This window comes from Notothenia rossii (assembly GCF_949606895.1).
Source record: "Notothenia rossii genome assembly, chromosome: 8".
Lineage (NCBI taxonomy): Eukaryota > Metazoa > Chordata > Actinopteri > Perciformes > Nototheniidae > Notothenia > Notothenia rossii.
Window position 1 is genome coordinate 20,364,169 of NC_136906.1, and position 69,362 is coordinate 20,433,530.

Below are 69,362 nucleotides of genomic sequence, written 5' to 3' on the forward strand. Positions count from 1 at the left end.
TGAGATCATAGGGATGGAACAAAAAAGCCAATAAGGCTATTTGCGTTATTTTCTTGTCATAGCTGAAAGCAAATATCTTGACTAAAATACATTTGTGTGTGCTTGAACAGTGTCATTTGGGTTTGTGTTGATGGATCCCATAAAGGTTCCTATGACATTTACAATGTTACATAAAAAAAAAAAAAAGATCACTGCTTCCTGGTCATGTTACATTATCTGCTAGTTAGTTAATACATTTAGCAGAAAGTAGAAAGTCACGATCGATCATGGGTTTCATTAGCATATGTTTCCTGACTGTCTAGCTCGTTTAAAAGTTGGTTACACATTTTTTTCAGCTCAGTTTACAGTGGAAGGGAAAGTGAACGGATGTATGTACATTTATTAAAATACTAATTGCAGGTAGTTGTGCTTAATTTGAGCGTTTCTATTTTTGTAATAATAAAGCAATATTGTAATTCATTACCTTCTGTAATGTAATAAGGGGCTATATTATTGGGTATTTTTGCATTGTAAGTACTTTAATAGTTTTATTTAATCTAGCTACTAACACTTCTATAACCTAAGTAACATATTTGAATACAAGACACTTACTTGAAATGGAGCTTATTGAGTGTGTGATATTGTAAAGAAAAAAGTGGCACAGGAAGTCAAACTGGAGTCTTAGCAAATTCAATTGTGGGTTGAAATTGCAAATAGTTAGCAGAAAGTGCTCCTCATTGTTGCTGACATTTGATGTTATTATTTTTAAATTACAATTAAGTCTGCTCTTAGATGAATATTAAAATTGAAACAGCATCTACTTTAATTCAGTTAATATGAAAGTGAAATGGAAATTATGTGTGAGTTTGATTGCTCTGACTTTTTATATAGAGAATAATATATAGTCTGTCTCTCTGCATCACTGAACCCTTTTTGAAACTAAAATCTAAATTGGTCTCTAGATTATGCAAATCAAAACTATGCGTGTTAGTTTCAATTTGTCTGAGTGTTTCTTTATTTGTTGATAAAGTCTAACCATCTAAAGTTACACAACATTCCTTTTTGTGTCGTTATGATCCATGAAGCCTCTCGCACAAATCTTGCGCAAAATTCCTAAACCCACTCTGTGTCAGTGTCTCAGTTTCCTAAATTTGTCTCCTTATTCATCATCACAGTTTCGACAGAGGTAGGTGTATGGGGGTGGAGAATCTAGGGCGTGCAGGTATGGAAGTGTGGGCGCCTTTGTCTGGGAGCAGAAAGACATTTTTAGCCTTTAGGTGACTCAGTTCCGTTTTTCTTCGTAGACAACGCATGATGTTTACAATCACAATGAGTCACTCACTTTCATCAATAATCACAGCAACATCTCTGTATATCTTTGTATACATTTTGAAAAAAAGATAACTGATGCTATCACAACATTGTTTTTCATAGGGACTCTGAGGTGTATCCACAGCAGTGTGCCATAGCAGAAAGAAGGTGGAAAAAGAGAGGGAAACATGCATATAGGACAAGTCCAGTCTGGTTTTGAGGTCTTTCCCTCCTGTGCACTCCCCTGTTGGAGTATAACCCCACCCTACCCCTTACATTCCTCTACAAATACCCCATATTATCACACAGTCTCTGCACAACACTAGTACTGTACATCAGAAAACAGCCTCTTCAAAGCAACTCACACAGGAAGAAAGGAAGAATCTCAACAAACACTTCATCATTTTTGAAGTTTTCGAATCAAGTCTAGCGGACAACTAATATAAGGTATGCATCTTTTTTCTATCTTTTTCATTCCCATGGAAAGCCTGGGCTTTGAAGGTATATGATTCTGCAAAAGCTTGACAAGACAGAAGATGAAAGGATTGGTTAGGGTTTTGTTGAATGTCCTTGCATTTGCACCAGTAAATCATGAAAAGTGCAAATATAAAGCTGTAAGGGAGGAAAATCAGAAAGTATAAAATGCTCAGCAGCATTTTCGTGTTTTTTCAAAATAACTGTTTTGTTTTGTATTTATCTTTGATTTGATAACACTACTCATGCGTCACTTCATTTTAATAAAAAATTGTAGTTAAAATATATGTAATTCTGAGATACTTGAAGTAAGATATTTATATTTATGTTCTGGTCTAAAACCATCCCAAGTTTTCTCATTTGACTGGAATCAATTCTGTTTAAAAAGATCTATCAGAATTATTTGTTTGGTAAAAGTGAATGGTCATCTTTGGGAATAATGAGACATTCACATTTAAAGAAAATCTGCCTTTTATTAGTGTTTAGCTGTGCTTAAGGATGATTTGAATTGTCTGTATGGATGAAGAACAAAGGGAAGGCTTTGAATGTGTTTAACCTATCTTCAACCAAGAAATTATTTTAAGCATATGTGTTTTTATTATTTAATCTAGTTTAAGCACTTGAATGTATGTACAGTTTATTGTAAAGTAAGCTTTAGTTACTTATTTTGTTTAACATTTCTAGATATCAAAATATACCAATTATTAAAACAAAAACATTCAAACTTATTCAACATTTTAAATAAAATATATTTATAATGTTAAAGATCCCCTTAGTTTTAATCAAAATTACTTAAACTGCTTAATTTTTTTTTTTCAGGCTAAGAATTTGCATCGTTCATCATAGTTACCTGTCTTGTGTGTGTTCAGTTCTTTCTACCTTTTTACTCTAATTTAATTTGCATGAAGTTGAATTGTAAACTGAGCCGAAAATAAGTCAGTGAGAAAGATTTTCCAGGTAAGGAGATTTGAGGGAGTGGTTCCACAATTCCTAGGAAGAGATGTAGAAATCCAGGACCTGTCAGGACTTGAAGGAGTTTTAAAACATAGCCCTGAGCAACACAATCCTTTGAGGGCCTGTCAGAGAGATTGGATGTTTGTGTGTCTATGTGATCACAAAACCCCCATACAGATCACTGGTAACACCAGAGCAACAACAGATAAAACTAATCATATGAACAACTAACAAAAATAAACACATTTCAAAGCCTTTAAGAGGAAAGAAAAGTAGAACATCTTAGACCTTGGTAAAGCCAATTAAAGAAGGTATCCTCCTCCTATGATAGCTGGGTATGCAACGTTATTGAGAGACAATACCAAAAACTAACCAGAAATATTTTGATAAGGCTGAATTACTTCCCTTGTGCATTTCTTTATTGTACTTTTACAGAATGGGATCTGCTGCAGTCCATATTGTGTGTGTGGCCCTCGGGGTCTTGGGCTTGATCGGGACCATCGTATGCTGCGCTGTCCCACGCTGGAGGGTGTCCTCTTTCACGGGATCCAACATTTTGACTGCACAGGTAACGAAAAGGGAAGAAAATGTTTAAGTATGGCAGGGATTTAAAATCAACATATAAATCCCAACATAAATCCAATAACACTGGATTAAAAGCTACAAACCAGAACCACCATTTCTAAAATTAAAAAGATTTGTGATACAACTTTCTGTGCAACAAACAGGATTAAGCCACATTTTGAATTAAAATCTGATCATATATACACATGATCATAGTCCTGGTGAGTCATGAGTGTTTAAATAAAGTAAAAACCTAAGAATGTTTATTTTAACTGTCACTTTAATTGTTGAAGTCATGGATATTTATTATAAAGAAGATTTAAAATCAGGGGGTTTCAACTTTAACATTGAATCCTATGATATGGGCTCATTATGTTTTGTTTAAAAATGCTTAATCTTTTGAAAAATGTAGAATGAAAACTTCCATATTTCCCTTTGGATTGTCGAGTAGAAGTGTAAAGCAGCATAAACTGGAAGAACGCATATATAGATGTTAGTTACTTTCCACCAATGGACATACAGTAAATTATTATGTCTCAAATGACTTACCTCTTTCTGTGTGTGTGTGTGTGTGTGTGTGTGTGTGTGTGTGTGTGTGTGTGTGTGTGTGCGTGCGTGTGCGTGCGTGCGAGCAGAGCACTCAAGGGGGCCTGTGGAAAAACTGTGTGGTGCAGAGTACCGGCCAGCAGCAGTGCAAGAACTACGACTCCCTGCTGGTGCTGCCCTCTGACCTGCAGGCCTCCCGTGCCATGACCATCATCGCCTGCATGTTGAGCAGCCTCTGCATCCTGATGCTCTTCTGTGGGGCCGACTTCACCACCTGCATAGAGAACGAAGCTGTCAAGCCCAAGATCGGCCTGGTGTCTGGGATTGGCATGATTCTGTCGGGCCTTTTGGTGATCATCGCTGTCAGCTGGTCCGCCCACAATATTGTGCGAGATTTCAACGACCCCATGGTCCATCCTGGCCAGAAGAAGGAGCTCGGAGCATGTATCTTTGTGGGTTGGGGGGCCGGCGTGCTGCTCCTTCTGGCCGGAGGTCTGCTCTGCTGCTTCAGCAGGCCCAACTCTGGCTCCGGTGGAACCGCCAATTACTACAGCAACAGCGCTAGCGCTGCCTCTGCCCCCAATAAAAACTACGTGTAGTAGATCCTTTATAAAAGGGACTGGTGTTAGACAGATAATAGGTGAGGTGGATTTAGATTTTGAAAGACTGGCGAACAACAAAGTAGATTACATAAGGGGTTGTTTTGGGAAATCTGAACAAATGTAAATATTGAAACCAATTTGTTTCTTTCACAGTCATAGTTATGCTGGTGATGTCGTAGATCTGTTTTACTATAGGTGCTGGGTTGGGCATTTGCTAGTTGGAGGTACACGGAAAAACAAATGTTATACATGCTGTAAATTACACAGATTTTGCGATCCTAGAATAAGCTGTTGTATTTGGGTTGCTGTACAAAATAAATGATATTGATAATGATATTGTAGCTGAAAGATTTATGCATTTCCTTTATTTTTCTTGGAATATTTGACTTTCAAAGCTTCTTTAAAAAGAACCGCCCACGTGCAAATCTAAATGTGAGATTCGGAAAATGTAAAAATAAAAATCATCTGATAAGCTAAACATGAAACTAATTGTCCAGTCTCTTAAGACAAATGCATTATTTGTAATATGTAATTTGGATAAACCATTCTGATTATATTACATGTGTTATCATTTATATTACGTCTTCTTCTTTTCAATCTTGTTTTTATTATTCATATTCAGAAAAAGCTGCTGTACTTCCGTCAGCTTCAGGGAGCATCTGAGTCACTTGTTTCTCTAATTATATAACATTTCAATTTGCTCTGTACCATTTGTTATTTCTCATTTTGTATTTTTTCTCATTTTGTATGATGATGAATAAAAAGGATTACAATTTGGCATAATTCAAACATGTGTTTCATTTGCATATCATTTCACAACAAAAAAAGTCGAAACAGTATTTTGAAAATACAGAGGATTTTATTTTAAACTAAAAGCATATATTAAAATAAGAATTTAAAAAGTTGATCAGACAAACCAAATAAACAAATTAAGCTTCATGCCAAAGAAGTTTCATTACACCTGTAGATTCAATATCTCCCTTTGTCTCACTGTAATCTTCCAATGGTCTTCCTTTGCTCCACTGTTTCTCTCTTGTCTTTTGCTTTTAATTTACTTTCCATGTTTATTAAACTCCTCTACTTTGATTCTCTCCAGCTCTCCAGCTCCTTCATACGGGTGGTCAGCTCCTCTATCGCTGCTTTCAGGTCTTTCACTTCCTTCCTCAAGGACTGAACCTCCTAAGAGACAGACGGACACAAAAAGAGTTAGGATGTGATGGTGAATGTTTGAATACACATTTATTGTAAGATTGGGTATGACCAGATTTGCTTTCTTGTTGCTGTTGATGATTTTCCAGCGCAATAAAAATGGTTAATGCACTATTCAGTATGCAGATCATTTACTTCTATAACAAAGTTAAAAAGATACTTAAGCACAAGTTAAGAAGATTTTAATAGTAGAGAAGAATTATCAGTAATGTACCTCAAGTATGAAAAGTAAAATAAGCATTACGCATGTGAGATATATTCCTATATGTATTGTGTTATTTAATCATAATAAACGTACATCCTAATGTGTAAGTAGGACATTGTGAAGCTTGTTTTAATTGATTTATACTTCATTACTTCTACCCACATGTATCTAAATGCACTATATTTAATGTTTAAGTTGACCATTGAATGACAAGACTGGTGACTAAAGCTGTGAAATCAATTTAATTTGAAATGAAGTTGAGTAGAAGTATAAATTAGCATAACATGGAAATACTCAAGTAAAGTATGTTTTCAACTCGTTTCCTGATTAAGTTGACTTATTACGTTCCACCTCCACAACTTTAAACAGTGTGAACCCTAAATGTAAAAGGATGTTTGTCTTTAAATGTCTCACCCCGCTGTTATCTGGTTGGTTCCCAGCAGAAGTAGACGTGGTCTTCAGGAGACTCTTGTGAACTTTGAACTCCTTAGCTTTGGTGGTTGCTGTAAAGCCGTCCTTTAGAGAGATCAGGATGGGCTGACCATCTTTTCCCTGAAACCACTCATCAGCTTCCACTGAAGGCTCAGGACCGATGGTGTCCGGGTACAGATCCTCCTGGAACAGATCGGACTGCACAGGCATAGTGGGAAAGAGTTAAGAACACAAAAACACACAAAAAAACACAACAAGATTTTGACTGATAAAAGTACAAGTGGTGTATATTGTACCTTGCGTGGCACGGTCATGACAATGGGCTCACACTTCCTCTCGTGGAGTTTGTAGAACCTGGAGGAAGAAATTATTGATCATATTTTAGGTTGGTCTAAATTAAGATAATGTTTTCTGTTGAAGAAGTTGACTCATGGTAACATAAACATTATAAACAAGTGATACATGTACCTGGTAATTTCACATTTGTTGACTTCCAGGCCCCTCTTGGGCATGCAGCCCATCCCCTTCTGGCTCTCCTTGCTGGTGTACATGGACAGGTAATGGACATAAGGGGCTTCATCTGTCACCTCAAAGTAACGGATACTGCTCTCCCCCTGGGAAAACAATATGTGAGTCAGCTGTGTGTGTGTCCTTGTGGGTCAGACAGACACAGAAAGACAGTCGTTTCAACATCTCATTCTAACCTTGCCACAGAGGTAGACGACGCCAGTGTCTGGGTCATAAAATGGCAGAAGGACGCCACTACCGGTGTCCAGTTCCTGCAGGCAAAGTGGCTCTGCAAAGTTCTTCTGTTAAACGAGAGTAAGACATAAAGAGTTGTATGTTTAATTATATGCAATGTAATATTATGTATAAAAACGTCTGCTTGAGTATTTGCAGGTAAGCCAAGGACTTATTTGATTGAGCCTAATGTGGGATATTGCAAAGCAACAACGCCCTTAGCAATGTAAGCTGGCGGTTGTGAAACAGCAGTGTTGTAAATTCAGCTGTAAATAACAGATGAGTAATATTACTAACATTTAGAAATGAGCATTTCAAGTCCAACTGGGATATGATGACTTCCTAAAAACGTTTTGAGCTTCACTATTTTTTAGCATAATGTATGAGCAGAGCAGAACAGAAAGCTTTTTTCACATTCATCTTCTGAAATTAATCAAACAATAACTTTGCTTGCTGCAATTAATTTTGTATAAAAATTAATATTGTAGAGAAATAATAAGGATTATAAAATATGTCTTCAGGGGATCGGAATAACAATCATCGATTTCATTGAAGTGAAATGGATTTTGAGCCAAAGACAGAAAAGTCTGTAAGTGAGAGACTTTGGTTGACTGAAACACTCACCGGGTCCCACAGCGCCACCTGTCTCTCACTCATGCGACTGAATCCGGTCGTGAGGATCTTCCCATCGGACAAGAACACCGCCCTGACAGGCCTGGAGCCCTCATGAGTCTTCTCCTTCTCCTGGAGGTCAGAGGAGGAGCACAGTACAAGTTGATAGACAGAGCTATGGAAGTTGTGACACAGTTATTCATATTATACCAATTAGTCTATTGACAGAAAAATACAGCACGCGTTGGTTGGTTCAAGCCTTTCAAATGTTCCTTTTCTTTCTTATATCTTTCTCTATCTTACACTGCACTGTAACTTTTATTTGTGTATTCTCTTTTAATGTTTAATTTATATATTTGCTTTTAATGACTGTTTTTAAGTGCCATTTTCTTAATGTCCTTCATTTTTGTAAAGCTTTTTGAATTGCCTTGTTTTGAAAGGTGCTATATTAATAAACTTGCCTTATATTTTAGTAAACTTCATATCTTTAGAAAGTCTGATAAACTGAAAACATAATTTATTTATGGAGGAAATGATTGTTAATCAAGAAAATGACCGGTAGATTAATCAGTAATGAAAGTAATCCATAGTTGCAGTCCTACTCATTACGACATGAGGTGAATATTACTCAAGATGTTGACAGATAATTTATTTAATATAAATACATGTTTGGTCAATCTTAAGTGCAGAGTAACAGGAAAACCTACGAGGAGCAATGTGCCCTTGCGTGGGTCCAGCACCCGCATGGTCTTGTCTTTGCAGGTGGTGAGGATCTGGGAGCCGTCCTGGTTCCAGCAGGCGCTGTAGATGAGGTCAGGGTGAATGCTGTCGATCCTCACCACTGATTCCCCACGAGCCACGTTCCAGAGGATCACCACGTTATCACAGCCTGCAGGGACACACCAGCGACAGAAGTGCTTAATAAGACCACTGTGGGGCTTCACATTGGGTCAATACAGGGTTATTCAATTACGGTATAATTCAAATAAATTCCAGTATATTTGTAATATTGTGCCATATTTTATCATCCCAAACACTGTTTTGTCTTTTTCACTGACTTGCGATAGTGACTCAGCTTCAGCTAAAATAATGAAAGCTTTGGCATTGACCTCCCTAAAAGTTTCAGTATTCTTTCCTGAAATATCCTCTGATACAAATAAGGTGACCTTTTGACATTTCTACAATAATAGCTGCCATGGCTACACAAAAAAACAAAGTTAAAATATAAAAATGTTTAAAAGTATTTAATGTATTTTTCTGATGGTTTGTTTTTGTTTTGTGCTAGCTGCCATTAATTAATTTACTTATCGTATATTAGCAGCGGTCAGAGCTCTATTATTATTCAATTATGTCTATCTAACATTAATATCCTGAATAAAATCAATTTCAACCACATTGCCCATGCCTAGGAGCTCTCAGCTGTTGGAAGGATTATTTAGCAGCAGTGTGTTGTGTTGAAGGAGTTCTGGTAATGATGCTAACTGAAATTAGTGTCACCTAGACTGTTGATCAGTGTTCAGAGGGAACAAAATGGGTGGAGGCTGTGATAACTTCCTGTTCAACAAAGGTGCAAGTCTAATTTATAAAAACATCTGTGACCACCCTGTTTCCTCATGCTAGGCATCTCCAAACTGCAGCATGTGCTTAGATGGACTTGCATGAACTCACATGTACATGCATTGAGCAATACAGGATGTGAGGCTTGTGCTACTGTCTGAAGCAGTACATGATGGAGCTGTGCTACGCTTAAAGGATACTTCCTCATTAAAATAACATGTTTGAATAGAAGTACTCTCCAAACAGCATCACTGCTATGAAATAGATGCTGGTTTTACATTTTTACATCCACAAACAGTTGCTTAAGCATAATGGATTAACATATACTGCTATAATTATGGAGGTCTCTGTCAGATCATGTAAGCACAGCTCCGATGGCAGGTGTTCCTATGGTTTCAGCCGGTACCTGCACTCATCAGCACATTGTGGGCGGTGGGGTGCCAGCACAGGATGCCAACACGTTTGGAGTGACCATCCAGCCTGACAACAGGAGCTGTGAGTGGCGAGGTCAGGCCGCCATCCGGGATCTCCCAAATCTATTTTCCATGGAAACAATATAGACTCACATTACAGAGTAACATTACAACACAACATCATGTCATGAATAAATATCTGAAATACTTGAAGGATCAAACGTAAGACTCTGATACAATAGAGAGTAGTACTACATACCATGACACTGCAGTCCTCAGAGCCACTGGCAATGATGTTGTCATTGTGAGGACAAAACTCAATGTCCAGGACCGGCCCTGTGTGTCCGCACACAGTGGGGTAGGACATGTCGATACGTCCTGTCTGCAGAGAGAGGAACATCAAGACAGATTGTAAAAGTGTACGTTAAAGCCAAGGGAATTAAAGGTCACACACAACTAGGATGGAGTAAAAAAACTTGATAATTTTGTCAAGGTGGTGGAACATAGTTGATAGTCAGCTGATACAAATAGCACAGCTATGCCTCCAATTACTTCTAATGTCTAGTAACTGGGTTAGAGAGGAGATCAGGGCCAAGGAGATAGAATCCCATTGCTCCTCTGCTCCTCTGTTTGTGGCCTAATCTGAGCTGCTGCCCCTCAAAACACCATGACTCATCCAGGGCAAATTAAATATTAAATGTATGTTTTATGTGTTTGACTGAAATGTCTGTAAAGACTTTTTAAGCGCTTTTTTCCGCATAATGTGTCAATCATATCTGGCTCCATTATGTGTCTGAGGTTGTTCTTTACCTAATTGATTTATTAATAGAAACCTTAACTCAAGTCATTGATCCTTAAGAAAGAATTAGACAAACATCATAGCAACAATATTCATTTCATAACAGAATGAGTATTCGACTGCAATTTCATGCCCACTGGCCCCTTAACACATTTTATCCCATGAGAATTTATACTACAGGAGAGATAAGACCATGAATAATGTGTATTCTGCAGGGTTCTCTGGGTTATTTGAGTACTTTTACCATTGAATGTGTATTAGTTCCTTTTTGACTGTCATACCGGCCATAATATGAACGTATGATACAGTAACAATATGGCCTCAAAGGATTTTACTATAGCATTTTATCTCAATACATCCCAGCAGTATATAACACAAACGATTTAACAAATTAACATGACCTTGTCTTATTTGAATAAAATGGATGAATGGCTTGACGGACAAAACTTATTTTCTGAGAGCCCACAATCACATATAAAAACATTTTATACCCAACATCAATGAGTGTAAATTAAATGTTAATCCTTTTTAATGCATTATTGTTTGGGGAAACTGAAAGTAAGCTTTCAAGACTTTTTAAGACCTGCAGATACCTGACAGTAAGAAACGCGATGAAGAAAACCATATGAAAGAATAACTACGTTGAAGCCACATCCTGCCCTGACTGAGCTGACAACAAACTCCTAATATGGTGAAAACTTCTCAACAGCAGAGCGTGTGACGTGTAGAAAGACTCAAAGTCGGCATCAAACTTCCTTATTTAGCAGAATGTTTGAAGGTGACTGGCAAAATTGAAAATGTCTAATATAAGCATTAAAAAACACATCACACCATCTGACAACTGCATCTGAAATGTTTAACACATCCTTAAATGGTATTAAGAGAAGTACAAGTGTGAGATATTCGTTTTCTTATCTTCTTTGGCCAATGCAAGTATTTCCTGTGACCCACCTTGCTCAGGGGCAACACCATGAAGGCTCCTCCACCACTGGCATCCACAATCATGGCCACAAACTTTGGGTTTACGGAGCAGAAGTTGCTGTCCCACGTCATCTGAGAGATTCGGATGTCATCGTAGCATTGGTCATATTTCGCAGCCTGGCCAAAGACGTGACGGAACTTACTGGACCTCACAACCTGCCTGGACATGGTGAACTGAACAGAAAGCAAGGGTTATTATGAGGACAGGCACAGAAGGAGAAAGGCAGATTTATATTTGCAGGAAACCTGTTGCAAAAATAGTCTCTTGCAGTGCAAACTATTGGTGTGCATTTCAAAATCACACCAAACGACCTCATTTGATTGCATGTAATAGTAATGTCAAAAAGAGTTACCTTACCTGTACTATTTCCTTTTATATTTACGCTTGTAGATTTCATGTAGAAATAAACTGACAGACACTAAACTGATGACAAAGATGAAGAACACGACAGAGGAAAGCTAAAAAAAAAAGAGGAAGCAAAGGCTTTCACAACTGCTTCCTCTAGTCTGTTTGTGACTGCTACTCTGTCCCATTATCACTCTTTAATTTGGAAGTCTGTGTTAGTTTAATAATTGTTCATGCAGAAAGCAATTTTACAAAACAACAGCAGAAAGATAACAATACTCTTTACATGATTTAGGCTGCACGTTCTCTAAGCCTAAGAGTGTAACCCAAAGCTGCAGTTACACCACTTCCTTCAGAGGGAGCAACAAAACCACCAATCTTTCTTTTTTTTTGCTATATTTGACGTTCACATGATCATGCTCTCATCGATTTTCCCACAGGTGTTCATACTAATGCATATTTTAAAAAGTCACATACAAGAAATGTAGCCTTTGCTAGAGGAGGTATGTGTTAAGCATCAAATAATGCACCATCTAGTCAATACTAACTGTAAAACAAACAAAACTTGCATTATTTTGCAACAGAACCTCCATAAAATATACAGAATAGGTTTAGCTTTACCTCCATTTGTAGATTTTACTTCCTGAAATCTGCAGCCGCGCCTAAGCTCAGACTCAGAGGAGCACAACAGCTTTGCTGCATGGGCATCACAAGACCTCTCTAGCTCTCTGCACCTAATTTAATAATGCTTTATAGAGTGAATTGTAATTTTGTTAGGAGCCTAAATGCATGTCAATAACCTCTCTCTCTCTTTGTCTCTCTGTTGTGATGGAAACAATTCACTAGCTTGAAACAGCTGAACTCAGGCCATGAGGAACATGATGGTCAAATAAGCTAGATTCAAATCAACGACATTCTGTTATCGTAACCTGTTTTTGACCTATCATATATAGATGAAACAATATCCCCACGGTTGTTTTGTACGTGTAAACAAACTGTGTGACAGATGTTGCAGGCCTACCTGAGAGTCGTGTGGGAGCGATTCAGCTGAAGGAGTTTCGGCAGAGCACCAAACACCCTGCCACCAGAATGAGGACTTAGAGGAGACAGTAGGTTAAAGTACATTTCAAAAGGACATGGAGGAAGTGAGACTTTCAAATGAAGGTGGAAGTGGGAGGTGTCTTGCGTGACATTTTGGGGTTGAAAAGCCGAAGAAGGGGAAGATGGTGTATTTTTTATGAGATCATTTTGTAATATTATATCAAGAATTGTGAGACAAATGTAGTTGAGTCTGTTTCAGGTGTCAATAAAAGCAGAATCAGGACGGAATTACACAGAATCGCTATATTGCAAATGAGGGCTGACACCTGAGGAAAGGTTTGGATGAAGAAAAACTGAAATGTTGTACTCTTATTCATTAAATGTACTGAACCAAATGCCTATATCAAAGAACATGATAGTGTAGAGTATATTATAGTGGAGGCCTACTTAGGAAAAAGTAGACCTTCTGGATTTCTCTCACATTGTGCAGTTTTTGAGCACAAAACACTAACCCTGACTCATAATTGAACCAATATTACACTTCCGATTACAGTTCCAATAATAAACTCAATTTTAACTTCAAGCACATTAACAATGTCACGGTTAACTTTGGCTGTGAATTAAGTCTTAAGTCTGAAGTCAGCCAGGAGAGTCACAAAGAACATTTCATTGTGGAAAATGTAAGATTGAGGGTATGGCCTATACAAAGTCAGTATATCACGCTCTGGTCCTTCAATTATGACAATTATGTCTCTTGCCAGTTATGGACATGCAATTTTCCATTTCTGGAACACCTATTTAAACACCTCACCCTGGGCTATAACTTTTAATTAACCTGCGCAATTACAACTCTAATTTACTTATTAGAGATGAGGTTAAGTTGTACTAAGGTTTTATTACAGAGCTCAGAGAAATAAGTTTTTATGCCTCGTAATAACATTGCCAGGGCCCCAAGTCCTAACTCTCTCTCCTTCCCATCTAGCGCGCACACGCACACGCACACGCACACGCACACGCACACACACACACACACACACACACACACACACACACACACACACACACACACACACACACACACACACACACACACACACACACACACACACACACACACACACCTAAATAAAAGAAACATGGATGGAAGAGATGGCCAGTTTTAAAAATATAGACTTCAGTTTATTGCACAATCGTTGCTGGAGACTGAGGAGTGCAAGGGCCTGTCTGTTACACAGGACACTGATGTTTGACAGATGTGTGAAACAACAGCACAGGAACAAAATGTGTTTGTGCACACACACCGGATAATGAGGAACTCTGGGGATGCAGTCAGCCCCCGTCAGTGCATAAGGGAGAAATGAATGTTGACAACAGATTTAATGCTTGTGTGGACTCTGCAGGAGAGCTCATACACACACGTTAACATATATGGTTAGGAAATATAAATAAAAAGTAACTGCAAACCAACGCAGACAGTATTACAAGATGTCAATTATTTTCATTTGCCTGCAGTATGGCTACAATAATGCCTGCATCAGTGCACATGAACTTTCACTAGATGGAGCCACGCTTACTCCTTTGTCAGTTAGAAAATGTGACATTGCACATATGAAATGATTATAACAGACAGACCCTCCATAAATCTCCCTTCATCCTAAAAGGGCTTGTCTCTTTATCTGTACACATTGACCAGTGTCATTATTAGGATCCACAGAATTACAGTTATCAGAATAATTAGAATATAACAATACAGGTAGTCGATTATAAACAGGTCATTAACAGGCTATCCGGCACCTGTGTTATATTAAAAAATGAATTTTGTTATGTTAGTTATGTGTTCCTACATCTCGTCATTTTTTCATTTAACACACAGCAGATGGACAACATTTGTCTGGCCAGGTTTCACTCCTGTAACATGGTTTTCTGAGAAATATTCCACCATCTTTGTCCCTTCTGTCCAATCTGTTACCCAGTTAATATGAACAAGTTGGACACATAGGACAGGCGGAGGTCAATGGAGGTCTTGCAGCCATGTTTCAGACAGCAGAGGACAGGCCTTGAATGTTACAGCTACTGTTATGGCACCCTGAGAAGTGGGAGACCCAGGATGTTGGCGCAAATCCCTCCGTTACAGCGTATCAGCTGTTTCAAACAAACACAAAAAACGGACTTCACTGTTACGTATCCTTCGGCTGATAATGCATAGATAGACCAGTGGTAGTCACGAGGTATTCACATGCCTGCCAAGATTCCCCACAATAGTAACAAATCATTCCTTACCAACATAAAGAAAATGGTTACATTTAAATAGTCAACGCATTCTTAGTTAGGGTCACAAAAAGGTCAAACAACTCTACATTAGCACTGAAAACATTATTTTCTGTGTTCACATACATATGGACACATCTAAGCAAACACACATCTTGGATATTAATCTGAAGCTCAGCACTGAGCAACGTCCCTCACTCATATTTCCCTTGGCTGTGATAGAGAGCAGCCGCTTCTGTGAGGCAAAATCCAATTTCTTCTTATCCTATATTTTATTCCCTTAACATATTGTGTATGTATCCAAAGAAAATTAAACGGGGTATATCGTTTGCATTGTATGTATATATAATCTACATACATGTATTTACATTATTTATATGGACTTTAAATGTTTCAAAACTCTAAATTTACTTTAATCCGAAGCCCTTTTAAGAATTATGAAGAGTGCAGTTTATTTGAAATTGATGTTATGCCTTTTGATCTTTGAAAACCTCCCACTACTCACAGTCTTTTCCTGGAGCGAGTGACATGGCCTGCGGATGGCTACAATAAACAAACAATTTCCTAACAATATGAGACATCAGCATCTGTTTTATAGCTACTTTCATGCATATTTTGTTCAGTTTCATTCAGTGGCCAATAACACATTAGTTTCAGCTTTTACATTGTACCACAGTCATATAGGTAATTATCACTGGGTCAGAGTGAAACTAGCAGACATTAGGTGTCTGACTTTTAATCAAGGGGAGGTGGGGAGGACGCAGTCTGGGACTTGTGTACATGATTAAGACCGTGTGAAATCTGTCTTCACCTATGAGTCAGTGTTAGCACAGGAAGCAGAGGGTGTGCTACACCTCGATCTCTGCTAATTTGGCAAGATAAAGTGTGTCTGACGGGATTGGCAACTAGTCAGTGGGCAGCTGTGACTGTCGGCATGGGAAACAAGTGCAAAGTCATTAAGAAAGTAAAGTCAGCCTGTGGAAAATAAATCAACCACTAGTCTTGAGCATGAAGGAACAGAGCAACAGTTTCTTTTACTCAAGAGTAGTGCCGGAGATACCACAGAGGAACACAGTGGCAAAACAATCATGGACATTCACACAGAACTGATACATAAGAGGAGGGACAGGGGTTCATTCCCGTTGGTTCTCAGCCAGTTCAACACAACTCTGCTCTTAAAAAGAGTGTCTAACCTCTATTCAGGTAAAACATATCTACTCACAGAACATAAATCCAGCTGCAGAGCATATTCGGCGCATTTAAATAAGAAAACATAAATATTGGCAATAAAGTGCACCATTCTGTGGCAACAGTGAGTGACCCTTATAATCCATCAATCAACAGTCAGTGTACAGGCAAACATCCAAATACATAAAAAACCTTTTCATTCAACTTCAAAAAAAGGACCTAACATCCTTAAAATCTAAGATCATATTCCTATTCTGTAAGAATGTTTTGCTTGCCGATTATTGTGATTGTTTTTGTAAATGGCAATGCATAGAGACACATCATTTTTAACAATATTACTGAGGGACAGAGATCAAAAATCATTTTGGAAAAGGTGTGTAGGGAGAATATATGAGGAGCTAATCCTCTGGATGTGCACAGTTAGAATAAAACAGAAGATTTTCTCTGACCTCTATCTTGATCTGTCGTCCTGCACAGCAGTGATTTGTTTAAACAGCCGGCAGAAACACGATGTTACCTGTATCTGTAAGTTAATAGAACTGAGTAAAACGCGTAACAATTTGAAACAGTTCATAACAGTATTTTGTGCATAATGTTCCAATAGTCAGTTACAGTGTAAAGATATTTAATTATTTAGGAACTAACAATTACAATCAACAAAATATGGAAATGTAACTTTCCTTTAACTTTCAGTGATATATATATATATATATATATATATATATATATATATATAGTGTTATTTCAGTGTGATATTTATCATCATAGTGCCTGTTCATATCTGTTCTGTCATTTTCAAGTGCACATAGGAAGGCTCTTCTACAGAACAAATGTGCATAAAAGATTTGAACGCAGCTTATAACTTCAAAGTTATAAAACCTCAACTTCAATAAATATAAATAGTGGTTACAATCGTCCTTACAATGGCAGATTTCTACAAATGTAAACAAATAAATAGGACTTTGCTTGGTCACCAAAGCAAATTTGGTGGACAATAATGCCTCTGAAAAACATGTGTGCAAAATGTGTGCACTAGTCACGTGCCACCTAAAGCAAGTGAACTGTTAACATGCTAGCAACCTCAGGAATGAACCCCCGCACCTATCTTAATTTCCTCATCATCATGTGACATTACTGACAAATCAGACCGACACAGGAAAAAAGAGGCAGTGGCAAAAAAACAAGTAAACAGGGACAGAAGAACCAGTCCAGTAAAACTCTGTCAGTTGGACGTAGTGAAACTCTATGAGTGCTTTGTGCAGCACTAACAGTATATATACATGTAGTACAAAAAAAAAAGTGTGAGGTTGTCTGAGAGTGTGTGTTGCATGTGTGATGTGCATGACATATAGATGTGCTGCATAGGTAGCAACAGTGACATCTGAGAGGACTGAGCATGTGATATTTTCAAGCCTAGAACCGTCTTCACCAACCAAACTAACTAATGCTTTAGTAAAACTTCTGTTATTAGGCTAAGGCTTCAAACTCAGCCTAACCTTTACTAGAACCTTTAATTAAGACGTCATAGTGTTCAATACTCAGTCCTTATATTTAGTGTTTAAAATGTACCATTGTGTGTGTAAGTGTGTTTGCCCGTATACACCTGTGTTTGTATGTGTGTACGTAATTGTGTTTATGTGTGTGTCCGTAGACACCTGTGTGTCCATGTTTACGAAAAGACACAGAGTCAAAATGCTTGTGCATGTAGTTTGACATACTTTAGCCTGCATTGGCACAAAGTACCTAGATGGATGTAGATATGAACATTCTGAATTTGAGTGCATGAGGTGAACACATGCACGTACAACACCTCGCTGCATTAGTTCCCCCTGATGACCCCTCCTCCCCCTCCCCTACGCAAACACCCCCCTCCCCTCAGAGGTCCTTGAACCTTAGATCCTAGTGCTCCTTGTGAGGGGGTGGGGTCAGCAGGGGGGGTCAGTCTGAGGGACAGTTGTAGCTGTTGATCCACAGCAGGTCGTCCAGCACACCCCAGTGCAGGTAGAGAATGGAGCCTACCACCAGTACATGCATGATCTGGTGGCTGTTGCACCAGTAGTCAAAGAGACCGGGGCGGAAACGCTCCGGAATGCGCGTGATGTTGATGACCCCGCCCAGCACGGCCAGCACATCCATCATGAGGAAGTGGCGTAGCGAGGTGGGGCTACCGCCACCCATGCCCACCCCGCGCAGGAGAAAGAAGGAGAAGCGGAACAGCGCCTGCCAGGCAAAGGAGCGCAGGCGGCGGACGCTGCTCCGCGCGGTGACGGCACAGTAGATGGCGTGGCTGGACAGCAGGATGTAGACTAACAGGGCCACAGTGCGGATGAAAGGGTAGCACAGCAGCGTGCTGTAGACAATGGGCAGCGCCCCTGAGACAAGAAAAGAAACAGAGGAGAGTCAGCACAGAGATGGGGCGCCCTACTCAGCACGATGCAACGCCTGGTGCAAGCCACAGTGACACAGAGGTCATATTGTTTGTACAGAGACACTGCTCATTCAGAGGGTGGTGAGCAGCAGTCACATCCTCTTATGTTGTCGATGTCGGTGTGTTAGATACAGCACTCAACTCGTTGAGCAGTTTTCTGTGTGCTCCTGATAAAACTACGTTTTCAAGATTTGGAAACTTTGGTGAATAAAAAATTGAGCAGGAGGAATTTGCATAAATGTATTAAACCCATATGGAGAGCTAAAAACATTTCAGTTGTATTATACTCACTTAGAACTCAAAGGATTTGTCAGGTATTCCATAAGTCGATAGACAAACACGTAATCAGTAACTATGGTTTTAACGCTTTGTTTATTTGTGACTACTATGGTACTGGGTCATGATTCAGTGCACTTTGCCAAACATAGAATACTATGTATGTATTAGTATGAAGCACAACATTCAATTTCACCATTAAAAGTTCCGACCGGAGACTTTTTGCTGTAAACCCGTTAAGAGATGCTGAGGTTAGCACAACAAGCGAAAGAGCTTGCACAAAGATAACACAGGTGCTGAAAAATGTGGGATATGACGGTCAAGCAGGTGGATTTCATTCATTTTTCATTTGACTTAGCGCGAAGAGCTAAGCTGCATGGTTAGTTTATAAAACACAGATATCCAGGCCGTTTCTCAATCTCGAGGAAACTGGCTTCCAAGCCAATATTTCAAGGATGCTACGTCATCGAGTGCTGCCGAAGTACTGTTCCAATCGCCAGCATACTTGGAATTCCACCGAGGCTGCGTCCTTGGTTTTGGGGAAATTTCGAGGCTGCACATGGGTAGACTTTGCGTCCTTCAAATCCCCACAATGCTTTGCGCACGGACCAATTTCAAAAACCCTTGCGGAGAATGGCTGAACCGACGCAGCACACATTTAAATGTAAGTATATAGTGGCGTAGAACATGTGTTGGTAAATATCTTACTTTGTTGCATTTGTTTGTTATCACCAAAAATATGTTCCGTGAAAGTAAAGCAAGTTCATAATTAGATAGACATCGTGAGGTATTTATTTTCGGTACAGTTTATGTTGAAAGAGAGTGGCACACTTGTTAGCATGTTCCATTCTTCTTCGTTTTCTGAAGCCGTGGCTTGGAAGCATACTTGCTTCGTTTCTGAAGTGACTTGGAAGTACGCAACTACCAAGCCAGCATCCTCGCGATTGAGAAACGGCCCCAGTCTCAAGTCACAATATTAATTATAAGTGTATTATCATCAGCATATGTTTATATTGGCAATCTAAATTGTTTTAACCAAAGTACATAAATAAGTAAAAATACTGCATTTGTCATTTAAGGCTATTACAAGCAGCATGAATAGATCAATAATCAACTTGGATCATCTCTTACATTGGCTAACTTACTCGGTAGTCAAATATGTAATCAGTCTTTGAACACCTCAGAGCCAAACACTTCCATTGTAAATCATTGAAAATCAATAAAGAGTACTTCCACCCTCAAAATAAACAGATCAGCAATAACACAAGGCAGGCAAAATTATAAATGGCAAAGAAATCTGCTGAGCTTACCCAACGTGTTGATCATGCAGATTCCACACACGTCGAGTTTGAGGAGGGTGTGGTAGACGGGCTCCCCCCCCTCGTGGTTCATGAAGAGGTGGTAGAGCACAGAGCCCAGCTGGGGCGACAGGCAGGCCAGGAAGTGCACCACACCCAGCCACGTGACACTGATCTGAGACCAGGGGATGTTGAGCGGTAGCAGCACCAGGAAGCACACCAAAGGGATGCCTGGAGAAACAGAGAAAGCACAGGTTGTTAGAGGAAGTTTACTGAAGTAAAAGATGAAGCCAATGTGTAGCTCCCGTCAGGGCTGCACACAAAACAAACATGAAACACTTTTAAAAAGGGAGATGCTGCACTCAGTCATGTTTTTAATTAATCTAGAGATCTTCAGTACATTTTTCACACTAAAATGTGTGAAACACAACATTTTGAAGGATTATTTACTGTTAGAATTTTTTCTTGTGCCTGAGGTAATGTGCACCTGGTCCGAAAGCCATCAGCTCAAAAACAAAAAAATAACACTGTAACTTTGATAAATCCAATAAAGTGTCATGTTTATCTTTGATGGATTATCTAGCTCAGGACTTTCGAGGCCTGTGCATGTTATTTTTCATACAGTGCTGAGTGTGTGCAGACACCAGCAAGAATAATTTGCAAGAGGGCAGAAATCTACATCATTGTCACCTTGTGAGTGGAAAAACAAAGCCACGGCTAACTATATTTTTTTTATTCAGCTAAGAGACATATTTAGAATGGCCTCATAGGTTTAATGTATGTTTCCCTTTTGGGGAGATGTGTTTACTGCTATGTTAGCAGAAATATAGACCTTGCAATTTGATACACATACAGTTGTTAGGATCATTTATCACTCTACAGCACACATACTGCACTCCATTCCTTTTTTTTGCTCACTCTGCTGTTCCCAATGTCAAGGCATTTGTCCCGGCCAGGTGATACTGGCATTGCGTTCTACTGTAACACATCTATTTTAAATGTGTTATCTGTGCTCCTCCCCCCACTCGTCCTGAGCCGAGCGGCCAAGCTGAATCCCATTCAGGGTTAAATACAGTAGAGAGGGCCTCCTATGAAGTCATGAACGCAGTGAAGAGTCTGCAAGCTGAGCTGCGGGCAGGATGTTTTCAGTTTATATGCAAAAGAGTCAACAGGAACCAGCTCGTGAAACTTATATAAAATGTTACAACACAATAAAAGACTCATGAATTGCATGCAAAGCTCTGAATCTGTTCTTCTTAGTTCAGAAAACTGGGCAAAAGCTTGTTGCCCTAAACATCACTGCCTTATATAGGCAATAGTGTTAAGGGTGTCTGCAGGCCACATGCTCAGCTGACGTAACAGGAGTGTTATAAGATTGCACAGGGCCACTTCCCTGATGATCACTTCTGCAGTTTATTCTGTGACGGCTGGCATTTAGAAGTGAAGCAATTACCTTCACAATGAGGAAGTTGTCAGACTCGCAGGAGTCTCTGTGAACACACTGATGAGGTACTACACCTTCCTACAGCTGTAGGATGTGTGTTATTGGTATTATTTCTAAATACAGTCAATGGTATTAAGAGGTCCTTCTACTGTGGGGCATGCTATTGGCAGTGAAATCAGCCTGAAAACAAGCCGACACATCAGTCTCACCACTGGCTACACTGATTAACATATTACTACAATTAATGTTGCCTTGCACAAGCCTATCAACAGATTGACATTGTTGTGTAACCATGACATTTTTACCACATGGAAATGCCACTCAGAAAACAAATGTAAGGCAAACTTCTGCCTGTAAGCAAAGAACACACACAACTTTTTAAACTTTTTATTCTGAGTGCCTGTGGAAAAGTGGTGAAAAGGGTACTCACATCTTTTACTTAAGTACTAGTAAAAGTTCTGAATTCAAGATGATATTGTATAATTAGAGAGGCACTTAAAAAAGACCCCTCTTTTACTCTTTTAAGGTAGCTGGTTGGGCTCAAGACCATTTTTACCAGATGATAGAGCTGTAACAACTCATCTTTAATCAAGGGAAAGAAAAAGTAAACTGGAACTATTATGATAATCCCTAATAGTTTCTGTCGTTTTCAAGTTATATCAAGAGGATTTGCTACTTTTTTACCTATAGGTTTTGGATTGTTGCTAGGACACAAGACATTTAAAGACATAACCTTAAAGGTGGGGTAGGTAATTTTGGAGAAACCAGCTCGAGTGGGCTAGAATTTGAATACACAGCCGGAACAAATCTGCCACTTCCTTGCAGAGCCCCTCCAATGACCAATGAGGCAGGTAGGCCATCCAGTTATTTTAAAATGATTGGTCGTGCTTTTTACAGTACTATGCCTTCCACAGATGAAATTTTTTTATGGATTTTTTGTCAAAGCACTTAAGATATTCATCGCTATCGGGATGTTAAGAGCATTCCATCGAATATAACAAAAAGTGTATCTCGAGCCGGTTTCTCAAACTTACCTACCCCACCTTTAAGCATTAAAGGTTTTTACCATTAGTGTATGTTTCAAAGTCTAGACAACATGCACTGATTAATCCAATAATATGCCAAAAACAGTCCTTATGTTGCAGACAAAAGTTTGTTATATTTTACATTAACCTGGCATTATATTCCAGTTTTTATGTTTATATCCACTTGTTTAGCACACTGTGATGCAATTGTTGGTGCTGTACAAATAAATACCATTATTCAAATATGAATATGAATAACTTATGCACATGGTCAAAAATGAAGAGGTTATGTCATGTATGCCTTTATGAACGCAAATGGTCCATGCATTAGTGCAGAGTCTGGTTGGCATCCTTCCGCAGGAACAGTACTGCTGTGGGTTAATACCTATGGTTAATACTCAAAGTCACACAGAAATCTCACCTGCTGACTAAGCAGTTCATGCTGAATTGTTGTACTCACCGTGAGTGTATATGTTCCCAAGTTCATTGTGCAGGTAGAACAGGCTTCTGATGCAGTCTTGCACAGAGGAGCTTGGCCGGTATCCCGTTAGGACGTATTTGTTGAACTGAAGATGAGGGGGTGAACTCGCCCAGTCCAGCAGCCTGGGTCCATTCAAATATGCCATAGCAAACAACCCCGTCAAAAGGACCCCGCCGAAAAAGTAAAAAACAGACTGTACACCTATATACACATTTAATAGGATTATTGCGACTAAAACCTTATGGGATACCATTGGTGTTGTTTAGGGGTTCTATCTTGTGCTGTAAGCCTCCTAGCTTTGGCGCTAGTCTCTCAACACGGTGTTGTCAGCGCCGCCGCTGTTCGCTCTGAAACGCCGGTACCTGTGTGAGTGTCATCCGCGAGGCTGGAGACAGACACGGCCAGCCACGTACATGGTGCGAGCTCGGGACGGTCATTACATTTGGCATCTAAAAAATGTCTGTGAAGCACCTAAAAGCTTGCAGCGATTGAGAGGCAAATTGTTCCTCGTCATGTTAAAGCCACTTCCTCGTTAGTTAGCATTCCGGTGAAGAAGCAGCAGGACGGGTTTGAACGCCTCCCCGGCGGCAGGGATGCTGTGAGAGGTCCATCCAACTCCAGAGGATGCTAGCTCCTAGCGGTCAGATCTGCAGTAGAGGACTAGCAGGTCATAGCTTTAGTGTTATGAGAGCAACCCGGAGCAGATGCTCGGGTCGGTACATTTAATGCTGAGTAGCTTTCGTAAAGCGTTATAAGAAGAAAAAACTGATGAGATCCGTGATTCTGGAGCAGAGATTTTGGGAAGGTCTGCGGGCTAGCAAGCCGGGCAAGTCGGCTACCGATGTCCAGTGACTGGGGATGAGGAAGCAGAAATTTGAGCCAGGTGATTTAAAACACATACGGTCCGGTCCGTAAAGCGTACATTGACTTTCTTCCAAATCTGTTTCACACATTATTTCCCAACATTATTTGAGGCTGGCTCTATTCCTTGAAATGCGGAATCTTCCCTGGCGGCCTTTAAATCCCCTGCATTGCCTTTACACAACTGTCAAGCTAGAGATAACAACAACAACGACACTTCCGCTCACTGATTTCAAAATAAAACGGGCCACAATATTTAGCCAAATCCTCACATTAGAGAAAACTGCTCACTCTGTAATTTTATGAACGAAACGCTAGAACAATTTTTTATTTACTGTGTACAGTTGGATCTCTTTTTGATTGGATCTTAAAACTAATTTTGATAAGGAAATCTTACTAAAGGAACCCGATTTGATTCATATTCAACAGTCCCAATTTCTCAAGCAACAATAGATGTTACTGAAAATTATTGCCCATCTATTTTTCCACTCCTTGCCCTGTCAGCTCACGTGATATTATACTGCCACTCACTTTACTTGGACTACTTGCCCCTTACTACATAAATATCCTTATTATACCTGTTTTTTGTATCTTTCTGTCCGCACCAGGCAAATATAAATGTGTTCCTCTACATAATTTCCTTGACTTTATAGAGATGGATGACAATTAAGTCTCTCTTATGTAACTATCATGTGTTCATTGTTGTGTATGGCAGTTTATATGACCAAATAGCCAATATATGCTCATTTTAATTCATTTCTTATTTCATAGTTCTATTTGTATCTTTAATTGTATTAACCTGTGTGAATCTGTGCTGTCCTGTTTTTCATCCTTACCCTGTTGCTGTTTGAACTACTGAATTTCCCCACAGGGATTAAAAAAGGTCCATCTCATCTTGTTGGGATAAAACTATTCCTAGGTTTTCTTAGTGTCAATTTGATTAAATACAACTCCATTAAAGAATATGCACTATGCAAGATCTAAAAATCGAACATTTTACATGCAGAGAGATGCTAAACCTCTGCAGTGCAAGAGTCATTTGAACTGTTGGTGCATATTCTCTAACACATTTGCAATTAACCAAATTACCCAAGCCAACAGGCACATAGTGACCTAGTAGTTTTCCTGGAACTCCAAACAAAATGCCTTCTATGCCCACTTTGTAGTCCATCATTTTTCTTAATAAAACACACATTATTTATAATCTGAATATTTGAATAAAGATCACATTTTATTTTGAAGGCGAACAGTTTTCACCTCTGGTCTTATTCTGTTTCACTGGGACCGCTTTCATGCTGCTCGGCGGCACTGGCAGCAAATGCCGACACTGACTGAACAGCTGCCTTCAATACAGACGGAAATAGTGCAGTTAGCAAAAAATCTCACATTGTAAACAGAAATAGCGTAGTTTCTTAGTTATAACTAGATACACATAATTGAATTAAAGCAAAATGTGTTCTTTCTTTAAAATACTTTGGAGAAAGAATAATACCAGCCCTTCAATCGTGTGTCCAAAGGTCAAGACCAACTTGATTTATACAAGACATAACAAATACAATTCACGATTATAGAATAGACCTATTCTATAATCGTAAATTGTATCTATAGATTTTAATCATGACGAGAAACGCTTTTGCAGCTGCAGTTCTATACATGAGTTACTATCCAGACACATGACACTATGAGTCCAGAGCTCAAATCTCTGTGCTTGATTTATTTGAATTTCAAAAATAATAAAGTACTTTCATAATAGGCTTGATTTTTATTATTGAGTGTTTTTGTGTGTCTTTTAACAATAAAAACGTTTAAAACATAGGGTGTATGTGTGTTTCCAATAATACTGCACAAAACCTACTCATGCACTTGGATTTAGACTTTCCCGGGGTTCACTTGAAGGCAGCAAGTGACGTGCAGTAATCCTCTAATAGAAGAGAAGTGAGGATCTGCGGATGAATCACACCACCTCAACCTCTCACCCCTAAGCTGCCTGGACCTTTCGCCATGTAGAAGCCGACCGCCACACCTCTGTGGGGCTGTGACGAACTAGGCCCCACTCCCTCACTCTGGACCAACCAAATGTCACTTGTTTATCATATTCATGTATGTAGTTAACATTAAAGTATCCAAAACCACAGAATGTCGGGGAGGGAAGTGGAGAATACAGTATAACGTTAATGTTGAAATCGATGCTTTTTTGTATTGATTACTTTGTGTTGCCTTGATCTGTAATATGTAGCATAACCTCTTATAAATGCTCTTACAACACATTTTTATACTATCCATAATTTACTTAATATAAATCTAATGTATTCATAATGTATATGTCTGGCTTGATTTGACCGATATATATATATATATAGATATATATATATCTATATATATATATATATAACCTTTGTATAATTTAATTTGGTTAGACAAGGGTTTATTTTAATTGTACATAAATATTATTTTCAGTGTCAATATTTGTAGCTGAAAGGTCAAATTGTTCTGAACCTGGCTCACTAACATTTTAACTTAGGCCATCATATACAATTTCAAAAAACAAATGTTGTTTGGGAAAGTCTTGAGAAATCTATAGTGTCAGTCTTCTCTTCTCACCTAGATGGCCACATACCAGTAAAACTTGAAATAATTTCAGGTTCACATATAGATAAAAAAAAGTGTGATATCAATTTATTTCAACCGCCTTTATTGTCTCTAAGACCACTGTCACCTCACTCCCTCATCGCGTCCTGCCCTTCATCCGCGTCTATAAAAACACGTTTTGAAAGAGATGCACAGTCAGATTCAAGCATTGAATGTGGGACGTGCAAGGACAAAAGGTTAGTGACAGGTAAGCTGATTTGCTCTTTTTGCTTTGGACAGTATGAGTAAAAGAAAATTGTCCGACCATCCTAAATATTGCTTTTCAAACAAAGTGGGAATGCATTGCTCATGAATTATATTTATTTTCCAGGAGATCAGCTTGTTTTCATCATCTTACTTAACAGAAACATGTTTCTGTTAAATATGTGCATCTATGCCAGCCTCATGCTGTCCCTCCCTCGGTGTACATATCAATCCTGCACAGAGGGGACACCCAGACAGTGTCGAGATGCAGAATTTGCTCCAGGTACCAATTTGGCCGGCGAAGGCTTTGATATCACCAAGATGGAACGTAAGGGAGCCTTTGTGCTCAACATGAATCAGTGGGAACGCAAGGACAAAACATGCACCCTTTGCAGCAACCCCTTTCTGGAGAACAAAAAGCAAAAGCTCCCCTTGTCAGTCATGGACTGGATAGCAAAGCAGTCCTGCAGCATGAAAGTGTCTAGCACGCTCCACAGATCCAGTGAGTCTCTGGTCAGTTCCAGCTCCTCTTCTGTGGAAAACAACTGGAAGATCAATCTTGATGTTGATGTGGGTGACAAGAGCGGCTCATTGATGCTAGCTGGTACTAATTCCAAATTGGCTGAATATTCCATGGGAAAAACTAAGAATGATAAGTTTAGCTTCACAATGCACGGCATGTCCTGTGAGTACTACAGGTAAGAACACGAGGACTGGGATGAAACTTTATCCACACAATCCCCTTCATGCAAATAGAAATGTTATGAACAATGGCATAAATAATGAACTGTTGTTTGTCTGTTTCAAATTCTTTTTTTTCTGGTCCCACTATAAACAGCTACAGAGTGTCCAGCACCCCCATGTTGCACAGAGAATTTAAGAAAGCAGTGAACCAGCTTCCCAAAGTCTACAGTCCAGAAAACAAGCAAAGATTTTACAAACTGTTTGACACCTTCGGCACCCATTACGTCACCAAGGTAAGGAAAAAATAATGGCAGGATTGGAATAAAACAAATCAATCTTCTCAAATTCAAGCAGTACTGAAGATGATACAGAGGAACAATTTGCTTATTAAGGATGTGTTCCACATATATAATATGTATATTATATATATAATATGTATATTATATATGTATATTATATACTGTATTTCCAGGTGAAGATTGGAGGAAGTGTTCAGTCTGTGACGAGCATCAGGCAGTGCCAAGCCAGCTTGCAGGGCCTGAGTGTGGAGGAGGTTCAGATGTGCCTGGAAGCTGAGGCGTCTGCCAGCACCAAAGCAATTAAACTAAAAACTGAAGCAAAACACTGCCAGAAGGACGCTGACAAGATGGAAAGCAAGTCTTCCTTCTATGGCCACTTCAACGACAGGTAAACACCATTTGTCTAATGTTTTGCATACATGCACTTATAAAATATAAAGTACCAAACTGTGGTTGAGATGAATTTCCACAAAGAAAACATTTCAAATTTTAAAATCACCAACCACTCTCCTCCACAGGTTCACAGAAATAAAGGGGGGCCATACCACAGAGCCAGACCTTCTTTTCTCTGCTGACAAAAATCCATCCGCCTACAAAGAATGGCTGAACTCACTACCGCATAACCCAGACATTGTCTCAAATTCCCTGAGCCCACTTCATGAGTTACTTCCCACTAACACTCCTCTGCGAAAGAACCTGCGTTTAGCCATTAGCCATTACATCCTGGAGAAAGCCCTGTGGAAGAACTGCAGTGAGCACTGTCAGGCCGGCATCAAGAGCGACAAGAGAGATTCCTGCGTGTGCCAATGCCACAACGAACTCGCTGTAAACCAAGACTGCTGCCCGACCCGTAAGGGGATGGCACGGGTCATCATAACTGTACAACGGGGTGCAGGACTGTGGGGAGACCACAGCACAGCCACAGACGGCTATGTGAAAGTGTTTTTCAATGGGCAGATGATCAGGCGTACCCATGTCATCTACAATAACAACTACCCACACTGGGCCACTGTCATCGACCTGGGCACTCAGGATGTGTCCTCAGGGCATCAAGTCAAATTTGAAGTTTGGGATGAGGACAACAAATGGGACGACGACCTGCTGGGACAATGTGGGAAAGCTTTGTCTGCTGAAGTCAAGCAGGATCTCTGTAACCTGCATCATGGCCAGCTTTTCTACAAGCTGGACGTGAAATGTGCTCCCAGTCTGAGTGGAGCTCTATGCAAGGACTATAAAGCCTCTCCTATGAGTCAAAGTCTGAAGGAGCTGTACGTGTCCCGTCATTCACATCCAGTTCCAAAAGCTATTCTGTTAGAGATGGGTGTGTTTGTGGATGAACCAAGCCCACTGAGCAACCAGAGTCTTACTGCAAAGACTCAGAAGTTTGATTTAAAGTAACAACTGCGCTAGGCTTTACTGATGCTTATATTGAAGGAATTAGCAACATTACTTTTATTGTATTAATACGGTTTACCAAAGTAAAACACATCATCCATATCTGTCCTCACAAAGCTATTCTGATTTAGTTTTAACCTTTTTTTTTTTAACTATTAAGGTCATCTTTTTTTTTTTAAAGAAACTTGTGTTTGACAAAATACTGTTGTTTTAAAGTCTAGAAAGAAAAAATAGAAGTTTCAATATTTTCATTTACCTTCATATTTGTATCATGTAATGCTCATTATACTATATTCACTGGGCTAGTCTTTCACAGTTCAGCAAATCATATTTGAGCGATTTAAATTGTATTCTTGCCGCTTCTACTTAGCTCATTTTATCTTATGTTTTATCAATGCAATTTCCCTTTTCTTATTATATACATACATTTATTAAAGGTACTAGTTTATTGACATTTGCATCATATTTTTGCTAATTTGATATTTGACTTGACATTAGAGAAGTGAGGAATACAACGTTAAGCCTTTGCTTTCGATCACACATGTATTGCCATCATAAATTGTTTTGCTATATTTTATAGTCAATTACTGTACTACCTTTCTTAGACTCATACATGTATACGATTTTAATGATTGTTTACTTGTTCTGTTATCTGTAATGTAATGCAATTTCCGCTGTTAATTTTTAACATGTCACGTTTTTAAAATGTTGGTATACTTAAATAAATGACTTTTATCATGCTAAAAGTACTTATTTCTGATCATATGGCTGTAGGTGGTTTGCGAATATTAATTAATATTAATTTTCTTTGCTGAAACAATATCACTTCCTATTACAGGGCTATCTAAGAATCTTATACAAAACGGTACCAGACTTTCTTTGCTTTTTGTATGTCATAAACTTAAAAAGTGTATAATTAGAGTTCTCTGAGAAGGGCCACAGCCCACCACCACTTCAGAGAAGTTAAGGTTTGTGGTCTCTGGTCCGTTATTGACTGGAAAGCCAGCATTAGTTTGATGTTGTCACTATCAGTTTGAGTCTGTCTGTAGACCACCAGCTCCTCCCTCTCAGCATCGGGGCTGCTCAACATCCAGTAAACTTTGAAATAACGTTTTCCCCCACCTCTCCAAAAGACCCCCACCACCTCCTGCCCTTTTTTTTGTTTAAAGCACAGATACAAATGCTCACAGACAGTTTCACAAGTGCGGCGTGAACAGGCAAGACAAAGGTAAGTCTTATGCGCTCATACTGAAATATTCGTTCACGTTATTTGAATATACACCACCACCACCACCACCACCCTCCGTGGGTTATTTCAGAGTGCGATGAGTTATTAAGCATCCGGTAAACTGTACATTGCAAAATCATCGGGTAATTCTATAGTAAAGCTTATTCTTGTTACATCTGGAGGGAAACAATGGTAAATGTTTCATCATCATTGGCATTTGACTTAGAATATAGAATGTAGAAAATAAAGAGTCATAACATTTGGGAGTTTAATTTTATAATAGATGCCTAAGAGATCTTAAAGTAAAGTCAGTCATTAGGTTTTCATTTTACAGAATATCTTATCCAAAAAGAGCTATACAAATGACAGTTTATCAAATGTTAAGGCAGAATCAAAAGGGACACATGGCCCTTTTGATGCTGAGGGACATTTGCATCATGCTCTCAATAAGTGGTAAACATATTTTGGCCATCCAGTGCTTGACACCCTTGTGGCAAATGAGAAGATATTTAAATGGTGCCCAACCAAGTTTTTATGTAAACAAACAAAAGTAATCTTTACATTTTGTGTTTTTCACCAAAAACGCAGGTGGTGTATCCTTTAGGTTTAACAAAGGGCATTGAATACATTTCTGTTCATATAAAACTTTCACAAAAAATCCATCGAATGTCATGTTTTATACATAGGGAAACTTAACAAAAACACAATACAAATAATCCTAAAATAGGGCCTTGAGGAACAACACAAGAGGAAGAATCAAAAGTAAGATAAAGAGTTACCACTTGAAGGTGAAACTGATATATTGTACAGATAAAATTCAAACCACAGGCGTGACTGTGAATATGAACTACTACATGAACAGGATAGCACAAAATCACCAACTTTATCAAAAGCAGCAGAAGTGTCTTACGTAATATTTTAGTAGTCTAATTTCCGATGACTAAAGTCATTTGTTTTGAGGAGCAAACTCTACAGATGGAAATTCATCCAAAATGTGTTTTATAATCAACAAAAGGACTGAAACAACTACAAGAAAGTGTTTACCAAAGAACTTTGATACTCATGTAAAAAAGTATGCTTTAAAATTGGCCATAAGTTATAAGTGTCATCAGTTAGGGAAGTTATTTATTGAAATGTTTATGATGTTTTATGATGTTTTAAGGATGATGGAACAGTTGACTGAAGGTGTTTATGAGTATGAGGTTGTTTAAAAAGGTCAAACACACCTTTAAGAAGAAGGGACAAAATGACTTTATGTACAATGACCAAGTAGTAGTGGTGTACTAATGAACTTTTTCAATTGATTAATAAATCATGATTCTTTTTCAGGAGAAATCATCGTTAGTTTAAAAGAAACATGTTTCTGTTAAATATTTGCATCTATGCCAGCCTCATGCTGTCCCTCCCTCAGTGTACATATCAATCCTGTACAGAGGGGACACCCAGACAGTGTCTAGATGCAGAATTTGCTCCAGGTACCAATTTGGCCGGCGAAGGCTTTGATATCACCAACATGGAACGTAAGGGAGCCTTTGTGCTCAACATGAATCAGTGGAAACGCAAGGACAAAACATGCACCCTTTGCAGCAACCCCTTTCTGGAGAACAAAAAGCAAAAGCTCCCCTTGTCAGTCATGGACTGGATAGCAAAGCAGTCCTGCAGCATGAAAGTGTCTAGCACGCTCCACAGATCCAGTGAGTCTCTGGTCAGTTCCAGCTCCTCTTCTGTGGAAAACAACTGGAAGACCAATCTTGATGTTGATGTGGGTGACAAGAGCGGCTCATTGATGCTAGCTGGTACTAATTCCAAATTGGCTGAATATTCCATGGAAAAAACTAAGAATGACAAGTTTAGCTTCACAAGCCAAAGCATGTCCTGTGAGTACTACAGGTAAGAACACGAGGACTGGGATGAAACTTTATCCACACAATGCCCTAGCTAAACAAATTAATGCAATTATCTTGGTCTGTCTTTTTGGCTGTCTCCCTAAAAACAGCTACAGAGTTTCCAGTGCTCCCAAGTTGCATAAAGAGTTTCGGAAAGCAGTGAACCAGCTTCCCAAAGTCTACAGTCCACAATTCAAGCAACGATTTTACAAACTGATTGACACCTTCGGTACCCATTACGTCACCAAGGTAAGGAAACATTTTTTTTTTTTAAAAAGACTAAAGAAAAATGTCATACATTTTCTCAAACAGTATGTGTTTAAAAATACATTTCCAGGTGAAGTTGGGAGGAAGTGTTCAGTCTGTGACGAGCATCAGGCAGTGCCAGGCCAGCCTGCAGGGCATCAGTGTGGAGGAGGTTCAGATGTGCCTGGAAGCTGAGGCGTCTGCCAGCATCAAAGGAAAAACAATAAAAACTGAAGCAAAACACTGCCAGAAGGACGCTGACAAGATGGAAAGCAAGTCTTCCTTTTCCGGCCTCTTCAACGACAGGTATTTTCGCATATATTTGTCATGTTTTCCATTTATCGTAGGACTGCAAAAAACAATATTTTTTTCCTTATCAATTAATCTACGGGTTATTTTCTAATGACTTGGTCTATAAAATGTCATACATTGAGAAATCAGAATCAGAATCAGAATACCTTTAATAGTCCCACAGAGGGGACATGTACGTTGTTACAGCAGAAAAAGAGCCACAGACAGCCTAATGTTACATAATGTTACATGCATTAAAAGGTATTAAAGCCCAAAACATGTCTATCCCAGTGAAAACCATTTTATAAATGACTATTTCCAGAACCAGAAAACCCCTGTTGGCTCAGTTTTTTGATCAACTGTCCTCCACAGGTTCACAGAAATAAAGGGGGGCCATACCACAGAGCCAGACCTTCTTTTCTCTGCAGACAAGGATCCATCCGCCTACAAAGAATGGCTGAACTCACTACCGCATAACCCAGACATTGTCTCAAATTCCCTGAGCCCACTTCACGAGTTACTTCCCATTAACACTCCTCTCCGGAAGAACCTGCGTTTGGCCATTAGCCATTACATCCTGGAGAAAGCCCTGTGGAAGAACTGCAGTGCGCACTGTCAGGCCGGCATCAAGAGCGACCAGAGAGATTCCTGCGTGTGCCAATGCCACAATGAACTCGCTGTAAACCAAGACTGCTGCCCGACCCGTAAGGGCATGGCACGGGTCATCATAACTGTACAACGGGGTGCAGGACTGTGGGGAGACCACAGCACAGCCACAGACGGCTATGTGAAGGTGTTTTTCAATGGGCAGATGATGAGGCGTACCCATGTCATCTACAATAACAACTACCCACACTGGGCCACTGTCATTGACCTGGGCACTCAGGATGTGTCCTCAGGGCATCAAGTCAAATTTGAAGTTTGGGATGAGGACAACAAATGGGACGACGACCTGCTGGGACAATGTGGGAAAGCTTTGTCTGCTGGAGTCAAGCAGGATCTCTGTAACCTGCAATATGGCCAGCTTTTCTACAAGCTGGACGTGAAATGTGCTCCCAGTCTGAGTGGAGCCCTATGCAAGGACTATAAAGCCTCTCCTATGAGTCAAAGTCTGAAGGAGCTGTACGTGTCCCGTCATTCACATCCAGTTCCAAAAGCTATTCTGTTAGAGATGGGTGTGTTTGTGGATGAACCAAGCCCACTGAGCAACCAGAGTCTTACTGCAAAGACTCAGAAGTTTGATGTGAAATAACTGCGTTGTCTTTTTGTTTTTCGCGCTTACATAGCAACATTATTCTTCCTATTATGTACATAGATGATACATTAAGCAAGACCATTACTCATTCACTGACATCCGTGATTAAATATCTAATGATCAGATAGAATGAGATGTCAATGTCTGTTGGGAGCAATTGGTTTATGTGCTTAAAAAGCAGCTGCAACTCAATTATGATTTTAATAAGGCATTTTACAGTTTCTTAGCACGTGTTAGACAGAATAGTCAACATAGGCTCACATCAGCAGAAGATCCAAAAGGACTGAAATAGCAAAATGTTTAAAACAGTTATTTTATTGTTTATGCTGTATCTGTGTTTTGGTATTATACCCATCATTCTGTTGACTATGGCTTGAGAACAGCAAAGCATATTTTAAAAGTCCTTGCTCCGGATGCAAACTTTTGAGTTTGAGTCACTGCAGTTTTAACTTATTCATATATTTATTTCTTTTTTGACATACCTTAACATAAAAACGTATAGGGCATTTTGGTAGTTTTTTTATTATATTTAAAAGCAACATTTACTTGTGTGATTTGTGTATTGTAATCATGTCATTATTTTAAGGATTTTTGTTTATTCACAATAAAAGCATTTCATCTGAACCGTTTGTGGTACTTGATGTTTCATTGCTTTTGGTTTTCAATTGAGTGTTTGTGTTTCTAAGGTGTTTGTATTGTCTGACATTAGAAAGGAAGTGGTAAAACTTCCTGTGTACGGATGAGGCTTTTCTGATGCCGTTATATAGAACAATGTGTGAACAATGTTTGTACTCAGATGCTTCTATACAGCAACATATTACATATCATTTATTGGATTAAAACAGTACATCATTTTATTTTTTTAATTGTAAAACATTGAAGCACATTTCATGTACTTAATAAAAATGCATGTTCATCAATCACCACACATTTTATTCAGTGTTGACAGAATAAGACTGGTGGGGCACTGCACATTCAGGACCAACAAGACAAACAGGTAACACATTACACTTACAGAAGAAGACAAAGGAGGTTATGAAAAATAAAGCAAAAGACAAAACAGACAACACAACAGGACAGATGAAGAGAAACACACAGGAAGCTTTAAAAACACATGTAACTGAAGACATTATGTAAATGGTCCACTTTAAGAAGCCCAGGTTATTTGAATTAGCCTAATTAAAGACAGAGACAAAGAGGTAGGGGGAGGAACATAAAGATATTGAATCAGGAAAAATAGATGAATTTGATTGGTTGATGACCGACACAAGTATGCAAAACATATTATACAGTGGCAATGAACTCATGCACTTCCTCCCTCATAAATGTAAATAACTGACCTTCCCGCATCGTAAACCCACCAACATTCTCACCTTTGTATCCATTTCCAAGGGCAGCGTTCCCTCTGTCATATTTGCCAGCTTGCTCTCCTGCGAAAGGATCAACCCAGTTCAATTTTATAAATGTGTAGATAAGGAAATGGCCGCAGCAAGAACAGGTTTGGACTTGTATTAGCGTACTCAGCCACACGCTATGCAGGCCAAAGACCCTTGAGTGGGAAATAATATATAATGCATGCTGTTGTACCTTTGGTGTGACAGCAATTTAAGTAAAAGCTTATGTGCATGTAAAAAAAGGAGTATAAAGTATAGAGTTCCTTTTCCATAGCCTCACTTTGTTTGTTTCAGACAGGAAAAGAGCACACATATTTCGACACATGCAAGACCGCACACTAGTTAGTTATGAAAGCTAATTTGTAGCACTGAAAATTGTGCAATACACTGTAATAGTGCAAGAAGACATGACTAATAAGGTCTCCAGAAACAGCAAGGTGAGAGGAAGTTAATTAGATCATTAATGAGGAAGTCTGAGGGTTTCTTGCTTACCCAGGACATCTTGAGTTGCTCCTAGCTGTGCACCAAATCCTTAACAAACACAATCAAACAAGTTTTATATTTAATACAGAAATAATACACAAAATTATCTTTTGTTATGATATTTGGACTTTGGGAATAGCTGGATAATGTGTGCAGCTAAAGTGTGTTCTTAAAAATTGTAATCTCAATTATGCAAGACATACCGATACTAAAATACTTATTACTGCCATGCTCATGTGGCCTCATCTGTGAAGTGCAATCTTATGTTCTAGTAGTTGGACAAAAGACATACAGTAGGGCCTTGGGAATTGTGTCAACGGTGTGCACGTGTTTCTCTGGGTGAGAGAGTACAATCAAAGTCACCTGTTTGCTGAGGTCCATATCCTGCAGCAGCTCCTAAAACAACACAAAATATGAAGAAACTTGAAATCCATTACAAGGTACATTTTAAAAACATTTTATACATACATTACATTTTCATATATTGTTTTGTTTCGTAAATTAATAAGCAATGTTATCCATTTGCTCGATTATCAGCTTTACTGGGGTTGAAACCTGACTGGGACATATCTGGTTAAATACAAATTAACCAACAGCACGTATACTTTAGAGAGAAAAAAGCCAAACAGTTTACCATCAGACCGTTTCTCACAGTTTGTAGCTCTCTCATACACACACTAACACCCGCTCACTCCTTCTCACCATATTTGTTGGCGGTTTTGGCACCTTCAGCTCCTAGGTTGAGCTGCTGAGCAGGATACGGGTAGCCACCGTCACCTGGGGGTGGGGGGGGCAATGTTATACGTCATATATTCCACTGTTCTGCTAGCATGTTTAGGTAAACTGATAGGATGGGTGAGGGTCTAGATGTTGATTTTACTTTTGTTATTGTTTGTACAGCCATTTAAGGTGCTTAATATTGTGAAAGGGGTCAATATAGTGACAGGAGTAAATGTGGTCTTACAAATCTCGGGCTAACGTTACTTGCAAGGGCGATGAAAGCGGTGTCCACTACTTTTGTAAATCCAGACACCATATAGTACATTAATATGCTAACACCATGGCAATGGCGTTTTTCATGGTCAGTTAACCCTTACTGTTGTAAGTTCCAGTAATACTAGAATTAGTTGTATTAGTATCGTAGTTTCGATAAGAAGTAATGTTGCAATTATTACCGAAAGAAATTGTGGTACCACTTTACAATAAGACTACCCTTATAAAAGAATCATAAAGGGTTTATAATTAGGTTATGAATTAGGTTGTAAACACTTTATGAATCATTAAGAACCATTTATAAACCAGTTCTAACATAGGCACATATACATCAACACATGCTCACTATTTGGCAAGATGACTAAGCCTTATATTGGCTACTTATTGAGAATCAACTCAGTGAACAAAAACTACCAAGGATGCTGGCTGATGAAGGAGACGTAGTAAGCTAGGTAGCCAATTTAAGGCTTAGCAGTACAGATACATGTGGACTCACTATTTGGCAAGCAACCGGTCACAGTTGCCCTGTTTATCTCATGTCGTATCAAAGCTTATTAAGGATTTATAAAGTGTTCACAACCTAATTAATTAATTAATTACAAACTATTTGTAAACCCTTTATAAGGGTAGTCTTATTGTAAAGTGGTACCGAAATTGTTCATAATTTTGGGAACTTTGCATGTTTGCATTTTTTGTAAAGATGATCAGAAGATTGAAATTATACTTCTGTAAGTGGGAATAATACAACTGTAGCCAGCAGTCACTTAGCTTGAATAAGCACAAAAAACTGTGTACAGTGGGAAAGAGCTTAATCCTCTATAGTTTAATTTAAGAAGTATAAATGTGTTGATCTTCTCAATAAGCTCTCAGCAAATAAGATAAACAAATGTCCTTAATCGTCAACCTATTCCGTCAAATGTAGATTACATACGGACACCTGTATAGTATATTTGATATGGCTACAATACGGAATTACATTATGTTTGCAGGGACCTGAGCAGCTCCTCCTGCTACAAGGACAAAGTAAATGGGCAGATGGGAAAACATACTCGTGTCTATTCTCTCTTTTCACCCCTACATGTTGTAAACCAGCTCTGTGCTATCCACAAGTTCAAGTCTGACTCATGCATGCCATGGAAAGGCTCTTTGACAGAAGCCTGACTAATAGTGTGACAGAAGGATGAGGTCATGTCAGTGCTGCTCACCAAATTTGCCACCAGTTTTTACGCTTCAGAGACAGACGTCGCAGAAAATATATTCATACAGAGCTCTTAGTGGTGCAGTCGAGGAGCTTATCTTCCAGGTCAATACATATTCTCAACAAATATTAGATCCGACAGAAATATGGTAGACAAGTAACTTAAGCTTTTATGTTGAATTTGTGTTTTAAATTAAAGCCATCCTGCTATATATTATATAATCAACTCATAAAATACCACAAACCAACCATTACAAGGTGTAGTTTTCCGTTTCTAGTATAAAATGAGTTTATTTGTAACAGTATATGGCAGTCAGAGTAAACATACAGGGAAAACTCTGAGGATGCCTCTTACCATATCCTCCCTGGACTTGTCCAGCATAGCCTCCTGTACCGAGGGCTGGAGAAACAGGGAAAGATCATTAACATGCAGGTGAGACACTGTTTATCTAGTTACACCTTTAAATGTAACTATGTTATAAGCATCTACATGAGCAGGAAGACGGAAACCATCAGATTAAACTAGTCGGCTTATTTAAATAAGAGTCAATAGCTACACCCAGTGGATATAATATCACACTGGATGTCCTCTTATTTCTTTCGCCGTTAAATGTCACGGGTTAAAGCATCTACTGGTTAGTGCCATCACCTCTAATGGGTTGAAGCAGGTTATAACTCTGCAAACTGTTACCTTGGCGCTTCCCTGATTTGGTCTCAGCACCATCAGATAACTCTGAAGTGTAACCAAGCCCTGAAACATAGTTCTAATTAGCATTATACTTTGTCTGTGAGCTAGTTACTAACCCTTTACCCCCTTAGTCTGTTTTCCTTTATAGGTCACTCACCAGCCCCAAGACCATCGCCGTAACCATTGCCATAACCTGCTGAGAGAATGAGATATATGTTAAAACATTTCAAATAAATAGTTACCTTCAACAAGTATATATCATTAATTGGTGTATTTGATATTTCTGAATTTAACCAGAATCAAAAGGAATACAAATGTTGAAGATAGTTTTCCTTTGTGTATGTGATATGCCTGTAAACAAAGCTTTGGCATCAACATCTAGGAAAACAACAAAAAAGACTCTAAACACAAAGGATCCACCTGTCGTAACTAAACATCATCACTCCTGTCAGTGATGGTTTTGATGAAGAGGGAAGCTTGGTCATTGCAGTCAGACAATTCACGTTTCAAGGATAAAGTTTAGTTTTTTGTATTTAAATGATCTTCTATGTAGTCTTCTTTAGGTGGCATTAGACATGTTTGACTGATAGTATTTTAATGTTTCTGTACATATGATAATGAGTTGCCATTTACCGTGGCCATTGCCTGCCATGGGACCCAGGTGTCCTGTTGCTCCCTCACCATAGCCTGTGAAGACACATTCAAAGCATCTTGTATGGGACATGGACTCAATCAATATTTAACTCAGGACCAATATAATAGATTGTAACATGAAACACTACTACAAAAACATGACTTTCATGCATACAAAAAAGAAAGGAAAAACTTCCATGGGAGTGCAATTTACAAAAACAGACTGAAATGGTTTGTGAGTAATCCTTTGATTTCCAAAACACTATCAATTATTCAAAGAAAAGAAAGGAGGAGACCGAAGCAGCTTCTCTTTGACTTTGAAAAAGGGGGAAGGATGAAATGAAATGCAGTTGGGCTTTTCTTTCTAGAAACTCAAAAGCCAATGAGAGATTTACAGGGAAAGGTAGCAGCTGATTTTCTGCTCCTTGATACATGATCTTAAGTGCTCCATTCAGAATCTGAACATGAAAAATACAAGCTTCTTCATTTGCCATTAGGTAGGCTTAATAAAGGAGCAACACTTAGTGGATACCTACCTTGTCCGAGACCACCAGCAGCTGAGTTTTGAAGAGACAGAAAGATAAGAGTTAGAAAATGGCTCAAAATAATCCATATATTTTCAAGAAAAGAGTAATTAATGAAAATGCACCTCCAAGTTTGCCAGCTGCGCCCCCCTGGTATGCTCCCTGTCCTAAACCTGTAGGCAGTGATTGGAAATCTTAACCACAGGTTATATAAAGTATCTGCTATCTGCTAGCAATAAGTGTTTTCTGTGTTATGTATCACTGGCCAACCTTACCTGCTCCGTAGCCCCCGGCCCCCAGGCTGGCTCCCAGATAGTTTCCTGCTCCACCCATATAACCTGCGGAGAAAGGAAACACAAGCTTAGTCAAAATCATCTGTGGTTTTCTGTAAACTGGAAAGAAATGTCGCTAGTTTTTATCTGTAATTAAAAACATGAATATTGATCAGTCAGTACTGCTATGGGTTAAAAGTTTGAAACGCATGATGACACCGGGACATGATATCCCACATCCTTCCTTTGTTTCCATATACAGAAGATACAGAAGCTGCTGTTAATCGAGTGTGTGGTGTAACATGTGCCGCTGACAGCGAAAGAAAAAGCAAAACACACACACACAATAGATTTCAACATGTTTGCCAGGATTGCATGGTTTTTGGCACCATCTGCCCTGGGCAATTTCCTGGATTGAATCCTAAAAACCACATCACCAGATGCTGAATCGTCTTCATACATCTCTGTTTAATAGCTCTTTAAAAGTCTACTTAGAGGGGATAGGACACATTGTTTTACAAAATGTCTTCTCTGTCTCTCAATCTCACTCTTTCCCTATTAAGTTTTCTATAACACTACAGTGATTTCTGAATAGTTATACAACAAAAAGAAAGACAATAGGATATTGAAATATTGTTGTAGGTATTACTTCTACTGTAAGAAACCTGATAATTATATCAGGATGACTTTCTAGAAACACAAAATGTAATACATCCAAAGACCCCAACATAAAGCATCAGTTGAACGTATTGTCTCTTTAGATACAGTTTAACATGCTGCAGCCATTATACAATAAATGGTGTAATGTGAAGGTAAAGAGATTACTAGATCTAAGTTTTAAAATGCCAATTATCTTCTAAAACAACGTACCAAGGACAATAGAAATGTGTATTTTTGACACTGGCACTGTTGAACACTGTAAAGGGAAAATACTTTTCTAATTTACAAGATACTAGTTTAGGCCTGTATACTACACATGATACTACATACTGTACATCAAAAGCAGATATCAAAGATATCAAACTATATTGTGTAGTTTGATATATAATAAGGAACACATCAGTACAAGAACTGAAATAGGCCTTTGAAGTAGATCTTGTATAATAATAAGCCACACCCATCCTGTTACCATGAAGCATTTAAATAAATGTTAAACAGAAAAGGAAAATGTATTCTCAGTTGGTTTGTTATTTGGGTCGAAATAAATCCTGAGAGCATACTACTGCTGTTAGCAGCTGAGGGTCCTAAAGCACCTGGACCGTAAAAAACCAAATGCCCAAGGCCTTGAATCCATAACAACTATCTGAAAGCAATAAAAGCCATGTATCTGCTTAAGCTATATCCCAAAGATCACAACAATAATGGACGGGCTTGCTCATTAGTTCTGTGAAACTGATTCCAGCTTACAAGCTCTTCATAAAACAAACATTGTGTTCTGGCCACTACTCTCTTGTAGTACTTGCACAAGTGAGACAGGTTGAGCTTTGCATAAAGCAGTCAACAAATATTTCTTGGTTGCTTTTTTACATCACATTAATAAAGAAAGAACACGGGGCCAAAGCTTCAGAAAATAGATCTGTTGAGTTTTTAAAGACAACAATCGCCAGAAAAACAAGTCATACTTGATGAATCATGCAAAAGAAACACATGTACAGTAAATGAACTGCATTTAAATTGTAATTTAGTATATGTGATCTGATAGACAGTGAAATGTGGGCTGAGAAACTGTAGATCTATGATAGAAATGCACAAAAAACATTATGATGGTATATAAAGACAAAGCTTTGCTCTTACTTGTTGCCTGGTCATTCCTCCCAGTCTGTCCTGGAATACCGAGAGATTTTGACTCTGTGGCATCATGTTCAGCGTGGGAAAGGTGTTTGGATTTCTGACCCTCAGCAGTGAAGCCTTCAGCTTCCTGCCCTTCCATTAAGGTGATGCCTAACCTTTGGGTGCCTTGAGTTTGAAGATTTAGTGAACTGTGTCTATGATTTTCTACAGTCACGGCTCCACGGATTATGGGCTTATTTTTGTCTTTAGCCACAAGGCCAAGCTCTCTGACACCCTGCCCGTCTGCTACAGCAGATACATGGCCTCTGCTTCCCTGCCCTTGTTGAAGAGAGAATATGTTGTCTCTGCCATCTTGATTTGGTGAAATAGGCCGTTGATAAATTGTTTCTTCTTGAGCATGGGGAGTTGCACTTCCAAGATATTTGCCGTCCTTCCCAAGCTGAGCCTGGAGCAATAAACCTCGGGTGGACTGCGTTTCCGAACCCAAAAGCTCATGGTGATTGATTCCTAGCGCATGTAACAAGTCTCGATTGGATGCACAGTTTGGGTTTTGTTGATTATGTTGGATAGATGAATCATAGTCTCTTGCACCCTGTACCCGAGCGGAGGCAGAACTCAGACTTTTGATGTTGTCTTTAACAAGAGGCAGTTGGTGTCGTACACCTCTTGCGGCCAGTGTGGATTCGTGGCTTGCTGTGCCCCTTCTTTCTAAGAGGGTAGGATCATATCTTTCTCCTCCTTGTGGAACACCCATCCCAAAACCTTTACTCTGTTTATCAAGGGGTATCAAAGGTCCACGATGTGATGCTTTAACCAGAGGATTAAGGTTTCCATGTGGCAGTACAGCAGGTCTAAAGCCAGTTTCTGCCTGTGATTCAGAAGCAGTAAGAATATTGCCTCTCCTCATGTTGGGCATTTCAGGTCCAATATGTCTGTCTGCATACGAGGGACCAAGTGCTATGCTCTTTTCTTTCTTCAGATCTTGAACAGCGTGGCCCAGATTGGCCATCATAGATCCACCCAATTCTGCTGCAGACGCACCTGGCAGAGAAATATCATCATGCATTCACGATGTCTTGGTGGTTCAGAGACAACAGATTCTTTGAGGGTCAACAGCACACTGTAGTGGCCAGTGGCAAATATATTTAGTGTTCTTTTTAATTGATGTGTGTATTAGAGCAATTAATGCAATATAACACATCATCCGTACAGTAGTCGGTACTCAAATAGAGGTCATTCGAGACCAAACAGAGACGAGACAAAATGCATTATGGCCTGAAGTTAGTCCAGTTTCAGATGACAGAACCAGATCATCACCATAATAAGAACTAAGAAGCCACACAACTGAAGCCACACTTTGGAAAGACACTTATAGTGCTCATCACTGAGAAGAGCAATGACATCAACACATGACAACAAAATGTTGCCACCCTAAATTGTTTGAATGCCATAAAACGCATCAGTGTTACGGCACAAGACAAAGTCGCAAAATGACTCATCATTTTGTAGAACACAACTGACAACAAAGTTTAGTAAAACACGGACAGGGTACAAAGGCAGAAACCCACATTTCAAAACTTTGAAAAGTGAAAATATTTGCAGTTTCAAATACTTTTCTTGAAACAACAGACATTTTCATGCATTCTCTAACCCAATTACTTTCAAGAACCAGAACTGTGACCAGAATACGGTCATTTATTATTATATGTCATTGCTCAAAAAAACTTGATATCGTCCCAGGAATGAAGTGTGCGTGATAACATTGTTTTGGTGCAAAATGCAGCTTTCACAATCTCAGAGTGTCGTTATAATCTGACTTCAATTCAGATGTTTGTGTATACTAATTGTGTATAACCTATATAACGGCCCTTGTAAACCACTAAGCACTATGTAAATATCAAACCATAATAACTTCCAGGTTTTTAACTGTGGTAATAAGAACTGGGGAACTCATGCGACATGCAACACAGATGAAACACTGATAGACAAACACAGTTAAACATCAGCCCTGTGCACACTGAAACAGGAGCTGATGATAACAGTACAGATGGAAGGTGAGATTTCATGCACACAAAAGCCAGCATGAACTCGACCTCAGTGAATCACAAGACACTCATTTCACAGAGGTTAAAGACAAATACAACAGAGGACAAAGACAGACGCAGACCGACAGAAACAAACAAACAGGTTGCTTTGTTGAAGGTTTTACCAGGTTTTAGCTGCTTAGCCTTCTGTCCAGTTGGATAGCCAAGTCCAATTCCTAATGATAGCAGATCAAAGTTGAAATCTTTTTTAATTTTAAATAAGTTTTCATTTGATTATTTCCGTTTATTTTGCTTGCTAGTTGAAGTTTACTTTCAATTATTCTTTTTTTTTAATATATTTCGTTTTGGTAAATTTTTTGGGAAAAGGTAACATTTCACAGAATTATGTAGCTGCCCTTTCACTAACACGTAGCTAGAAAATGTGTCAATTGCAATATCATTCTGACCCAATACATTGAAATCATGATTTGATTAATGAGTCTAACAAGACTAGACTGAATGTGAAAAACAATGGCGATTGATTGTGAAGCAGTTGCGGCATAGCGCCATCTCCAGGTTTTTAGATGTATTATTTTAATTGTAATTAAGCAATATTGTTTCAATTTGTTTGTAGATTATTGCTCTTAATGGGTTTCAGTTTGGGTATGAGAAATGTAAATTATTTCACTCACAGTGTTCCATGAAAACACTATGACCATACAGTTCTACAGTCTGCAGTCTACAGTAATTTGCGAGGATGAGCCTCTCTATCAATGTGGTTTAGGACAAATGGTTATATTATTTTAAAATGGTTTTTGAAAGACTCTTCTCTGCAATCTCATAAAACTGATAACTGACAGCAGAAGTGTATTTTTGGCAGGAGCGATGGTACACAAATAATCCCCAGCATACAAATCTGAGCAGATGGAAGAAGTAATGGGTTGTGAGGTAAGACTTGATTATTCACTTACCTGGTCGCACACCCTGATATCCCATGCCGGCTAAAGACCCGTATCCTGGCAAGAAAACAAATGGCCAAGTTCAGAGGATGTGGAGTAAATCTGTAACTCTGACAAGCACTCTGATTACATCACTACCTCCCTGGGTTTTTCAATCTGCGCCTTATATCAAATTCAAAGACAATGACAGAGTGCCCCAGAGTCAAGATTCATCAAAAAAACAAGCTGAGGGTTTACAGAGAGTGCAATTCATAGTGTGCTCTCTCTTTTGGGCAAACAGCGTAAGGAACTCACCAAACCATAAAATGACTTACCTGGCTGAATGCCGAGGCCAGCTCCATAAACTGGAAAAATCACAAAAACAGAGGTTTATTTACAAAGTTTCTACCGCCAGCAGCAGTGTTAACATGAGATTTGCCTTCTTCCTTTCCCCTTAGACTTTACACAGGCTGATTTAATGTAATATCAAAAAACCAGTGAACAGGTTGGAATAGAGGTTGTGAACATAAACAGGAAGTCCTATTACTAAATTGCAGCTGCTTGGTATAAACACATTCATGTGACACAACAATGGGTTATGTAAAGCCAGATAACTTTCAATCGTATTTCTCTATAACAGTCAAATGTATTTATCAACCAGCAACATCTATATTTCTAAATAAAATATAAACTGGATAATAACATCTTCCTTTATAGGCCAGTCTTACCACGTTTCCCTCCCTGGCCCAAACCCATTCCCATTCCATTTGGGAGTCCAGTCCCTAAGCCCATTCCTGTGCCCAGAGCAGCACCTGAAATAACAAGAAAATGTTATGTCAAACATAGGCAATACCTTAATAAACTGCATTACATATCTACATGGAGCAAGTAAATCATGCACAAAAAAATTCAAGGGAATATAATAAATGTTTATATTGATGTACCATATCCGCCCTGCGCTCCATATCCGCCCTGCGCTCCATATCCGCCCTGCGCTCCATATCCGCCCTGTGCTCCATATCCACCCTGCGCTCCATATCCACCTTGCCTCAGGCCCGCTCTACTTCCTAACCCAAGAGATCTGTAACCTCCTGTGAAAACAATCAAAACAAATATTTCACATTGTTTTTGGATCATCATTCTGACCAATATGAAAACATTATATATAGATGTTCTTAAGACAACTTACCAAGATTAAGCTGAGCCCCTGCATAACGGCCAGCTAAGATTTAAAAAAAGGAAAAATAAGTACAAACATTACTTATCTGAAGTGAAAGTGATATGAGACAGTGCTGTGTGCAGAGAGCTGAACTTACTTCCTGTCTTCATTGCTTTGGTGCCATATCGGTTTCCCATTGCTCCAAGGGCACCTGCAACTGAGAAAGTACACAAAGAAACAGCATTTTAAACCCGTTAAATGTCTTCTACCTGTGTAGCTGTCCTGCGTTGAAGGAAGGAATATGCATACCTCATAAATGGAACATTTTGAATAAATATCAAATGTCTATCTGAAGCAACTTCAAGTTCTAGTTCAATCATACAGTATTAGCAATTAAACAGAAGCAGGAGTTGGCAATGAATATATATATATATATATATATATATATATAAAGAATGTCCTACTCTACAACATACAGTTAGCCTACAAGTTAGCTACAGAACATTTGTATATTTTAAACTACTAAGCATCCACAAATGTATGATTCATTCGGAGAAGCTGCTAATATTAGGGCTTTCTTTTTTAATTAAATATATGGACCCTTTAGAGTGAGTTACCATTTAGTGTAAAAGTTACATTATAGGTTAATGAATGCCAAGAAAATCACTGACCTCCAGGTTTCACTCCAACGCCGACACCTGCCCAAAAAAACACAGACACAAAAAGAAGGGACTGCTAAGTAACTTGAGTAAATATCAAATGTAATAACAAATACTTGTTTTTGTCTTGTCATTTCCAAAAAGGTCACATATCGTTACATGATTGGAGGGGTTGAACATTTTTAAAACGTTGTGACTTACCTCTGGCTGGCAGCATTTTCCCCCAGGCTACACGTTGAGGTCTAACCCCTACAAATGAAAATACAACACAATAGTATTGTACATTTGGTGGGAGTTTGTTCTTTACATGTTTCTTAAAAAAAGTAAAAATGCAAAAAACAAAATAAACAGACAGTAAATAAAACATTTATAAATTGCTACAGACAGGTAAATAAAAATATAAAGTAACTCTACAGTGAACGAATGAAAATCAAGATCACATAATGCACATAATGAAGCACGCGCCACAATGCACAACATTGAGCATTGTAGAAAACAACGTCAACTCAAAACTGGTAAGAATAGGTTTTTCACATTTATAGTTTTCAGTTATTTGCTACCTAAAAGAAACAATACATGTTTATTTTCCTGGCTTAAAATCTTGCTAGATAATTGACATGGAGTGTCCGTTATTTTAATTTGTATATTACTTGCAGGCGTTTACCCTTACCTAGTTGAACACTCCTTGGCAGACAAATAGATGGCATTATTTAAAAAACAACACAAATGCCACCACAGTGTCAGATGAATGCTGCCACCTGGCATGGCAGCAGGGAGGAGAGAGGAACACATCGGCCTTGATGGCTACAGAAGATGAGACTAAATGGAGCGACTGTGTGGAGTCTGTTTGTTCTCCTCACGATTGGTTGTCAAATTTGACCTGCCTCTGTCATCTTTTCATAGTATCCTTTGATTCAAAGAAATGTAATAATATAATCTCCTGATGGAGCCACGTGGGTTTCTCTCTACCTCAATCTCACAGACATGATATTTAACAAGTGAGTGAGATTGAGTCGCCTGAGATCTAGCAGAGCATTCAAGGTCAAATCATTTTGACATAAAGAATAATGCATCAAATGTTGGCTATTTAATAAATGTACATCTTACCATAATATAACTGCCACGACTTATAAATGCAACAAAAGAAGTAACCAGAATGTGCTTTACATTTGAGAAAGGTCAAAAGTGTTAAGTCATTTTGTTTAACCTCAACAAATATTGACGTTTTGTATTAAGTTTCAATGTGTTTTAACCCTGTGTTTAAATATTATTCAACCAATAATCTACAATAAAGGATATTTCCTAAAAGTGCATATCCATGATCACATAAAGTTTACAAAAATCTAATACATCTGATTATTGAAAGTTATTATGTTCTGATAAGAGGTAAATAGAGGAATTGATTAGGAATCAAGAGCACAGAATATGTGCTACAGATAATACATTTCAAGTTATTTACAATAGTTTAAATGTGATCAAAGAATACAACCAGGGTTCGGTCTTAACATTTGAAATACTTTTGTCTTCCTTACCGCCTTGCAGAGTTTGCTGAGTCAACCAGAGAACCAGGGAAGTCTGGAGAAGAGCTCGAAACAGCATGATGGAGGAGATCGGCCACCAAAGACTGATCAGAGCAGACAGAAAGCAGAGAGACCAAAGGATGGACAGATGAATGGATACTAACAGCACCAATACCCTGATGTCTTATATATGGTGTTCTCTCTGACACACTCCCACTGCCCAGTCCTGCCCTCTGTACACACACACTTGTATGATTGGTCAAAGCCAAAGGCCCATTTCTGTTCATTTCCATTAGTTGAGAATGCACACAAAATGTCTAAGATACATTTTTTTCCTGCACCTGACAATTCACACCTCTGTGCTTGGTAGAGTTAGATTGCATGAGTAGTGGTTTATTGTAATTCTTCTGAAATTCTAAATATCAGTGTTTTACCGGGTGAAGTTCAAATGCTTTATTCCACAGTAGCAATAGAAAAGGAAAATCATTTAAATCAGGAAGACTATGAGCAAGGAGAGAAATTGAAGGGTTCCCCTGTATGTCTTGTGAAAAGACTAGTTTGGAAAATATGGGTTAGAAAGTAATAATAAAACTATAAGGGAGGTATGAATACACAAGTCGCAGCACAGAGCAAATCATTTAATCTGGACTGTGAGAATTAGAGAATGCAAATCACGTCAGATATCAGCATCCTGTGGGCTTGAGGAAAGAAGCTTTTTCTCAGCCGCTCTGTGAATTCGCTACTGGCATTTGTATTCTGTTGCTTCCTAATCTTACAAGCGCTGGTGCTGCACTTTTTGGTGTATAAGTCCTGCACAGCAGAGAGCAGTGTTTATCTGATGGTACGCTCTGCTGAGTGCACCACTCTCTTTAAGGCTCTATAATAATTGACTTCAGGAAGAACGAAGCCTCACTCCACTTTTCCTGCAGTTATTTATGTTCAGGCTGTTGAAGTAGTTCAACAGAATGGATGTGTGTCGGGAAAAGATCTGGCATATCAATACACACTGGGACAGGGGTTATGATTCACAATCAGACAGTGGGATATGCATATATACCATATATTACCTGTCACCTTACCTGTTGAGTAGCAGAGCAGTTCCCAGACCAGTTGGCAATGCCCCCTATTGGGATGCTTTCCAGAGCACCACGGTAGAACTTTTCAAACACACACAACATTCTTGTCCTGGTGGAAAAGCATCAGGAACAACAGTTAACATTCAGACATAACTATCAGTGAACAACGACAAATAATACGAATGAATTGCCCCTCCCCCAACATAAACAAGCTAAACAATTTGATAAAGACAGAAAATGATTTATGTTTTGTGAGACTGTGTTGGATGTGTTGAAGTCAATGCTTCTTTTAACAAACTCACCTGAGACAAATACATTTCTCCTTAGGATTTGTTAGTGGAGTAAACGTAACATCTCCTATAAACAAGAAGGGGAAAGGAATGAGAGAAAGCAAACAGCATAAAGATCCTGGGGAAAAGTGGAAATTGCAAAGTAAACATCACATACTCTTTAGGAATGTGTGTGTGTTTAGTTAATGGAAGTTAATAAAAGAAGAGAAGAGCATTGTAATCTTACTCGGCTGTCATTGGGAAATATAATGTGTGACAGTGTTTTGAGACTGTGTACACGGAGCATTAGCCCATGGTGGCATACACACCAAATTCCAGGATCATACACATAGTCCCATAGCGTGGGAGGTCCCTAGCCGTTTCTTAATCAACATTTTACTTTATGTCTTAACGTCAGACAAGGTGAGATTTGATGCAAACATCTGACTGGAAAACCACATATGATGGTTATGCTTTGAAAGACACCAGTTGTTTTTTATGCCACCTGAGGAAAACTGAAGTCACACACGTGCAGACCACCACATCGTCTTCTTTGGTGGTATTGAGCATAAGACAATAACATAACCCATGTCTGACTCATTACTCCCTCACCCATGATTCACTTCTAAACATTTATCTGTCTGCATGTTTGAGAGGTGCCCCAATCAGATCCATAAGGAGTGTCCATTTTTCAAGACGAGCTGATGTTGTCAGAGGATGTGCAGACTGTGTTGGCTCATTAACCCGGAGAACTGTATGGGAACAGGGAGTGCAGTGTCTCTGGAGACACATCTGGATGGCAGTTTCAGTGCGGTCGAATTAGAAACGCCGTGTGCCCCAATATATACATACACGTTACATTGTGTGTGTTCGTGTCCTTTAAGGTCGATAGAGGAGGGAAACATGTCTTAAGTCTGGCTGGTTAAAGACCAGCAGGTAGACACAGGATTATGTTAAGGTAGGTTATATTTACCAAACAGCATTTCAAAAACATCTTAGAGCTACAATAAGTGTCACTGTCAATTTTGGAATAGAAAAAAACATAGCATTTCGTGACTCACAATGGATGATAATAAATATTGACTTACCCTCATATATAAGTGCACCAAGTAAAGTTCATAGGCAAGAAGAGTGTAACTAAATAAGTTTATGTTTTCCATAAAACATTTTTCAAAATCTATAATGAAAATATAATATTGTAAGCTGAAAGCATTATGCTAAGCTAAGCATCATGGTTTTAGAAGGTGAACAATTAAAAAACATGTAGGGTTATTTCCTAATTAGCTTTTAACCTACTTCTGACACATATTATTGGATGTCAGCACAGGCCCATGGTATATTTTAAAGTTAGTTTATACAAAATGTAAGAGTACTGGGGTCACATGGTTTATGTTCCCTTATATAGAAATCATCTTTAAACTTCAAGGCCGCTTTTTCATGAGATTCTGTACAACATACAACATATCCAGCGTGACCATAAACAATGGTCACCCAATGCTGTCGTAGAATAGTCCATTGTATGGCATTGTCCTAAAATAACAGAGAACAAAACCACAAACAGGAGAGTAATCACAGACAGCAGTGTCTGGGTTAAAAACGATGTTCCTGTCTAAGGAGGAAACACCTGCAGCTGATTAACTTCATCAATTAATTTCCTCTACCATCTCAAAATTCACAGAGCGCCACTTATTGGTCGGAGGTGAAAATACAGATAATCCCAACTGAGCATCCAATATGAACATTTACCTGTTATGCAAAATCCACTTGTTCATGTATTTTATACATCAACATGTGTCCCCTCTGTGGAAAGAGATTCTGAAACTTTCAGGAAAAAAGATTCTCTCACTTTTTGTGCTGGTCCATTTTTATAAAAACCTGTCTGAAAATGAGCTGATCAGATTTTGGCCACTTTATGATGTCATACATTTGTTTTGGCTTCTGTAACAATTAGCCAATCACCAACCAAGGTAACACCCCCCCCCCCCACACACACACACACACACACACACACACACACACACACACACCTTATCACCTGAATCTCCTCCTAGAGCACCATTGTGTTCTTTTTAACCAAATATCTCTCAGAGGGGCGTGGGGAGTGGCTCCTTATTTTAATCTAAAGTAACAGACAGAGAATCAGCACTTTTGAAACAGGGCTGAAACAGAGAAGATTATGGGATGCTACAATGATCTGTTTGGTATTTGGAGCCAAACACTTCAGAGACATGTGTTGCATATATCTGAGACCTATAATATATTGATGAAAAACAGTATAATAGGGGACCTTTAACATCTTCACCTTCGCTGTTAAAAAAAAACAGTTTTAATAATTGTATTCTTAGATTTGAAGTTTTCTTTTTCTTTTTTACCTGGGGACTGGAATAGTTGTGTTTATTAGTGGTTTTATGCTCTTCTTCTTTCAGCTGGTAAGCCATTGGGCCACCTCCAGAGGGGTTAATATTAGTGTTCAGCTCCATGTAGCATATAAACATTAGGGAAGGAACAAAAGGCCTACAGAGGGACGGCTCACTCTTTATTCAGGTGTTTCAGTTAAACCTGCATCTGGCTGAAAAGGAATTGTTCCCAGAGGAGCGGAAAAAATGACAATTGGGTTTACAAGACATAAAGCATCAGCAAATGTAATCAATCAATCAATCAGGAAACTCGTTCAGTATTCCACCACTGAATGAAAAAGAGTTAAGTTGGCTGCTGAAAAACAAATGAATGAGACGAATGATGTTGAAGTTGTGAGGAATTGCAGAGATGTCATAAAACAAATTGATTGTAGCCTTTTAGCTGCCTTCTTACTGCCACTAGCAGCCAGTCAGTGGTACTCTGCATTTCCACTGGCTTGTTGAATATAAAATTAAAAAACACCGACAGGTAATCAAACAAAACTTGTCAGCAAGTGTTCGGCTTACTTGCTGTGTGAGACTGTAAGTAAACAGCTGCAGATAATAAGACGTTGAACTCTCACTCTGTCTGCACGGCACCTGCTGATGTGATGGACAGAGTGTGGAAGTTTCCAAAGAGTCTGTCCAATGAGAGGCAGCCCTCTCATTCCTTAAAATCCACTGCTGTCTCAGTGTTGGTCAATATTAATGGTGGATTTTGACTACTCGTGGTTTGTTTAAGTGTCTGCAGCCAGAGCAAACCTACAGACAGCTCACAGTCTCACACACTCACAATTAGAGATGTCATGTATACAAGCACATTCTTTTGAGATAATTTCCTTTTTTGCCCAGTACTATACTGCCGAAACAAGTATCAGATAGCAGCAAGCCATAGTTTAAAGTCCCTAGTTGTGGAAGGAAAAAGTACAAGGCAAAGTTTAGCATACAAAATATACATCAAATATCTTGAACTGCTCTGCATTGAGGGGAGAAAGCTTGGTCCCTGTCCAAAAGCGGTATAACTTCAATAAAGCGCTGTGGGCTGCTCTGAAGTGAATGCAGGAATATGGTAACCAAGTGTGCAGAATAGAAAGAGCCACACAGATTTACAAGTCAAAGCTGGGACAGAGTGTTACAGCGGCTGCTTTCACCTCAGTCCAACATCACACACACTTACTGCATTGCACACAATCCACAGTATTCTTTCTCCTGGCATAAAATAAACACAGACAGGGGTGATGTGCGTGGGATATTGTGAAAGGTGACTGGTCTGAAAACGTTTGCATAAGCTGATTTGCCCACACTAAAGAATGATTTAAATTGCTTGCATTTTAGTTTGCTGCATGTTATCCTCTCTTTCTCTGTCCTATTCCAGCATTTAGGTTTTTATCTAATAAAAGCAAAAGGCCATGAAGAAATTGTTTTAAAGAAAAATTATAAGAGGATAAATTTAGGCCATACTTTTGGAATTTACATTATTTTTTAAATGTATACATCATTACATTTGTGTCTGTTCACTTTGCTGTGTTGAGTCTGACAGCAGATCAGAGCGGCTGTTGACAGCTAGATTAGTATGCTTGAGGCACAAATCTCAGTAGGATTAATCCTCTGGCCACCATGAATGTAAAAATTACAAAATCTAAAACCTTTAGGGCTGGAACTTCTGATTACTTAAATGTATTGGCTTCGTTCGTTTCGTCTATAAAATGTCAGGAAAGTGAAAATGTCCATCCCAGTTTCTCAAAGTTCAAACCGATGTCTTTACATATCTTGCTTTAGCAGTCCAAATCTCAAAGACATTTTGTTTAATGTCATATTCAAAGAAAAGCAGGAAATATCCATATTTGAAAGTCTGCACACAGCAGAGCAGCTAGCATAGCTAAACAATAGAAGAATTGCATTGACTATAGGTTTGGAAACATACACATTATTAAAGCAATGAAGCTGATAATAAAATATATAAAATGTCTGCGGAGTGTCTGCCTGTGAGTAGCCTACATGTCTGTGCATGGACTCTTCATGATGGTGTTTAACCTGAGCCCACAATAACACAAGTGCGAGACTTTCAGACTGACTGACATCACAGCTGGCTCTGCTGCTGTTTGCTCTGCAGCCGGCCGCCGCCCAGACGGAGGCCACAGGCTCACTAATATTGTGTAAATCAAGAATGAACCCTTAACACACTGGAGAAAACAGTATAAAAATAATGAATTTAAAATGTCAGACAGTGGCTTTTTGTGGAGACGTTTCTAAAATAGTCAGGGTGTAAGAGAAATTACAATCCTTCATTTGATCAAAGTAGGATGACCACTATCTAAAACAAAGTAATGAAAGGATATTAGTATCACTATTATAACTTACTAACATGTTGTTTTGATTGTCAACAAATACTCAAAAGAGCATTTCAATGTTGTAGTTCATCAATGTGAAGCCCATTTTAGATACTTTAAAACATTTAAATAATACTGGGTAGATGAGTACAACACTTCATGATATCATATAAGTATATTGTGCGTTTTATATTTAAAAAAGTAACTTAAGCCGTCAGACGAATATAGTGGAGTAAAAAGTACAACATTTGCCTCAGATTAGAGGTATGAGCATTACATTGAAAAACTTGTGGGCAGAACTTGTAAAACTTAACTAATGATGATGACAGTAATAAAAGAGAATACAGCCTTTTTGCCAAACTTTAAAAGTTGCGATAAACTAAAATGTACTTGCATGTACATTTAAATCCAAATGTATGAAACACATTTTTTTCAAAGGTTATTCTGGGTCACTTTATCTGTCAGAACTAGAGAGATCTCACCAACAGGAGGCAACATTACTGCAGGGGTGAGCCTGTGCAACACAAATAACTAAAGGGAGCGTTTAAGGGCAGTGCACTTACAGTCTACACTGTACAGTACACTACTCCATCTGGTGGACACTCTATTAAGGTAACAAAAACAGCAAACAACAAATACAGACCTTTCCTCTGCCAAACAAACTACCATGGCCAATATGAATAAATACTTGATTTATAAACATTTCATTTCATAAAGGTTTATTTTTGTTTTTGATTCACATGTAGGTCTACCAAAGATGTGCAAATGATTCACATTATTCCCATAGAGCAGTATCAAGGCACTGTCTACTATAAGAAAATAAATATATGTTTTTAACCTGAACAAGATTACCTGTTTGTATGATGCTTGTGAAAAAATGTGTTCTACATTCCAAAAGAGGTGTGCACATTATTTACAAACATTAAAATAACTTTTTAAGCACCGGAGATGTAAATCCTACTGGACATTTCCAAGAGGAATGGGCCTTAATGGCTTCAATAGTTTAGTTTTACTTCATATCAGCTTTCATCTAACCTGGAGGCAAAATTAATCAAAACAAGAAATAAATACAACTAAAATCAAAAGCTTGCACATTATTGAGGACACACACACACACACACACACACACACACACACACACACACACACACACACACACACACACACACAGACACACACACACACACACACACACACACACACACACACACACACACACACACACACACACACACACACACACGCACACACACACACACACACACACACACACACACGCACACACGCACACCCCCTGCCTCCCCCATGTTCTCTTAGTCACATATCAGCTAGCCTTTGCACTTGCCCAAATATAAACTAAGTTTCTTGGCTCATGTACAGGTAAGGAGGAGTCAGACACACAGAGTTCAGTTGAGGACAGACTGAAGGACGAAGAAGCAGGAACGAGGAGCAAACACAAGGAGTTCGCCAAAAAAATAAGAATATAAAGTCAATTGAATACTGCCTGCCTGAAGATCAGTAAGTTCTTGCTGGATTTTTAAATTATATTTCTTTTAAAAGGTTTACCACCACTCATCGTAAACAGCAACACTAGAAGGGCCAAGACCAGCTGCCTGCTGCTGTTTATTCGAAGGGAGCCATGATACATTGCTTAATATTTCAGCAAATGACTGCTTAGAAGATAAATATGTGGTGTTTAAATGGCTGTGTAGAGGTTCTCTTTATTATTATTTCAACATTACTCTTTTGTGTGTTTTGGCTCAGTGCAAAGCTTAAGGCTCTTCATTTTACAGTAAACTAAACAGAAGATAACGCTTGGATGATTTTTTCTGGTGATTAGAATTTTCTTTTTTTTTTAAGTACCGTCATTTATGGCCAATGTGTCTCTCCACCTCTCCAGATGTCTGTGTCTCCAGCTGCCTTGGTGGCTCGACGGGCGCTTGCTGCTGCATCAACCTCCAGCCATGCAGGAGCAGGTCAGTGTGTATTTTCTGTGCCCCTCAAAACAAAACAAAAATGAAATCAGTTGTGAAAAGTAACAAATGAAATGTACCTAGTTGAAGTACATATGAGCAGTTTAGAGCTACATGCATATTTAGTAAATGAATAAAACAATGAAAAAAATAATCAATAATTAATCAAATTAACAAATAAAATATGAGTTTATCATTTTGATAAAATGTACGACTTCTTTGATGCCATGCTACGAAGCACTAAAACAGTAATATTAAAGTGAACAATGCATGAATAGCTAAAATAAAATTATATATTATTGGCTAAATTATTCTGAAATGGGAAACTGCATAATGACTACTTTGGTTCTTAATGTATCTGGTGATAATTATGTTGTACTTTTAGTTAAGTTAAATTGCATGAATCTTACAGAGTTTTTCTGTACTGTCATATTTGTCCTTTGGAAGAAATTCTAAGTTCTTCTGAGTATCTCATCACTGAGCAAAATGCATCAAAGCCTCTAGATTTAGAGATTCTGCATTTAACTGCACTTCTCGTACAGTTTATTTTGTTGAACATTAACTGAAATGTCTGCAGAGCTGGCAGCCGTCCTGCACATTCATGCTACTTGGCAGAAAGACAGGAAGTACATTTCATTGTTGATAGACTCAGAAGAGAGACAGCTGCGGTGAGGTTGTTTCCTCGTTGTGCGTGTGCCTCATGCAGGGCTTCAGTAATGCACTTTCACTGGTCGTTGTTTCCACAGCGAGGACCTGGAAGATTCTGAGCTTTGTTTTGGCCATCCCTGGTGTTGCTGTCTGCATGGCCAACGCCTACATGAAGATGCAGGAGCACTCACATCATGAACGGCCAGAGTTTGTTCCATATCCTCACCTGCGTATCCGCACCAAGGTGAGTCTCAATCAGCATACCTGCACCTGGGTACATCATCTCTCTGCCATTAGATCAATGTTATTGTTGTTTTTTGCCTTGTTGTTGACTTGTTTTGATGTCTCCTTCTAGAAATTTCCCTGGGGCGATGGCAACCACTCCCTATTCCATAACCCAGAAACCAATCCTCTGCCTGATGGCTACGAGACTTCCCATCACTGAGCGCTTCGATCACATTTCTCAGATGAGCTGTGCTCCTTATTAAAACTTGAGTCTGTGGTGTACTTGGCTTTATTTTACTGATCGAGGGCCCACACCTTGCACCCAGACTGGAATAAAATCACTTGTGCTGGAAGACAACGAGTCCCATCTATTTTTATTTAACTCAGAGTAGTGCTTAATCGAATCCACCCTTAATGCTTCAAAATGTGTTTTCACATCTCATTATCAAGACAATCTTATTCAATTTCAGGTGTTACATCTGAATGCACTGCCATCTCTCTGGTGTGGTTGTAAACGCTAACACAAGGGGTCAGAAAAGTAGCAATTGATGAAATGCTGCACCTACAGGCTTTCAAAAATGAAAGAAGACAGGGTAGATTTTCTTGATCATATTGTCAAAGCACAACAAGGAGCTGCATATATACACACACACACACACACACACACACACACACACACACACACACACACACACACACACACACACACACACACACACACACACACACACACACACACACACACACACACACACACACACACACACACACACACACACACACACACACACACACACACACACACACACACACACACACAGAATGGGAGGGATGAAACCCTCTTTAATGGTCACACATGCAGAGCACACAGCACACACAGTGACATTTGTTCTCTGCTTTTTACCCATCCTAGTAGTAGCAGCAGTGGGCAGCTATTGTACAGCAATGGGAGTGAGGGGGGAAGGGGCCTCTCCAAGTAGAGGTCCCAGTAGCAGCCCACACTCCATATTTAGGTCTGAGCCACTGCTGAGAGCCATATCAGAGTTTCTCCCCAGATTGAATGCCTTGGAGTAGGGGGGGCTTGTCACCATGCAGCCTATGGTATTATACATTGTGTCAATTAGAGTAGCACAAAGCAGACGTTTTCTTACTCACAGCTTTTCCATTATTTCAATTTAAATTCCGGCAAACACCACAGTTGAATTTAAGCCTGCTTGCACATTTTCTTAGCTTAAAAAGGTCCCATGTCATGCTTTTCTGGTTATTACCCGTCCCCTTGTGTGTTATGTAGCTTTGTATGCATGTAAACTGTCTGCAAAATCACAAACCCTCAAAGTACACCCTGTAGCGGATAAAACTCTAAAACAGATAAGACCTGTCTATGCTGCCCCAGAACGCCTCGTTGGAGATTTTTCTTTTGCCATTTTTTTCTTCCTGGGTATAGGGACGTAACGGGTATAGTGACGTAACGGCTCCTCACACCAACACATTCTCACTCCTAACTCGTACTATAGTGACGTTTGTTGGAGCAAACATAAAACAGTGGTGGTGGCTTAAAGCCCACCTCTGCTCCGCGCCGTCCGTTAGATGAGCCTGGTCATATTAATAAGAAGGAGTTCAAAACACCGGCATTAAAGTTATAACAATAATCTGATTGATTTTAATGGTAAAGAAAACCCATACAAGTTACAGAGTACTCCGGACTTCCAGTTCTACTGCTGTTCGATATAGGTATCGGGACCAGCCAGTCAGAAACAGGAAGCCCCGTGGATGGATAAACATCAGTATACATAGATAGATTTGGAGGCAGTCGATTTCACTCCTAAGCGAATCAGAGTTCTGGGAAAAATGTATTTTACTTTGAACAGAGCGTGAGAGCTTCAGAACTACCCAAGGACAGAGTCAATCTTTTATCTTGCACCTAAATTCACTCCTTTACTTTCCCAAGGAATATTTCACACAAACTATTCTTTCCCAGACAATCAAACATTGTACACAGATATATTGGTGCCCAGAAAGGACCTTGAAAAGAATATGTGTGTGTGCTGAAAATAATATGTGTGTGTGCTGGTATCTAGGTCAGTGAGTGTGAGTGAGAAGGTTATATATATATATATATATATCGGATTACTTGAAAACAGTCCCCAATAATACATGTTTACTTCAAAACAGTTCAAAATAATACATGTTTACTTTAAACAGTTTAGAACAAACAAATTAACTTTAATCTTTAATCCCTCTTTTGATCTCACCTCACGAGATCAACTTATACACAGCATTTGAAACATAACCACTGTCATTCTTTTCTACTGTGTCTGTCCCCCAACATTTATATAAATCCATCAGAAGCTGGGATTTAGAGCACTTTAAACCTTTAGGAACAGTCCACCATAACAAACTTCTTATGACAGTGGAGGGAGACCAAAATATGTAAAGATTCGTCCTTGTCGGCTGAGTCATCGTGCTCGTCCTCCTCCGACGCGTAAGCCAACAAGGGCATTGGTACGAAGGGGAAGGGGCAGCTTTTCCCTCCAAAAAGGGGTTATTAAAACAAAGTCTCTCCAAAAATGGGTTATTAAAACAAATTCTTAAAAAAATGGGTTATTAAAACAAAGTCCTTAAAAAAATGGGTTATTAAAACAAAGTTCCACACCGGCTATATCAACCTGTTTTAGCGGAAAGTGGAGTCCCCTGTGCCGTCTTGGCTTGCCGTGTCTTTGTCCCCCCAGCCCACTGACGGCGGCTTCTGGGCTGCCTGCTAGAGAGATGTCTTCTGGATCCTCCTCCTCCGGCCCACTGATGGCAGCTTCCTAGTCGTCTGCTGTAGGGATGTCCTCGAGGTCCTTCTCCTCCAGTCCGCTGATGGCCGCTTCCGAGTCGACCTCCTTGACGATAGCCAGGTCCGTCCTGATGTCGTCCAAGGTCCTAGCCGGAGGATTCCCCGCCGCACACTGGCTCCAGTGGTACCAGCTGTCCCTCTTTCCTCCTAGGCGGACGGCATGAGAGGTCCGCTGGGTCACTCTGTAGGGGCCGGAGAACCTGGGGTTGAGCCACTTAGGCCTGATGACCTTCAGCCAGACGAACTCCGCTGTGTCGGCCTCGTGCTCCTCGGGGTCCTCCTTTGGCGTCAGCAACCTGTGTGGAGAAATCTGATACCCACCCCTCAAACCTACGCTCAGGGCTCCTGGGCTCCCAGGTGTTTGACCCACTACTGCGTAGGCCGCTTGGAGCCTGTTGGTGGGGTGTCTTAACACAACAGCCGTCTGTGAATAGGTTTTCTAGATTAATTGTAGACCTCCTATCTGCCAGTGCAGCTTCATAATCCTAATACTTGGCCTGTGTCAACAAAATAAACCCCACCATCTTTAGGTGAACTAAATAAAATCCTTGTAATCTTTCTCAAATCTAAATATAATATGAACTGCTAATGTTTCTGTTAAAGAAACACACTAATGTTATGGATTCAAAAACAACTAAAATCATGATGCTGATAAAGTGAATAATTTCCTGATGATACTGCTTCTAATGAATACAGAAATCCAACATACTGTCATCAAATGTCTTTCTATTATGAATTTAAATTAAATGTATCCCCATAATGACCTAAACAGTCAAGTCTATGGCTTTTAATTCTTTACCCGGCTAGTTACAAGATGTTGTCTAAATTAAATTCTGTCTCATTATATTACTATGTTTTAACTTAACTGTAATATGTTCTTTCTACATTTCAAGCCTCAGTTACTCTAATACCTGTTGAAATATTACAAAATTGTTTCATTATCACAGGTCAACTTCTTCAGTACTCTATTCTGGAAAGACATCTCTCACGGTAGCCCCTTGGCCACTGATTCTGCATCTGTGTTACCTGTTATAATTCAATCAATATTAGAAACATGTCAACATTCACCAAACAGTATCTTATCCCCAGATATGGAGCAGGTTCATTCTAAAACTGTCAATCAATGGTCAGATTGAACATCTGAGTTGGGGCGGCAGGTTTCTTCCAGTCCCTAAATGAAAAATCCCACACGTTATGTCAGGATCCCTTGGAGTCACTCTCAAACGCAGTGGGGGCCCTTTAGCGTACATTTTCAACTATCAGGTAGTCCCATTAGGCGCTTTCACACAAACTACTTTTCCCAAGAATAGTTCCCCGGAACTCTTTAGTTCCAGAACTATCTAGTAGATCGCGTTCACACCGGAATAAGTCCCTGAGGGAGGATTACGCAAATGAAGCCGCTGACGTCACTTCTTCTTCTTCTGCTTTGGGTTTACTGGCAGGCTGCAAACAACTTCACGGCGTATACTGTCACCCGAAGTCCCGGGTAAATCGTCGGAAGTGCCGACACCTTATCATTCCACGGCTCCCACGTTTTATTTTGTGTTGCCATAAGTTAGTCTCTCTCCGTTGGTGCGCTGGGCTAATGCTAATAACGCGAGCAAATAAAATGGCGGCTTCACAAAACTGTTCGGAGTTTTACGGGGCGTGGTTTGCAATTTCGCCCAGCCAATCTGAAATTGGAACCTTTTCCTCCCCAGGAAAGTACCACCTCTCAAGCAGGGACTGAAAAGGGGTGAAAAGGTTCCCGAAAAAAGTTCTAGTTCCAGATCTTTTTGGTGTGAACGCAAAATCCCAGGAACTATCGGAATTATTCCTGGTACTCAGGTGGGAAAGCGCGACTTGCATAGAGCTCCCTGAACGTTGGTAATAGACGAGTTGGGATCACGGAGAAATGCCCTCAGCAGATCCATTCTCAGCGTTTATCAACCTTTTTCCTACTCAATATCAAGCCACACGTATTGTTTTTACTTCGGCTGTGAGTGTGTGAGTGTGAGTGTGTGTGTGTGTGCGCACTCAGGCTGAGTTCAGGCTGAGTTTCACGGTGTCTCGCTGTCTCAACGCAGCAACCAGGAAACGACACCAGTAATACAGCTCACAGTCACACTCTCCGCTCCTCGAGCCTCAAAGGGCGGAGCAGCAAGTCCCGCAACGTCCCGCCACGGCAACCAGACCCCACGCAGCATTCTCATCTGTTTGTCATTACTGGTGTTATTTTCTGGTTGCTAACAAATGCTATTGTAACACATAATAACTGATGTTCCGCTCTAACGGTGGTGGACTCATCATGTGGGCTCATAGGGAGGGGGGGGGGGGCAGGAGCTCCAACAAGGCGTGTAGGACAGAGTGAATACACATACTATACAGAGATACTGTATGAGAAACCAATGTGATTTTGGAACATTGAACAATGTAAATCTATTCCAGTAGACCTCAACAATGGAATTATGGTCAGTAGAAATGGCCATGTCATGGGACTTTTAACATTGTTTGCAGCTAATATTGGTAGCGATAAATGAGTGCGACATTAGGAGAACATCAAAGTCATTAATATTCAAACTAATTGAATAATAGTTAAACAAATAGCTGTTTTACTCTGTTGTGTGATTTAAACAATATTAAATCGTCATAAGTCACGCAGTCGGATTCTGAATAGACAAACTGAAAAAACAAGAAACGGAAAACAGAATGATGTTCCAACAATATATTTAGTGGCATAAATTGATATGGGACAGTTGGAATCTATAAACTGTATACTTGCTAATTCAAATTATCTCTATGTACAAAATAAACAACTGGTTTCTAGACCAACCCTGATAATTCCAGTACTTCCAGCTAAATGACATTTCTCAAATAAATTGCAGAATTTTTACCAAAAAAAGAGAAAGAAATCACAATAGATATGTCACAAGAAATTATAATACAATTTTTTCATGCTGAGACGGGCTGCAGATAAACAAATTACAGATCAAAACTCAAATGAAATGTATGCTTAGAGTTTAGGAAAATAAATCAGTCAGTCCTGTTAGTGCTCAAGGAATTCATACAGCAGGTTCTCATGTAATCATGCTGTTGCTGTAACCTGCACTTTAAAGTTAAAGACATTTTATGAAATTAGTACAATGGCAACTTTTCTAGAAGCTTATAACAAGCCCTAAAGTCGACTCAATTAATCTGTGCCCTCTGAATTCATGCAACCAAACACCCGCCGTATTATTTCCTCCTCGCTCAGCTCAGAGACACTGCAGCCAGACTTAGCAGACCCTGTTTCAGAGTCTCTATACAGTCAGCCTCTCTGGCAAATCTGCGAAGGCAATCCCCAGCTAGAGAGGAGGACAAGAGGGGCCGAGGGGAGTCCTGACAGCCCAGCAGCAGAGACAGGCAGGCCCGACCCAGGGCAGGGTAGTTGTAGCGCTGAGAGAACCAGTACACCTGGGGGAGGAGGGCGGCCACGGACCCACCCTCAGCACTCGCTGTTGAGGAAGACATTGAGTCCTGAGCTGATGATTTTAGACGCCGTGCTGAACCTTTCAAGTTCTTTGGTCTCAGCCTCAACTTTTCTGGATCACATGATTTGTCCACCCCTGACACACAGCTTGATTTTGAAACTCGAATGACGCCATTGATTGTCTTGTGGTCCGAAGCACGAGAGATTATATTCTTGTCCGTCTTAAGCAAGGAACTGTTTTGTTTCTGCCCTGGTACATTTTCAGTTTGAACCTCAAAACCCGTCAACTCTAACTCAGATGTACGATTAGCCAGGTTCTCCTCTGCAGACTCGACACAGTCTTGGTCCGATTTAGATGCAGCCTTTTCAACCTTGTTAACTGTTGGAGCTGATGCAGCTCGATAAGCAACCTTTGTGGAGCAGGACAGGAGAAGAGACACGCAAAGATCTTCTAACTCTCTCTGTAGCTCAGTCACTAAAAATCTGCACGCCCCAATCATCACCTCACCTAAAGCTGTTTTCTGGAAATCCAAGTCTTCTGTTGAGCGATCCTCCCGCTCTTTTTGGCAGAACCCTAGTCCTTCGAGAACTAACTTGTCCAATACCAGGCACTGCCCCCTCTTATCTCCTTCATCACTTTCGCTCGTTGTTTCCGTGTCCTTGGTAAGGCGACATCCGTGCAGATAATGCAGAACTGGTAGCAGCATACCTTGGCTGACATCTTTGATACGGATGGCTTTTTCTACACTACCCTGAGCTTCTCCAAAACCGCCTCTCAACAGAGCCCAAAAGTATTCAGAGCCAACCCCCTCTGTCCCTTCCACCCCGGCCACGGCCTCCCTGTTGGCCTGGACCTGAGTCCCGTCATCCAGCAGCAAGAGGAGGTCAAAGTCTGAGACTCCGTACGGACAGGTGTCAGTCAGACGAGGCCTTTTCGAAGGAGGAGGTGACGCTTTGTCAATTTTACTGACTGACTGTGTTGTAATTAGACTAAGATGTTTCTTGCCAAGCTCCATTTTGATGCTACCTGTCAATGTAGACAGGCATCCAATCAGGAGGGAGGCCAACAGCGAATGGAGCTGAGGAGTCAGGCCTGAATGTGACGTGTTAAACCAATCAGAAAGCAACTTTCCACATTCAGCGGGGTGGTCTTCCTTCACATCAACCTCATCGCAACCAAGGGGCTGCAGAGCCAAGAGCAGCCCCCCGGAGTCCAGGAGGAGCTTCTTCAACAGGGACTTGTTGCTGTCGGAGTAAAAACATACACATGGTCACTTACAAAAATTATTCTGGATCCATTCTGCAATGGAGTAATTAAAACTAAAACCATTCAATAAATTGCATGGTAAAGTTTCTGACAAATGTTATTATAAGGAAATTATGAAAAGCGGAAAAGTGGAATTTTCTATTCATAATGAAGGCTTTTTTCTATTGATATTAATAACAACATCATTTGGTACAGGTCGGAGCTTAATAAAGCAGGTGTCAGGTGTACATGATTATAAATAAATACATTTAAAAATGAACAAAGAGGTCATAAAACAGATTTCATTTTTGACTAGATCTACCACTCACCTGCAGATTAATGGCAGCGACAGCGCACAGTTCATTTTGTCAGACTCGCAGCCTGACAGCATCACGTGGGCAACAACCCCTGACCCAAATCCAGATTCACACTGGACGCGCAGATTATTAAGCAGAGTAAGACCTGCAGAGAAAATAAGTGCACATTTAAAAACTACTTACAAAAAATAACCAATATTGAGTTAAATTACAGAATAGCTGGTTCTTGTGTATTATTCGAGTGAGAAGTAGGCTCACATTGATCTGTATCCCTCATACTGACTCATTCAGAGCATCAGCTAGATGGGAATGATCCACATTAAATATTTAAGATTTATATTGTTCATGTCATCATCATCATCATCATCATCATCATGTCAGGCAGATGAGTCATACAGCTAGTCTTGGCCTAATGTTGCCTAAGATATCATTGTAATGCTCCAAACAGTTTGGCATACACACTTTTTAATTGGGTAAAGAGAAAACCTTGGATAAATGTGTATGGCTTCATCTAAAGATAAGGAACTGGGAAGATGGATGGGTGCATCCCTAGTCAGAGAAAACATGAATGATGTTTAAGTTGATCTAACGAATAACATACATAATGCTACAAGTAATACAATCTAATACATGTGAATTATGTATAACTTCACAAGGCAATAAGCATACACATAGGTGATGCTTTCAATGATATTTTAGAGGGGGATAAGGTTCATATGTCAAATATTGCCTCTTAACTGTTCTAAAGTTACAGTGCTGCAGGTTGCAGATAACTCATCTGGGTAACATCTTTATCTTACCGAGTTGTTTGACTTTAGCTTTCACTCGTTCCGTCTGCCTCTTCCCTCCCTCGAATCCTCCCCCCCTCTGGCAGAGATGGTGATGAATGAGAGCTACAGATCCAGTTTGGACCAGCGCCTGCAGACAGTTTGGGTTGCAGCTCAGCCGGCACAGCATACGGAAGCACCTGCTGCTGGGGTCCTGGTGCTGGGTGAGGTAGTAGAGAAGGCCGGACATGACGCCCGGGCTGATCAGAGCAGCACTCGGGTCAGTGGAGTGGGAAAAGCGTGACAGCAGCAGCAGGATGGGCGACTCAGGGGTCCAGGGCTCCGGGTGGTAGGGGTGGTAAGCCATGGTGCGGGGCACAGAGGGAGGGGTATCCAGAATTACTTTAGTTAAACAAGCGGCTGAATTAACGCGCTGCCTCCTTCTGTGAGGGGAGAATAACTTTGACGGAGAGACGGGTGTTTTAGTAGGGGAGGAGAGAGTGGAACTGGGCTGGGTTTGGGCTGTGAGCGCACTCGAGGATTGAGGACTAGAAGGCGGCGGATCAGTGATTTTAGAGGAGGAAGACAGCTGGGGATGGGCTGAAGAGGACACGGGTGAAGGCTGTGCAGCTTTTTTTAAAGTGGAAGAGGCAGTAGGGTTGGATGGAGAAGAGGAAAGGGAGTCAGGGTTTGGGGAGGAGGTTTGAGGCGATGAAGAGGGTGGGATCTGAAGACTCCCCCATTCCCCTTCAACTCCAGACGAATCGAGCAGGTCGCCCTCCGAGGAGATCAAACCCTCAGACACCAACCAGGACCTGAAGACAGAAAACAAGCATTAGGGCTGTTCAAATTGACCTTTGAATATTTCTCCTAAAAAAGAAAATCAATACATACAAGTAATTGCACTGTTTGCAGTGTATGTGTTTTTCACACATTACTTACACCGTAGTTGTGTATATCTTAGGAAAATACACCTTGAAATCTATTGAATCTTGATAAACAATAAAATAGCAAATGGTAGAATGAAATTCAGGGGAAATAGAAAAAGACGTTTAATAGACCATACCTGAGACTTAAAAAGCTTGATGAACATAGCTCCTTTCCAGCTTCCTCCTTCTTGCAGCCCTCAGGAGAAGGAAAGTCAAAGGATTCAAAACAAGACGAGGGCAGGAGCTCAGTGGGAGACATGCTGGCGGAGAGGCTCACATCCATCTTCTCATCAGATTGTTCCTCGCCTCTGGTGATCTCCACCAGTCGTGCAACAAGCAGAGGGACCAGTCCCAACTCCTGCAGCTGTTCCATAGCAGACTCGTCAAAAACAAAGTCTACACAGGCAAGGATGGTGAATCTGGAGAGGGGGTGACCCTGATGGGCAGCCAGAAAGCCAATCAGCACCTCCAGTCCACCGCTCTCCTTCACCTTGGCCCGGTTTACCGCCTCCTTGCAGCACAAGCACAGCGCCTTAAGGAAGACTCCAGACTTCAGAGGGTCCCTCTTCACCTCCTCAGTGAACTTCTGAATGACCCCCAGTGACCCCACCAGAGGGCGCAGGCAGCCTTGGGCGCACAGGTTGGCGAGGGATTTCAGTGCCAGCTCCTCAAAAGGTTTACCCGACTCCCCCGACGCCATGGCACCGAGCTGAGTGAGGACTCCAGAGCGGGATGCCTCCCTGGCACATTCAACCCCACAGCCCCGGGTCAGCTCATGGAGCGTCCTGAGCACCGCCCGCCTCAGCGCCAGGGGATATTCTGGAGCGATGAGGGGGGCGAGAGAGGATAAGGTCCCCTGGGTGAGCAGCGACAGGCGGTTAGAGGGCGTGTCTGAGAGGTAGAGGAGAGCCCGAGCAGCAGACTGAGCGCACTCCAGTTTAGGACAGGGCTCTTTGGGTGGAGCATCAGTGGGGGAGGACGGGCCAGAAGAGAGAGACACACAGAGGAGGAGAAGAGGAACCCCACCTGTGGAATACAAATAAAAAAATAAAATGGATGTTAATCTGACAGAAAATCATTTACCTTTCCCATTTACTAATAAATAAATAAATAAATAACACTGTTCTTTTATTGGGCTCATAATAAAAATGTATTTTCCAGTATAAATATCTAACTACCAATAATAGACTCAATTAATTGAGTGGTATCCCACTAGCCAAGAGGGCAACATCTTCAATGTGTAAGTGAAATATGTAACATCTTACAATTACATGAGTTATTAACCAATTAAATGAGAATAGTAACACAGTTAGTGAGTAGGCGAGTTCAATCTGGTAATGTGATGAGAACCAAACCAATTACCCTATTAAATCTTAAAAGGACTGCAGATGGAAATGAGCCATTAGCTCAAATATGGCCTTAATTAATCTCTTCTCTTGTATGAGATTAATGTAATGTATGCATGGTCCTTGTTGAAATAAATTAAAAAATTAAAAATAAGATGCACATCCTTTTGGACACATGCTCTCTGGGTGTAAAGCTGTAACTACAGCAACACAAATACTGATATAATTGCCCAACACCTTTTGTTTGTTAAATTAGACTAACCTGCAGAGTGGATGAGTGCAGAGCTCTGAGCATCCATGGCCAAGTTTCCCAAAGCCCGGGCTGCCCTGTTCTGGACGGTCTCCAGGGCCATATTTTCCTTCAGGATCTCCACTAAGACAGTCAAAAAGAGTTGGCATTTTATTATGTGCAAATTATTGCAAGCCTTAAAGAGTCCTAATTCTGAGTCCTAATGTCCGTACAAGAATGTAAATGACCACTTACCTACAATATTTATTCCATCAAGCTTACGAACCTGAGAAAAACATTCAAAAAGTTAAGAATTTTGCTGGGTGGTTTTATAAATATAATGTTTAATATAAGTGGTGCATCTTGAATATTTCCATTGGAACTTCATAATCCAACTAGAAAATAAAATAATCACAACTTTAAACATCTACAGAAGTGATATTCTAAGTGCACATTGCAGCAGCAGTAAGAATCCAAAACATTATATACTGTATAATAGTAAAAAAAACTGACAGGAAACATTTTACCGCACAATGAGCAGATATACCATTGCTTCAAGTACATTTTAGTGGTAATTTTTGAATAAATGTTATCTGGAAAGGATGGATCTGAATAATTATTTTAACACTGTTCAATACAAGGACTCTCTTGGAAAATATATTTGTAATCTCAGTGAGACCTATCCTGGTCAAATAAAAAATAGCCTCTCTGTTATTCCTTACCTCTATGCGTGTTAGCAGCTCAGTGCAGCAGTTTGCCAGGATGCTCAGAGCCAGGTCAAGGGGTTTCCTGGAGCACTCTGGGTGTTTGAGCAGCTCCAGCAGGGGTCTGAGACCACCTTGAGTTCTGAATCTGGCAATGCCAGCCTTGTCCCCCTTAATGTGCTGAGTCCGTATT

General features: G+C 39.7%; 8 protein-coding genes across 17 annotated transcripts in view; 4 read left to right on the top strand and 4 right to left on the bottom strand.

Moving 5' to 3' along the window:
* Window positions 1-1,573: 1,573 nt before the first annotated feature.
* On the top strand, window positions 1,574-5,219 carry cldni (claudin i). Its single transcript, XM_079643348.1, has 3 exons — window positions 1,574-1,737; window positions 3,154-3,286; window positions 3,918-5,219. Exons 2-3 carry the CDS (start codon window positions 3,155-3,157, stop codon window positions 4,425-4,427), a joined length of 642 nt encoding a protein of 213 aa, XP_079499474.1. The 5' UTR covers window positions 1,574-1,737; window position 3,154; the 3' UTR covers window positions 4,428-5,219.
* A 50-nt stretch (window positions 5,220-5,269) lies between these two features.
* coro1a (coronin, actin binding protein, 1A) lies at window positions 5,270-12,879 on the bottom strand. 2 transcript variants are annotated; one of them, XM_079643344.1, is made up of 11 exons: window positions 12,747-12,879; window positions 11,350-11,553; window positions 9,859-9,981; window positions 9,593-9,722; window positions 8,337-8,518; window positions 7,642-7,761; window positions 6,981-7,085; window positions 6,745-6,890; window positions 6,573-6,630; window positions 6,259-6,474; window positions 5,270-5,609 (listed from the first exon to the last, which is right to left on the bottom strand). In XM_079643344.1, the coding sequence occupies exons 2-11, from the start codon at window positions 11,545-11,547 to the stop codon at window positions 5,508-5,510; spliced, it is 1,380 nt and encodes a 459-aa protein (XP_079499470.1). In that variant the 5' UTR covers window positions 11,548-11,553; window positions 12,747-12,879; the 3' UTR covers window positions 5,270-5,507. The 2 variants fall into 2 exon arrangements, with proteins under 2 accessions (XP_079499470.1, XP_079499471.1); XM_079643345.1 differs by lacking the exon at window positions 12,747-12,879 and adding an exon at window positions 11,738-11,851.
* A 1,028-nt stretch (window positions 12,880-13,907) lies between these two features.
* paqr4a (progestin and adipoQ receptor family member IVa) lies at window positions 13,908-26,332 on the bottom strand. Its single transcript, XM_079643347.1, has 3 exons — window positions 23,154-26,332; window positions 20,237-20,455; window positions 13,908-18,594 (listed from the first exon to the last, which is right to left on the bottom strand). The coding sequence occupies exons 1-3, from the start codon at window positions 23,425-23,427 to the stop codon at window positions 18,161-18,163; spliced, it is 927 nt and encodes a 308-aa protein (XP_079499473.1). The 5' UTR covers window positions 23,428-26,332; the 3' UTR covers window positions 13,908-18,160.
* A 258-nt stretch (window positions 26,333-26,590) lies between these two features.
* On the top strand, window positions 26,591-29,991 carry LOC307017196 (perforin-1-like). 2 transcript variants are annotated; one of them, XM_079646744.1, is made up of 5 exons: window positions 26,591-26,860; window positions 26,995-27,565; window positions 27,706-27,844; window positions 28,024-28,238; window positions 28,369-29,991. In XM_079646744.1, the coding sequence occupies exons 1-5, from the start codon at window positions 26,812-26,814 to the stop codon at window positions 29,246-29,248; spliced, it is 1,854 nt and encodes a 617-aa protein (XP_079502870.1). In that variant the 5' UTR covers window positions 26,591-26,811; the 3' UTR covers window positions 29,249-29,991. The 2 variants fall into 2 exon arrangements, with proteins under 2 accessions (XP_079502870.1, XP_079502871.1); XM_079646745.1 differs by having other exon boundaries at window positions 26,593-26,871.
* A 370-nt stretch (window positions 29,992-30,361) lies between these two features.
* On the top strand, window positions 30,362-34,775 carry LOC307015759 (perforin-1-like). Of its 2 annotated transcripts, XM_079644574.1 has the most exons (5): window positions 30,362-30,473; window positions 31,803-32,363; window positions 32,470-32,608; window positions 32,697-32,911; window positions 33,269-34,775. In XM_079644574.1, the coding sequence occupies exons 2-5, from the start codon at window positions 31,831-31,833 to the stop codon at window positions 34,146-34,148; spliced, it is 1,767 nt and encodes a 588-aa protein (XP_079500700.1). In that variant the 5' UTR covers window positions 30,362-30,473; window positions 31,803-31,830; the 3' UTR covers window positions 34,149-34,775. The 2 variants fall into 2 exon arrangements, with proteins under 2 accessions (XP_079500700.1, XP_079500701.1); XM_079644575.1 differs by lacking the exon at window positions 30,362-30,473 and having other exon boundaries at window positions 30,514-32,363.
* A 191-nt stretch (window positions 34,776-34,966) lies between these two features.
* Window positions 34,967-48,572, bottom strand: LOC307015758 (uncharacterized protein). 7 transcript variants are annotated; one of them, XM_079644568.1, is made up of 23 exons: window positions 48,440-48,572; window positions 47,109-47,156; window positions 46,920-46,946; window positions 46,406-46,465; window positions 46,279-46,311; window positions 46,034-46,180; window positions 45,818-45,901; window positions 45,425-45,454; window positions 45,123-45,167; window positions 44,337-44,387; window positions 42,131-43,168; window positions 40,340-40,402; window positions 40,190-40,237; window positions 40,077-40,097; window positions 39,541-39,594; window positions 39,065-39,100; window positions 38,911-38,970; window positions 38,575-38,619; window positions 36,731-36,805; window positions 36,392-36,424; window positions 36,038-36,076; window positions 35,525-35,581; window positions 34,967-35,326 (listed from the first exon to the last, which is right to left on the bottom strand). In XM_079644568.1, exons 1-23 carry the CDS (start codon window positions 48,504-48,506, stop codon window positions 35,322-35,324), a joined length of 2,166 nt encoding a protein of 721 aa, XP_079500694.1. In that variant the 5' UTR covers window positions 48,507-48,572; the 3' UTR covers window positions 34,967-35,321. The 7 variants fall into 7 exon arrangements, with proteins under 7 accessions (XP_079500694.1, XP_079500693.1, XP_079500695.1 ...); XM_079644567.1 differs by having other exon boundaries at window positions 39,065-39,103; XM_079644569.1 differs by lacking the exon at window positions 44,337-44,387 and having other exon boundaries at window positions 39,065-39,103.
* A 7,284-nt stretch (window positions 48,573-55,856) lies between these two features.
* cox6a2 (cytochrome c oxidase subunit 6A2) lies at window positions 55,857-57,702 on the top strand. The gene is made up of 4 exons (XM_079645945.1): window positions 55,857-56,016; window positions 56,399-56,474; window positions 57,218-57,363; window positions 57,475-57,702. The coding sequence occupies exons 2-4, from the start codon at window positions 56,399-56,401 to the stop codon at window positions 57,562-57,564; spliced, it is 312 nt and encodes a 103-aa protein (XP_079502071.1). The 5' UTR covers window positions 55,857-56,016; the 3' UTR covers window positions 57,565-57,702.
* Window positions 57,703-62,872: 5,170 nt separating this feature from the next.
* armc5 (armadillo repeat containing 5) overlaps window positions 62,873-69,362 on the bottom strand; it is a 7,227-nt gene continuing 737 nt past the window's right edge. The window contains exons 1-7 of the mRNA XM_079645940.1: window positions 69,188-69,362; window positions 68,721-68,751; window positions 68,499-68,609; window positions 67,028-67,916; window positions 65,995-66,776; window positions 65,207-65,339; window positions 62,873-64,876 (exon numbers count right to left, since the gene is read on the bottom strand). The exon at window positions 69,188-69,362 is cut by the window's right edge and continues 737 nt beyond it. Coding sequence (XP_079502066.1) covers window positions 63,412-64,876; window positions 65,207-65,339; window positions 65,995-66,776; window positions 67,028-67,916; window positions 68,499-68,609; window positions 68,721-68,751; window positions 69,188-69,362 — 3,586 coding nt within the window. The 3' untranslated portion in view covers window positions 62,873-63,411. The remainder of the gene's footprint in view (window positions 64,877-65,206; window positions 65,340-65,994; window positions 66,777-67,027; window positions 67,917-68,498; window positions 68,610-68,720; window positions 68,752-69,187) is intronic.

Coding starts and splice junctions, on each gene's coding strand:
- cldni (XM_079643348.1), top strand. CDS start 3,155: ATGGGATCTGCTGCAGTCCATATTGTGTGTGTGGCCCTCGGGGTCTTG. Junction 3,287..3,917: donor CCAACATTTTGACTGCACAG/GTAACGAAAAGG, acceptor GCGTGCGAGCAG/AGCACTCAAGGGGGCCTGTG.
- coro1a (XM_079643344.1), bottom strand. CDS start 11,547: ATGTCCAGGCAGGTTGTGAGGTCCAGTAAGTTCCGTCACGTCTTTGGC. Junction 7,762..8,336: donor GCAAGGGCACATTGCTCCTC/GTAGGTTTTCCT, acceptor TCTGACCTCCAG/GAGAAGGAGAAGACTCATGA. Junction 6,631..6,744: donor AACAAATGTGAAATTACCAG/GTACATGTATCA, acceptor TTCTTCCTCCAG/GTTCTACAAACTCCACGAGA.
- paqr4a (XM_079643347.1), bottom strand. CDS start 23,427: ATGGTATCCCATAAGGTTTTAGTCGCAATAATCCTATTAAATGTGTAT. Junction 20,456..23,153: donor TGGGAACATATACACTCACG/GTGAGTACAACA, acceptor CTGTTTCTCCAG/GCATCCCTTTGGTGTGCTTC. Junction 18,595..20,236: donor CTGCATGATCAACACGTTGG/GTAAGCTCAGCA, acceptor TTCTTGTCTCAG/GGGCGCTGCCCATTGTCTAC.
- LOC307017196 (XM_079646744.1), top strand. CDS start 26,812: ATGCACAGTCAGATTCAAGCATTGAATGTGGGACGTGCAAGGACAAAA. Junction 26,861..26,994: donor GGGACGTGCAAGGACAAAAG/GTTAGTGACAGG, acceptor TTTATTTTCCAG/GAGATCAGCTTGTTTTCATC. Junction 27,566..27,705: donor ATGTCCTGTGAGTACTACAG/GTAAGAACACGA, acceptor CACTATAAACAG/CTACAGAGTGTCCAGCACCC.
- LOC307015759 (XM_079644574.1), top strand. CDS start 31,831: ATGTTTCTGTTAAATATTTGCATCTATGCCAGCCTCATGCTGTCCCTC. Junction 32,609..32,696: donor GTACCCATTACGTCACCAAG/GTAAGGAAACAT, acceptor ATACATTTCCAG/GTGAAGTTGGGAGGAAGTGT. Junction 32,912..33,268: donor TCCGGCCTCTTCAACGACAG/GTATTTTCGCAT, acceptor TGTCCTCCACAG/GTTCACAGAAATAAAGGGGG.
- LOC307015758 (XM_079644567.1), bottom strand. CDS start 48,506: ATGCTGTTTCGAGCTCTTCTCCAGACTTCCCTGGTTCTCTGGTTGACT. Junction 45,455..45,817: donor GGGCCAGGGAGGGAAACGTG/GTAAGACTGGCC, acceptor TGATTTTTCCAG/TTTATGGAGCTGGCCTCGGC. Junction 44,388..45,122: donor ATATCAGGGTGTGCGACCAG/GTAAGTGAATAA, acceptor TGCTATCATTAG/GAATTGGACTTGGCTATCCA.
- cox6a2 (XM_079645945.1), top strand. CDS start 56,399: ATGTCTGTGTCTCCAGCTGCCTTGGTGGCTCGACGGGCGCTTGCTGCT. Junction 56,475..57,217: donor CTCCAGCCATGCAGGAGCAG/GTCAGTGTGTAT, acceptor TTGTTTCCACAG/CGAGGACCTGGAAGATTCTG. Junction 57,364..57,474: donor ACCTGCGTATCCGCACCAAG/GTGAGTCTCAAT, acceptor GTCTCCTTCTAG/AAATTTCCCTGGGGCGATGG.